Raw genomic sequence first — 72,089 nt, 5'->3', positions numbered from 1 at the left:
ATCACTCCTTCCCATTCATTGTATGGATCTCCACTGACTAACATAAAACACTATAAAAAGATGAGCACTCACACATTCCCTAGAAATCTGCCCCAGGTGCACCCTGTACCAGATGCCCCCCGTCAAACACCTTAAAAGAGTAACCCTTATTATATTTTCTAAAGAGGTTTCTCAACAGTATAGTTTAAACCATGTACCTTAGAAGTTACTAGCTATGTTTCAATATCTGTCCCTCAGTTGTAGCAAATGTAACATTCACATGTAAAATGATCATTGTTGGGAAGGGGAAAAAGGGTTTGATGTTGAGTATATGAGAGTGCCCTATATTTTATATGTGACTTTACTGTGATCTAAAACTTTTTTGAAGACATAATTTAAAAATAGGATTTACACACTGAGGAATAAATGGAAGAGATTGCCTTGCCACTGTGCATACAGGGCAGCAGCTATTACACTGATGAAAGGCAAAATGTCAAAAAACCTTTTTATTATATTTCTCATTTTTTAATACTCCAATATATTTTTTACTTAATTTTAGTTTTTCTAAATTATTATACATTTTACTTCTAATCTTTAAACCTAACATTACTATTTCATTTTCCTACTAATTGAATTTGGCAATATATTACACTTCACTTTTGAATTTTTGGACCAGAGAGGCATTCAAACTATGGCAGGGGAGGAAGGTTGGTGTGGGGTGTTATTGATGGGGGACACAGGGTTGGTAGGGAGTTCTCCAGGGCACGTATATAGGGTACATAAAAATGTTCAGATAAATGTTGGGTATTTTCATAGTTGTTACAGTTACAAATGACAACTGAGGGGGTACTGAGTTCCTAGCCAGGGGAGCTCTGTCACATTCTCCAATGGAACAACAATAATCCCCCAAGTGCAAGGGCAAAGACCAGTGAAGGATGGTCCAATGCTGAGCCCTTGATACTGATGACTATGCTTATGAGCATGGTGTCTGAAATTTTAACTAGGCCTAGAGCTGCAGGGTCCCTAAGAGTTACCTCCTCAGAGCCTCCATGTTACTCAAATGTGGTCACTCTCAAGCCAAACTCAGCAGGTAAATGCATTACCTTCCTCCCAGTGGGGGACATGACTCCTGGGGATGAGCCTCCCTGGCACTGATAGATTACTACCAATCACGAACTGGTGATGCAAATAGAAAAAGACCTTGAATAAAAGGGGGAAATGGCAAAGACAAATGAGTTTATATGGCTAAGAGTCTTCAAAAAAGAGCTGGGAGATCATAAGAGGGGTCTCGCTTATGCATGCCTCAGCGGGATCCCACACAGAGCCAAAGTAGATACAATCCCAGGTACTGGTGCTCCTGAGGGCTATGGAGACACACAAGCTCTATGTTTATGGCAGTTGGCTCTGAAGTTCCGTGCATTGTCAGTGGGACCTACTATGGAGTTTGTGTTCCTGGGTGTGATGGGGTTAACTTCAGATGTGAACTTTCCACACATGCCTCTTCTGTCACTTTTACTGAACCTGTTCTTGGTGCTGGGGTTGCTATATAACAAGGAGACTTCAATCTCTGTACTGGCCATGTGCCAGCTGGGCCCTGAGCCTTAGCAGAGGTGCAATTTCTACTTTCTAGGTTGTTGGACTTGCACAGGTCAGCTAAAAGGGAGGTGAAGATCAACCACAAGACCAGGGAACTGATAGTGCCTTCCACTCCAAGCAGGAGAATCACGTCCATCAACCACGTGGGATCTAAGCTCCCTCTTGACATAGAGGTGGAGTGGACATCACAAAACCAGGGCCCACAGGATGGAGGAATAATATATGGATTACAGTGAACTTACTGGTATTCTTCTATAGAACTATTTTGGCTAATAATGGAAGAAAATATAGCATTGATCTGGAGAAAGTGGCCATGGTAGTTACTGAGGGCAGGGAGAGGGAAGAAGAGATATGTGGGGACATTTTCAGGACTTGGAGTTGTTCTAAATGATATTGCAGAGACAGATGCTGAACATTATATATCCTGCCACAACTCGCTGAATATACCGGGTGAGAGTGTAAACTACAGTGTAAACTATAATCCATGAGGTTCAGCAGTGCTCCAAAACATATTCACCAAATGCAATGAATGTGCCACAATGATGAAAGAGGTTGTAGGGGTGGGAGGAGTGGGGGTGTGGGGTATATGGGAACCTCTTATAATTTTAATGTAACATTTTTTGTGATCTATGTCTTTTAATAAAAGACAATTTAATAAAAAAGAAAAAATAAATATAGGGAATTCCCATTTACCACACCCCCTCCTCCTTCCACAATTTCCCCCATTAACAAAATCTTTCATTAGTGTGGTAATTCATTACAATTGATGATCACACATTGAAGAATTACTATTAACCATATTCTATAGCCTATATTATGGTTTTCACTTTGCAGCACAAGCTTTATAGCTTTTGACAAAATGTTTAATGGCTTATACTCATCATTGTAATATACAAACAAATTCAGTGTCCCAAAATGCCCCATGTTACAATTTGTCTTCCCTCTCCCTCCTCTCAGAACTTCTGGTTACTGTTGTCTTTATATCAATGTTACAAGTTCTTCCATTACTAGAATAATAACAATTCTATTTTAGTCCATATTTGCATTTCCATCTTACATTTGTTTCTCAATTTTTAGAATTTGGGGATGGTGATTCCCACTCTGCTCCCAACTGAGAGGAGTTTTAGAACCCATAGGGCAGATGGATGGAACTGTCTGGCTAAATGTTATAGATACTCTGTTTTTTGGGATGGGTGCTGCCCATCATCCTCACTTTGTTAGTTGTCCTTTGTGAGTCTGATGAACTGGACAGTAGGAGTTGGTGGTCACTCTGCAGAGATTCATGGCTCAACTGTCACATATACTGCCAGAAGATTTAAGTCTCTGGGTCATATGTCTAACAAGTATAGTGCTCTCTATAAGTTAAAATAAGATGGGCCATGTGTAGGAAAATTATAAATGAATGTACCTCTGAAACCTTGTGGAGTTAGGTAATCATAATATTCCAATTTAAGGCCCACTGACAGGTTGCCAATATCCTGGGCCTGTCTGTCCTGCCTATAGTGACTACATGTCCCAATAGCCTTCAGGATCACCCCTACTGAAGCACTGTTTACTGTGTCATTTGGTGAGATCCTCCTGGGCTGTGCATAAGTGTAACCTCTTGTATGACCTCCCAATGCACTTTGAAACCTCCTGGCCATAAAAATTCATTTGAATTTCATATTTGCCTTTTTGGTCTAGGTCTTTCTCCAAATGCATCACTAATTGGTGCTTGGTAATAATCCCTCTGTCCCAGTTAGGCTCATCCCATTAGTACTGTCCCACACTGGGGGAAATGTAGTGAGTTTATATGCTGAGTTTGGCTTAGAAAGAGAACTCATTTGAAAAAGGAGGCTTCCAGGAGGTAATTTTTAGGAAATAGATACTACTAGGTTAAGATACAGCTTCCATAGAATGAGGTTAATAATTACAAGCATGAATATCATGGGTCTGGTGTATCAGTCTGTCCTCCTTCACAAGGAACTGTCCACATACTCCAGAGATTCTGACCATTTTATTAGAGAAGGTGGGAGGGTTCCCCAGGATGGGATTTCAATATTACATAAGTTATTGTGTGGGTCTTTACACATGAATACAACACTCCATGAATACATGAACACATTCATATTCCAGAGGCAAGTTCCAGGTACACCCCTCCCCACACGCTTTCCACCACCAACACCCTGCACCAGTTATCCACCGTTGTCCCAGTTGCAACCATTCTGCAATTGAAAACCTTCCCCAAAACCAAACCAAATAAAATAATAAAATTGAAAAATTAAAATTTTTTGCATTTTGCCTTTCATCACTGTAAATTCTGTTATTTTTTCTGTATGCTGACAATTTCTTCTGTATGTTCCTCTAGTGTCTGATAGTTTTTCTTTATTTTCCAAGGAGCTTTACATTACAGGAAGTTATATAGAAAATATAGGGGGTTCCCTTATGTCTCACTTCTCCTCCTGACATACTCCCCTACCAATAACATTCTACATGTGTATGGTACATTTATTACAAGTGAGGAACAAATATCAGAGCATTGTAAATATGTATGGTCAATGGTTTATATTATGGTTTACATTTTGCCCCATACACTTTTCTGAGTTCTGAGAAAATGTACAATGGACTGTATCAGTCAAAGGAGGAACATGCAGAACAATTCCAAAGCTCCAAATATACACTATGTCCCATGCATTCTTCTTTCCCTCTCTCCTCAGAAACTATGGCAGTGACTGTTCCAATTTTTCAAGAAAAAAGTTCATATTTACATGCATTAATATTGATGGTTTGATATAGTGGTCTGTTTTCTTTCATTAGGAACTGCCTATGTACTCGAGAACATAGCAGGATTCCTTAGGCTGGAAATTTAATATCTTTTTGTTTATTGTGTGTGTCTCCATCCACTGAGGTAATACTGTATAACAAGGTGAACACATTCATATTCTCTTGAAACTTAACCCAGGTGGACACTATCCCACATATCCATCCTGCATCAGTGAGTCTCTACTGCCAATTTTGGCAAAAGAAGTTTCCCATTATTTTAGTTTCAACCAAAGACAAACAAATCCCCAGAGCTTACCTGTTCCTTCCTCCAGTCCTCTCCCAAGTTCTATGAATAGTCTAACCCAATGCCCCAACCCTATTCACCCTCACATTCCAGCACATTCAACCCCACTCATATCATGAACCACAATCTCCCCATCTACTGCCAAACCACAGCCTTCAACCTTGTCATGGGTTTTGCCCATGATATTGAGCATAGGCTCACCACACTGCTCTCCCTTTCTCTCTCCTCATAACCTATCTTCTAGACTCTATTCTTTGAGTATACTCAATATGCCTAAGTCATGTCAGTGAAATCATACAATATTTGTCCTTTAGTGACAGTCTTACTTCACTCAATATAAGGTATTTAATATCCTTTCATGTTGCTACATGTGTCAATACCTCATTTGTTCTTACAGCTGAGTAATATTCCATTGTATGTACATGCCATATGTTGCTTATCCATTCTTCTGTTGATGGACACTTGGGTTGCTTCCAACATTTGGTAATAGTGAATAATGGAACTATGAACATTGGTGTGCATATATCTATTCCTGTACCTGCTTGCTGGATCATATGCCAATTCTATAGTTAGCTTCCTGAGGAACTACCAAATCATCCTCCACAATGGCTGCATCATTCTACATTCCCACAAGCATGGATGATGGTTCCCTATCCTTCACAACCTCCTGACACTAGCAGTTCTCTTTTTTTAACAGCTGTCAGTCTAGTAGATCTAAGATGATATCTTATTGTAGTTATTAAAATTCTTTATTTACCTTTTTTAAAGATACAAAGATCACAAAAAATATTACATTAAAAAATATAAGATGTTTCCATACACCCCATACCCCATCCCACCCTACTTCTCCCACATCAACAACCTCTTTCATCATTGTAGCACATTCATTGCATTTAGTGAATACATTTTGAGCCACTGCTGCAACGTGTGGATTATAGTTTACTTTGTAGTTTACACTCTCACCCAGAACATTCAGTGGGTTATGGCAAGCTATATAATATCTCGCATCTGTCCCTGCAATATAACTTAGGACAACACTAAGTCTTGAAAATGCCCCCATAGCACACCTCTTATTCCTTCTCCCCAACTTCAGCAACTACCGTGGCCACTGTCTCCACATCAATGAGACAGTTTCGTCAATTGCTAGAATCACAATATTTATATAGAACTCCCTCCCTACCATGTGCCCCCCATCAATAACACCCCACACCATAGCTGCTCCCCTGCCATAGTTGAACTCCTCTGTTGTCCAAACCTGCTTGAAAAATGAAGCCTTATATATTGCCAAATTCAATTAGTAGGAAAATGAATTAGTAATGATAGGTTTAAAGATTAAAATTAGAATGCATACTAATTTAGAAAAAGTAAAATAAACTAAAAATAAATTGGGGTATTAAAGTTGAAAAATATCATGAGTCTTTGTTTTTGACATTGCCTTTCATCACTATAATAGGAGTTGCTCTGTATTTACAGTGGCAAGGCAATTTCTTTCATTCCTTCCTCAGTGTCTACAACGTTTTTTTTTTCAGTTTTTTATTTTGCCTTCAAAAATGTTTAAGATCACAGTAAAGTCACCTATACAATATAGGGGACTCCCACAAATCCAGTATCAATTCCTTTTCCCCCTTCACCAGTGATGATCTTTTTACATGTTCATGTTATATTTGCTGCAGCTGATGTACAGATATTGAAACATATTACCAAACATGGTTCCATTTTGGTTTACATTACGGTTTATATTTTAGACTGTTTACTTTTCTAAATTTTTAGTTACATGATGCTTTACATTATGGTTTACATTTTAGGATCTTCTGGTGGAGAAATCCTTGACTCACCCAGGTATGATTCAGTGTCCAGTGTTGGATGGGCTTGTGGCAGCAGCAGGGTGGAGATCAATCAGTCTCAACAGGTCCCCAATCCCAGGTTTACAGTACTAAATATTAGAGAAAAATGGTGCTCACTGGGGCACAGAGACTGATGATTGCAGGCAGAATATTTTTTTGGAAGCTCTCCCAATGGAGGATGTCTGGAGAATAGACTTAAGCCTTCCTGCTGGCATGGTGGGGGTCTGAAGAGAAACTTCAGCCTGGCTCTGGCAGAAGCAGTTATAAATTTATACAGTACATCTATAGGTGGGAAAATGCTTAGTCAGTGGGAGTGGGTTAGGGCTTGGATAAGACTCAAGAGCCAAAGGGATGGCTAGAGGGTGGTGGGTTAGGAGTAGCAAATTCTAAGGATGCAGGAAGGGTTGGTGGTTTGATGTGGCTCCTTTTTCTATTCTTGTGAGGATATGAACTGTATCTGAACATGTAGGCTCTGGATGCAGTCTTTTCTATGTCATGGGAATGAAAGTCACTGTTAGCCATTGTAAACCTTGTGATCAGTTAATCATTATAAACCTTTTTAGGGAGAAACCTCTAACAGATGCCATGCTGCCAAGATAGGAAGTGATGGAGAAGGGGGCACAGGGCAGGAGAGTCTCACTTTCTGACTGCCACCATTAAAAGTACCTGTCATCTCTGGGTAACCAAAATCCAGGCTCCACATCAAGAGAACCTGGCCCGAAGCTGCCTCACCATGCAGGCTGCTGGGACATTGTCCTAGGGGAGGATGGAAGGGGCCTGAAGACACACATGAACCATCAACCAAAAGGCATTAGGTGACACTTGACATGTAATGTAAGACTGATTTCTAGATTTACATAGGAGCCAATTACTTGGTCCTGGCCTGCACTCGAAAAATCTCTATCCTTGATTGACCCAGTGAGGGGAGTGAGTGGGGAATTAAGATCTAGGCCATTTTACTAATCCTCTCTCATGTGGATTAAGGAACCTCCTCATATGCCATCAGTGAAGGTTAAAAAGATCCTGGCTTTCCTAACTCCCTGCGTATTTCCTTGTAACATCCCAATCCTTCCAGTGAAAAAGGCTTTCAGGGTTTTACCCCTTGCCAGGAGGTAATTAATAGGATACAACTCCTAAAGTAGCCCTAATTCATGCCTCATCAGGGTCAAGGCTTCTTTGGACATTTTAGCTCCATACTGAGCAGCTGTCCAGGGATTTTCCTGAAGGAATTAAGATGGAGTGTTCTCCACAATGTTTCTCCTGTAGACAGACACTGGGAGCTTTGCATCTAGGTGATTCTAAATTCAAATCTTTCCCTAAGGTAAGCTAAGCATGTAAAATTCTCTCTAATCTGTGCTTACTTTAACTTTATTAGTCTGCTCATCCTAAGAACTGATAAATCAGATTTGTGGTTTGCCTGTTACAAATTGGGTAACTGTGAAAAGTAACCTAAAAAATGAGTGGTTGAATGTCAGTACTAACTTGCAGTTTAATTTGGTGTATAAAAGAAATCACAAGCAGAATTAATTCAGCTGCTGAAAAAGCAGAAAATCTTAGCAAAGTTGTTACTGATAAAATTTTTTTAGTTGCTTGGTGTCAGGTCCAAGCTTCTCAGCCAGAGTAGGGGACTCAGGGCCATTGGTGAAGAAAAAGGTACTCAGAGCCGCAGGAAGTTTATGCATATTGAGTTTATTCCATGCACTTTTCCCTTTCCTTTGTTCTCTCTGCCTTTCTGTTTACATGGAGTTGCTTTTATGTCACTATTATCAAAATGCATGATTGGTTCTTACAGTGGCATTCCTATCATGTTACATATACTGATTAGATGATGTGTGTGCCTGTTGGGATCAGGCCCATCCCCCAGAAGCTGAATGCAGTTATGCTGTATCATTATTTACTGGACATGGTCAAGAAGTAGCCAGGATGCTTCGGTCATTTTACTATTGGACTGTAGCTCCCCCTACTTTCCATCCCTTAAACCACTGGCATCTTAAGAGCTCACTGCCACAGGGCCATACTCTGGGCTCAAAGGCCACGGTAGTAATATAAGGCACAACAAAACATAACTAAGAAATTTACAAAACCAATGCCTGTTGTCACAACCCATTTCAAGTTGAACAAAGATGTTCCCACCTCATCATGGATATCAGTCCAATCCCAAATCGTGTATGCCTTCTTGGGAGGACATACAAAAGACAGAGTATCTGTACCAAATGAAATATAAACACCTACCAATATCCTAATAATGTAGCTCTTTTACAGAAGTACATTGGGGGTATGCTTGTACCTTATCTATTACAGCCTCAGTAATAACTTTTGTCTTACCACACCCAATAACTCCCAAGAATTTGACAGATACTCCAGGCCCTTGGACCTCTGCTTCATTGACTGCCCAACCTCATGTTGTCAGCCTATCTTGTAGGTCCTTGGCTGTTTCTTGTAAATCTGAAAGAGAATCAGAGGTTAGCATGACATCATCAGTATAATGAAATAGACATATAGAGGGTTTATGCATCCAGGTAGAGAGATTCTGTGTAATCAAACCATGACAGATGGTTGGGCTATCAATATACCCTTGATGAAACACCAAAAATGTCCACTGGCATCCTTCCCATGTGAAGGCAAATTGTTCTTGACTCTCTGGTGCAATTTCCACAGAGAAAAAGCATTAGCCAAATCCACCACTTAATGATATTGTCCAAACCATATGATAGCTGATCCATGATCTCAGTCAGTGATGGGACCACTGCATTAAAGGTGGAGTCCCTTATTCAGTTAATGGTAATCTACCATCATGTGCCACATTCGGTCAGGCTTCCAGACAGGCCACGTGGGGGAGTTAGAAAGACTGTGGATTGGTTTTATAATTCGTGTTTGACACAATAAGGCAACAGTTTGGCTTATTTCATCATGTCCTCCAGGTACATGATATTGCCTCACAGTGACAACATGCTGAGGGAAGGGGAGGACAATGGGAGAATGGTGCAGATGCCCACACACCACAGGCTTCATTACAGGTACCTGTAAACAGAACTCTCCTAGTGTAGTTGCAAAAGTCAGTCCAGGAAGAAAATCTATACCTAGGATATACTCTGGAATTGCAGAAATGTACACTAAACAGATCAGTGGGGACGGTTTTCCAATGCCTAACACCATGGAAGTTTACCACACATGGATCAGTTGTCCCCCATAACCATCAATCCATGACAGGGGTACCTTAAAGTGGTCTGGGTTGCCATAAATCAAGGTGTAATCAGCCCTTCCATCCACTAGAGCCATAACTCATTGCACATTATGGGGGGACAAATAAATTGATAACTGTATGTGTGGCTTCCAATCCTCCAACCCCCCTAATTGGGTCCCTTGGCCTACTTGTCAATCTTCATAAATATTGACCTCTGGTTCTGCCTGTAAAACACCTTGTACATGGAGAGGATGTCCCCTTAGTGGGGGGGGCTTTTCCCTCCCAATTTTGTGTACTGCTATTCCAGTTTCAACTCTTTCCAGAGGGCTAGTAACACCTCATTGGGCTGCTGAACTATCGTATCTGGATCCACAGGGCAGCAATGAGGTCTGCCCACATTTGCAGTTGAGACACTTTCAGTGGCCCCAGGGACTTGCTCCCCCGAGCCTAAGTTGGGATGCTTTCTTGCCTCCCCATATGCCCCCCTCCTCATGCTGCTACAGAAGGGGTAGGGACCTTTTGACATATTGGCCTTACTCCATGGTTCTGTTTTCTGATATCTGCATACCCTAATTGGGCGAAGGCCATAGTTACTTTGTAGATATTATGATCTATGTATGGAGTTAAGAAGGCTGCTAAGGAACCAAAAGTTCCTGGAGGAGCTGTAGCCTGAATCATGACCTTCATGTGGGTGGAAAAGAGTTCATTGTCCAGACCCATATTTTTTTTCTTTTTTATTACCTTTTTTTAAAGATACATACTCTCTGCCTTTTTGTTTACATGGGAGCTGCTTTTCTGTCACCTCTATCAGAATATATAATTGGTTCTTACAGTAGCATTCCTATCATGTTCCTATCATGTTACATATACTGATTAGCTGGTGTGCATGCCTGTTGGGACCAGGCCCATCCCCTGGAAGCTGAATGAAGTTACAAGGTATCATTGTTTCCTGGACATGGCCATGAAGTAGCCAGGATGCTTAGGACATTTTACTATTGGGCTCTAGCTCCCCCTACACTTAGTTAATAAACAAAAGTGCCTAATTTGTTTTTTTAATGGTAATTTGGACTGTTTATTTACATTTTTATAGCCAATCTCATTTTCTTGCATGATCACATTTACCATCACTGTCAAAAGCAGTACTTTTTTGTCTTTATTTAGTTTTTAATGCTACATTCAAAAAATATGAGGTTCCCATATACCCCCACCCTCCTCACCCCACTCCTTCCCCCATAACAACAACCTCCTCCATCATCATGAGACTTTCATTGCACTTGGTGAATAGGTCTCTGAGCACCGCTGTACCTCATGGCCAATGGTCCACACCATAGCCCACACTCTCCCACAGTCCACCCAGTGGGCCATGGGAGGATATATAATGTCCAGTAACTGTCCCCACAGCACCATCCAGGACAACTCCAAGTCCTGAAAATGCCCCCACATCACATCTCTTCCTCCCACTCCCTACCCCCAGCAGCCACCATGGCCACTTTGTCCATATCAATGCCATGTTTTCTTCAATTACTAATCACAACAGTTCATGAATAGAATATCAGGGGAAGCAGACTTGGCCCAGTGGTTAGGGTGTCTATCTACCACATGGGAGGTTCATGGTTCAAACCCCAGTCCTTCTTGATACATGTGGAGCTGGCCCACCTGCAGTGCTGATGCACACAAGGAGTGCTGTGCCATGCTGGGGTGTCCCCCATGTAGGGAAGCCCCATGCGCAAGGAGTGCACCCCTAAAGGAGAGCCGCCCAGCATGAAAGAAAGTGCAGCCTGCCCAAGAATGGAGCTGCACACAGGGAGAGCTGACACAACAAAATGATGTAACAAAAGGAAACACAGATTTCTGTGCCGCTGACAACAACAGAAACAGACAAAGAAGAATACACAGAGAACAGAAAACTGGGGTGGGGGGGAGGGGGAGAGAAATAAAAATAAATAAATCTTAAAAAAAAAAACCCTCTATCTTCTAGACTGGTAGATTAAGGAACAGTTTGTCCTGTAGTTCCACAAGTAATACCTTTTGCCACCTTTGAAAAAAAGGTGGTTAATAACCCAATTGTCAAATTTCAGTAAGTAAAGGAAAAATTGATATGGAAAGATCTTTTCTAAATTATGGTTAAAACTAATTGAACAATTATAATATATTCTAGAACCTAACAGTCAGTACACTTTTAAGAAAATTCACAGTTTTAGATTTTTATTAAAAAAGAGGATTTAGCCTTGTGTAAAGGAAGAAAAAACATTATTTGCATAAACTATAATAATTTCAATTTTATTTAGATTGTGTGTAATCTCCCTTGGTTTATAGAATACCAATAAAATAAATTAACATTATATGTATTAAATCTTTAAGATGAAAGTTGTAAGTTCATGTTTAATGAAATCAAGTTAAAGAAGGAAATGTAGATCTATCCCCTCTTAAATGGATAAAGTAAAATGTTTTGATTACTAATTGTAATTTAATAAGTTTATTTTAAGGTAAAGTAACCTGTCTATGTGGTTATGGTTCATTATAAGGAGTTTGTAAAAGAATCTTCTAAACTCAAGCATTTGAATAGCTAATGAGGCAGACAGCTTTGGAATTCATAGACAGATCTGGAACCTGGCAGAAAAACTGCTGCCATTGAACATGTGGCCACAATACACCACAAGATGGCTGCTAGAAGAACCTGTGAGAACTCCCATTCAGAATGAGAATTCTTCCAGAATCAATGAGAAGCCCTGGATATTCTCCAGAGGGTTTTATAATTGGACCCTCCCAGGAGATTGATGCATGGTTTACTCAAACAAAATAGCAAAAATCTAGGATTCTTGCCCCTACATTAGCAATGGGGCAGAATAATTAATGGTTAAAAAGCAAGTGCAAAGGCCAAATGGCCCCTGTTCTTACTTTCTCCCCCAAAACACACACCTGGAACAGCATACAAGTAAAACCCAGATATTTTCTAACTGTAATGGGAAAATGTACTCTGTAAATCAGCCCTATTTTTCCCTTTTCAGCTCCTTCCATCTATCTGGTTTTACCAGATTTTATCTAGGTTCTTGGGTATGCTGCAGAAATGAATTTCAAGAGCACGCCAGGTGAGTTAGGCCAGTAATTTATTCAGGTATAGAGGGAAGAGAAATGGGTGAAAATAACAGAGCAGGGGTCCAAGGTAGAAAGGAAGGGGGTGAAAAGAAATGAAGAGGGCTGATTTACAAGCTACAATTCCCCATTATAGATTAAAAATACACAGGTTTATTTATGTCATCACATGGCAGAGGAAAAATGGCAAAAGCTGAGCACAGAGGGCAGGGAACAGGCCCAGAGGCAGGAGAGCATGGTGTGAGCAAGCTCAAGCCTCAAGGTTTGCTTTTAAACTGTTAATTATTCCATCCCTTTGCTAATGGCAGGGGAGAGGTTCCAGCTGTTTGCTGTTCTGATTGATTACCCCACCTATCAATCCCTTAGTGAGGACCCAATGATAAATTTCCTAGAGAACATCCAGGGCTTTTCTTGCTGCCAGGAAGAAGTCTTTGTTCTGGATAGCATAATCTTGGGGGTGGGGGTCTTCCAGCAGCCATCTTGGGGTTACTGATGTCCATGTGGACTCTTTGCCAGGTTCCAGATCTATCTAATAATTCTATTTTACTAGCCTGCTTCACTTGGATCCATAATCTGTTATTTTCTTCCATTTCTCTTCCCTCAATTCTTTAATAAATTACTAGCCTATCTAAATTGGCTTGCTCTTAAAATTCATTTTATGTAGCTTAGCCAAGGACCTAGAAAGAATATGGCAACACATTTGATAAACCAAGTAGGAGATATTCGTGAGTCAAATTACTGGCTAACTATTAATTATGGCCTGTTTAAAGCCCTCTTTTGGTTCTAAATGGGTTCCCCTATGGGGCCACACAGTACATAATCCCAGGAGGGAGGGAGCTGGGGCAAGGGACCTGTCTGAATCTGTACTGTGCACTCAGGCCTGTTAGATCTTACCCCAACTGGGAGGGTGGGGGTACAGGGCAGGGCTCAAAGCAGGACCCTGTCAAGTCAGGGGTTCCTGGACCAAGCTCTGGGCATGATGAAGCTGCTTTTTCAAGCTTTTTTAGCAGCTTCCAGGCTTGCCCCTGGGACTGGCTGCCACTGCCTTTCCCCACCTACTTCCTCTGGTAACATTGGCAATGGCAGACAGCTGGGAGCTTGTGTCTCCCCACACATTCCAGCTTCACCAGACCACCTTCCTATCAACCACACCTGGATGCCTGATGTGGGATGGGGTGGGAAGTTGGCAGCAGGCAGGGCCAAGTTGGAGGCCATGAGATGGCCAACATCCCTTTCCCAGGAGTGCCATAGCCAGGGGCTCTGTTATAATTAACCTTGACTCCACACTAAATCTTCCCATTCCCTGCTATTGAATTTCTCTTACCGGTTTGTAAAATTCTTTGGAATGTCTTAAAAACTATAAAACTGAAAATGCATTTTCTAGTGTGTTTTATTCCTACCCATGGTGTGAGTGAGGAAGTTATTTCCTCAGGACTCCAAGGCCTGATAGCTGGAGCAATTCCTCTCTAATCTCTAAATGGCCTTTTGATAGCTGGTCAAACTGGGAAATTCCAGGCAGTAGTCATTAAACTATGACTTTAAGCTTTTTAAGACCTTTGCAAAAATAAGTAGATGAATATTTTTTACCCCTTTCCCAAGAAGTAGCAATATTCAGCTTGGCAGCTTCTGTCTGAAATCTATTCAGTCTGTCTCTCAAGTCCAGAATGGTCCAGGAAATGCCCAGTGGTGTAGACTCTGTGATTCCTGGGGTGGCAGGAATCAGAATAGCCAAAGTCCCCTGAGACTTAAGGTCAGGTGCTTCAGTTTTGGTAACAGTGTAGTCAGTCTTAGACCCCAGAATGTCATGGGGGCCAGGAACCAGTTCAATAATTCTGATCATTCTCTGTGTCATTCCTTGGGTGCTTCAGTTCAGAAGGTAGCAACACATGCCCTGATATATAGCTCAGGTGCTTCAGTTTGGGCAACTGCTCCCAATGTCTCTCACCAATTTAGCTTGATAGCTTTGGTCTGAACTTTGGGGTTTTCAGACATCTCCTAAGACCTAGGTCAGCCATGGGGATGCCCATCAGCTGGGCTCTGGATTTAATTCTCAGGATGCTGAGACCATCGCATCACCTCCAAAATATTTGAAGTGGTGAAGGTTTTAGTCAGACTTGGACTCTGGAATGCCAGGTCAGTTGACAAAAAAAGTGCTTCTTCATTCTTCCTAGAATAAAGGGCATATTCCCTAACCTACCATCAGACTCCCTATAGGAGTGTCTGCTCAGAGATCAGGAAAGTTTGCCTACTGCTGGTCAATGTGGCCACAATATAGCCAAGATCAGCCTCTGTATAGGATCCTGAATTCCAGGTAAACCAGTGTAAGAGAGGGGGACAGATAGATCTGAGGGTTAGAAAACTCATGTCATGTCTCCTTAAAGAAATAAGGAAACTTCCATTAACTCCCTGTTAAAAACAGTCTTCTCAGTTTTAAACTCACTTGTGCCTAATAAAGGGTGTGGATAGGGAACAAGATTCCAACTGATTACCAAACCTCTCCTGGAAAATAAGAAACCTTATGTGCCATCAATCAAGATTTTAAAAGTTCCTAGAAATGATAAGGTTATAAAATTCTCTCTTCTTTTTTAATCTGCTTACCTTTGTGTTCAACTTTGAAATCTGTGCTTAACTTTGCATGTTGCTTGTGCCTAGAAAATCAGATTTGGGTTTCACTGGTTACAAATTGGATAATGGTTAAAAGGTAATCTAAAAATGAGGCATCAAAATGTCAATACTGTCTTGTGATTGGGTTTAATGTATAAATCATAATTGGAATTGGTTCAACTGCTAGAAAAGCAGAAAACCTTAGCAAAGTTGTTACTAATAAAATTCTTGTGGCTTAGTTAATAGAGGTACCCTATTTTCCTTAAAGTAAAAACTTACTAGAAACTGTAACTAAGAGTTAAGATCAATATACAGGCTCCTTTATATTATAAAATAGCAGGAAGATAATAACTGGAATTATAACTGGGTAGATTTAACCAAAACCTACTATTGTAAATCAGTTTAAACCAAATTTACCTTTGTATGGTCACTTCAGGCCTAGCCTCTCCCCTTGCATTTACTTATAGTTATTTAATGAAAGCATCTGCCCCCTATAGCATGGAAAGCAAACTTAAGATATTGCTGTCTCCTGTACTTCTACTGGTATCAGTGACCCTGCTTTTTCTCATGGCTCCAAGCATGGACTAAATTGTTTCCTGGTGGAATTATTGACCCTCAGTGTTGAATATCCACTCTTCCAGTCCAGCAGCCACTAAAGTCCTGTTATCTCTGAGGACTGGGAAGTGATGGAGGCCTCCTGCCTTGACTACTGGGGGTTCCTAAAAAGTAGCAATTCATGAGAGAACCAGTTTCCCTGAGACCGCAATAGCCTCTGTGAGTACACATAGATTTACTCTTACTCATCCAAGGTCTGCTAAAGTCAAAGTGGGAAAGAAGTAAAGGAAAATGGTATTAAACATTTAGAATATTTTGGTAACATTTTTTGTGATCTATGTATCCTCAAAAAATACAATTAAAAATGATGGGGTTGGGGGTTGGTAAGTGGTGTATATGGGAACATTTTATATTTTTTTAATGTGATGTTTTGTGTGATCTATTAACTTAAGGAAAATTTTAAAAAGCCAATAATTAAGGAATGAAATTTCTTGTGCAAAATTGCATGGTCACAGGACAAATTAAAGTAATTAAAAAGAGGATTAAAAGAAATATTTTAAGTGTTATCTTACAGTTAAAATTATTCTTTAAGAGAATAAAAATTATAAAAGTGAATTCTGCGTTTCTGTGTCAAGCTCTATTTGTGTCAGCCTATTTGTTCAGTATATAACTTCATAAATTGGGATAATAACATCAATTAAAAAATGAAAATTCTTAAATAAGCTCCATTCAATTTGAAAAATCAAATATGCTGGTATACATGTGAATAAGTAATCATGGAACCCAAATTAGGCTGAGTAGCATGGAAAGGTGATATGGAAATCTGGATATGGAAACTAATGGTAAAGGGAAAAAAAATTCCTAAGCTCTTTAACCTGTGCTAACACCAAGGCCCCTTCTTCACAAGAGCTGTGGGGAAGTATGAGTTCTGACAGAATGAAACTAACTTCAAGCTTGGGACTTAAAAATCATAGTTTGTCCTCTAATTCTTCAATTTAAACCTTTTAACATCCTTAAAAGAAGGAAGATTAATAATCCTATTACCATATTTCAACAAGCAAAGTCCTTGAAAGCCAGATCCTGGCAGTCAGTATGCTTTTGAAATGATTCCATTTTAGAATTTTATTAAAGAAGAGATTTTAGCCTCTTTAAAGGAAGGAAAAGAACATTCCTTGCATGAATTATAACAGTTTCAATTTTAATTTAAGTGTTTTCTCCCTAGATTTAGCATACCAAGTATATATATTAACATATGTATTAAATCTTTAAGGTGATGAAAGTTGTCAGGTTCATATCTAATGAAATTAAATTAAGGAAATGTAGATCTTCCCTCTTTAAAATGGATAAATTAAATTTCATTGGTTGCTAATTTAAGTTAAATTAACTAGTCTATGTGGTTGTAATTAATTATAAGGAGTTTGTTAGAAACATCTAAACTGAAACATTTAAATGACTAACTCCAGGAACACATTACTAACTACAAACCTAACTTAATATTAATGGCAAAAAGTAACTTCATAGCAAAGAAACCTGTTGAAGGCCACCTCATTCTGTATATTCAAGTGGTAGAAATGAAATATGATCTTGATTCCATTGGGACTCTTCAGCTTTCACAAAATAATGGAAAAAGTAGTTTTTCCTGTACTGCTAAAGTAAAATACCTGTTCATTATTGTCTTTATTGTAAAGGTGCAGAATTAAAAAGAAATGTACTAAAAAGTTAAGTTCAATTGTTATGTTTTACATTGCATTGGAAGTGTTTAGAAAGTGTGTAAATAATAAAAGAGAGAAACTTCAGCATTGTCAAACAGTTGTGCACTCAAACAGGCCTTCAATACACCACCAGTTGCCTCTCCATTTGAGTTATTGGCTAGGTTGTTCACTGATCACTAAAAAATAAATATATCTACTACAACTCTGGTTGTGTTCATGAAGTGGATGAAGATGAATTTGCAGTTTTGGATTCTTGCAGCAGCCAATGATCACTCAATACAGTCAGATATGCAATGGATATCACCTCCAGACTAACACTGTTTCATAGTGCCAAAGAGTGCTATGCGGGAAGTGGGGTAAGATGGCATCTGAGTGAGTGCACCTTATAATCTCTCCTGCAAAGAAGTGGCTTAGTAGGGTTGGAGTTCTGCTGGACCAGGTTGTTTCTGGTGTTTGCAGGGCAGGAGGTGTCTGGAGGTCGATTTAGTGGGATGGTGACAGACGAGATTCTTGTAAGAGGTAGAATATTGGGTCTCTTTCATGGAGGAGGGGCTGCACATGGGACCCTTCCCCCTGGGGCTGGCACCCCAGCAGCAGCAATTCCTGGAGACTTTGCCATGCTGGGGAGTTCCCAAGCCCTGAGTGGGCTGCTTCTGGGGCTTGCAGGGTGGGAAGTGTCTGGTAGTAAATTTGGTGAGACAGTGATGGAGGAGATTCTTGCGAGATGTGGAATTTTGGGTTTCTGACACAGAGGTCAGAGCTCCTGGCTAGAGCCCCTCCCTCTAGGGCTGGCAGCCCATCAGCGGTGGTCCCTGAACTATTTGTAGTACAGCAGCGCCCCCAGCAGGCTGTTTCAGGGGCTTGCAGGACGGGAGGTGTCTGGAAGTCAATTTGGTGAGACAATGACAGAAGAGACTCTTGTGAGAGGTGGAATTTTGGGTTTCTGACACAGAGGTCAGAGTTTGCAGGCATGACCCCCCTCCCCCTAGGGCAGGTGCCCAGCTGTGGGGTTCCCTGAAGGCTGTGTTGCATTACGGTGCTCCCAGGCTTTCTGTTAACCAGATGCATGGTTCCCAGGTCTGTGTCCCCTAAACCCTGGTGGCACACACTCCAGAGTCTCACACCTCTTGAGTCTGCAATATCACAGACTTCCCATCCCTGAATCCACTGCGCCCTGAGGTCCATCTGAGGTCCTTGATTATCATAACCCTTGGCGTTTATGTGTTTTTTTCTATTTTTTCTTTTTTTTTTATTGTCTTGGTTGCTAGTACTGCATTATCTCCTGGTCTTTTCTACCATAATATCCCCCAAGGTCCTTTTTCATTTATTTAGGGTTTTTTTTCTTCTTTTCTTTTTCTTGTTTGTCCCCCTCCCTTCTGTTTGACCACCTCCTTTTTTCTACTCTTTTTTCTCTTTTCTTTCTTTTTCTTCTTAATTTATTTTATTTTATTTATATAATAGGTGCTGCAAGGAGCACTTCACATTTGCTGTGTTTCCTCATCCTCCATTTCTTCGTTTCTCTGTGAAGTGATTTGGCCACCTACACTAACCCCTTTCCCCCACATCTTGCTATCCTCCATCATCTACTGTCTCTCTTACATTCCACTTCCCTTTCTTTGGCCCCAAAATTGTCTAACATTTAATTTCTAATACCTTTGTTCTGTTTTCTCTCTTTTATCCACTCTTGATAGTATTGTCTTTCTTTTCTCTTTCCCTCTCTCATGAACACACTGGCTTTTTAATTCATACTATATTCCCCCCAATATTCAGGTGACTATCTCATTATAGGTACTCTACTTACTGCTCTAACTCTATGCAACTTACATGAGTCTAATATCCATTCTCTCAGATCTCACATTGTTGCTCTATTAACATTTATTACCAATACTACTTTACACATTTTCTTTTCTTACACATTTTGCTTTCCCTGGCCCTAATATTTCCCTTCAAAGTGACCTTAGCCAGCAACAAGAAAATAGAGTAAGAAGAACAAAGTGACAAATAGAAGACATAACACTTACACAAGAACAACAACTAATTAATCCCCAAGACTAGACAAAGAAACTAAGGGACTGATTAAACCCGTCAAGATAAAATGATGACCAGACAGCAACAAAAAACTACAAACCAAACCAATAATCAGGAAAACATGACCAAATCCAATGAACAAACCAAAAACCAGGAAGGGGAGCAGAACATCGGACAAGAAGTAATTAAAGATCTCCAAACATATATTGGAGATCAACTTAATGAAGTAAAGGAAGAGATTAAAAATATTAATAAAACACTTGGAGAGGAAATTGCAGACATATGTAAAGATAACAGATATGATGGGGATGAACACCACAGTTCAAGAAATCAAAAATACACTCTCAGAAAATAGCAGCAGATTAGAAGATGCAGAGGAGAGAATTAGTGATGTGGAAGACAGTACATCTGAAATCAGATAGTAGAACTGATCGATAAAAAGATAGAAAAAAACCATCTAGGACTTAGGGACCTGAAAGACAATGCAAGACGCACAAACATACGTATTATAGGCATCCCAGAAGGAGAAGAGAAGGAAAAGGGGACAGAAGGGGTGTTGCAGGAAATAATGGCTGAAAACTTCCCAAATCTACTGAGAGAGATGGATGTACAGGTCCAGGAATCACAACACCCCAAACATCATAAATCCCAATAGGCCCACCCCAAGACATATACTTGTCAAATTATCCAATGCTAAAGACAAAGAGAAATTGAAAAAGCAGCAAGAGAAAAGAAAACCATCACATACAAGGGAGGTATGATAAGATTAAGTGCTGATTTCTCATCTGAAACCATGGAGGCAAGAAGACAGTGGTATGATATAGTTAAGGTACTAAAAGAAAAAAATTTCCAACCAAGAATACTCTACCCAGCTAAACTAGCATTCAAAAATGATGGAAAGTTCAAAATATTCATGGATAAACAGCAATTAAAGGAATATGCCAACAATCACCCTCCCCTTCAAGAAATACTAAAGGGAGTTCTGCAGGAAAAAAAGTAAAAAACAGGAGAGGCAGAGGTGGAGGAGAGTGTAAGAGCAACAAAAAAGACAAAAAGAGAAGGAAAAAAACAAACAAAATATGACAAACACAAGTCCAATCAAAATATGGCTAACATAAATAATTCCTTGAAAGTAATAACACTGAATGTCAATGGATTAAACTCACCTATCAAAAGATTCAGACTGGGACATTGGAAAAGGAAATATGACCCATCTATATGCTGTCTATAAGAAACAAATCTAGACCCAGGGATTCATGGAGGTAGAAAGTGAATTGTTGGAAAACAAACTTACAAGAAAACAACCAAAAAAAAAAAAAAAGGAGGAGTAGCTATATTAATATCAGACAAAATAGACTTTAAATGTGAAACAATTGTGAGAGACAATAAAGGATACTATATATTAGTGAAAGTGACAATCTCTCCAGAAGAATGAACAATTATTAATATTTATGCTCCTAACAAGGGCTCCTCCAAATACGTGAGGCAAACACTGGAAAAACTAAGTGAAAGAATAGATGCCTCTACAATTATAGCAGGAAACTTTAAACACCACTATCCACTTTGGACAAAATATCGCAAAAGAGAACCAATAAAGAAACAAAATCCCTGAAATGTATATTAGAGAAGCTGGACAAAATAGACATATACAGATCATTACACCCAAGTACAGCTGGATATACATTTTTCTCAAGTGAACCAGAATCATTGTCGAAGATAGACCATATGCTAGAAGACAAAAAAAGATTCAATGAATTCAGAAAGATCGAAATCATACAAAATAATATCTCTGACCACAGTGGAGAGAAACTGGAAATCTACAAGGGCCAGAGGGCCAGATTTCAAACCAAGAAATGGAAATTAAACAGCACACTCTTAGAAAAACAGTGGGTCAAAGAGAAAATCTTAAAAGAAATTAATAATTACCTTGAAACTAATAAAATTGAAAACACAACCTACCAAAACTTATGGGATGCAGCAAATGCAGTACTGAGAGGGAAATTTATAGCCATAAATTCATACATCAAAAAAGAAGAAAGAGCGAAAATTGAAGAACTAACTGCACATTTGGAAGAATTAATAAAAACAACAAAGTAACCCCAAGGAAGAAGAAGTAAAGAAATAACAAAGATAAGAGCAGAACAAAATGAAATAGAAAATAAGAAAGCACTTCAAAAGATAAAACCAAGAGTGGGTTCTTTGAGAAGATCAACAAAATTGACAAACCGGTAGTGAGACTAACAAAGACAAAAAGAGAGAAGATGCAAGTACATAAAATAAGAAATGAGAAAGGAGATATCACCACTGACTGCACAGAAATAAAGACTATCATCATAAGAGGATACTTTGAAAAACTATATTCCAACAAAATTGACAATTCAGAGGAAATGGACAAATTCCTAGAAACACATAAGCAGTGTATATTGATGAAAGAAGAAATTGATGATCTCAACAAACAAATCACAAGTAAAGAAATAGAATCAGTCATTAAAAACCTCCCAACTAAGAAGAGCCCAGGGCCAGATGGCTTCACAGGTAAATTCTAACAAAAAATTCTGGAAAGGACTAACACCAATCCTGCTTAAACTCTTCCAAAATATCGAAACAGAAGGAACATTACCTAACTCATTCTATGATGCCAACATTACCGTAGTACCAAAGCCAAACAAAGACACCACTAAAACGGAAAATTACAGACCAATTTCTCTAATGAATCTAGATGCAAAAATCCTCAACAAAATACTTGCTAACTGCTTTCAACAACACATTAAACAAATTATACCCATGACCAAGTGGGATTCATTCCAGGTATGCAAGGATGTTTCAACATATGAAAATCAAACAATGTAATACACCATATAAAAAGACTAAAGGAAAAAAATCACATGATTATATCTATAGATTCAGAAAAAATATTTGACAACACACAGCACCCTTTCTTGATAAAAACACTCCAAAAGATTGGAATACAAGGAAATTGTTTGAACATGATAAAGAATATATATGAAAAACTCACAGCCAACATCGTTTACAGTGGTGAAATCCTAAAATCCTTCCCTCTAAGATCAGGAACAAGACAAGGAAGCCCACTCTCTCCCCTTCTATTTAACAATGTCTTAGAAGTACTTGCTTGAGCACTGAGGCAAGACCAGATATAAAAGGCATTCAGATTGGAAAGGAAGAAGTCAAAATTTCATTATTTGCAGATGACATGATTCTATACATAGAAAACCCTGAGAGGTTACAACAAAGCTTCTAGAACTCATAAATGAGTTTAGTAAAGTCGCAGGTTATAAGATCAGTGTGCAAAAATCAGTAGCATTTCTGTACACCAATAATGAGCAAGCCCAGGAGGAAATCAAGAAACAAATACCATTTACAATAGTAAATTTAAAAAATCAAATACCTAGGAATAAATTTAACTAAAGATGTAAAAACTTATACACAGAGAACTACGCAAGATTGTTCAAGGAAATCAAAGAAGATGTAAATAAATGGTACAATATTCCCTGTTCATGGATAGGAAGACAAAATATTATTAAGATGTCTATCCTACCAAAACTGATCTACACATTAAATGCAATCCCAATAAAAATCAACACAGCATTCTTTAAGGAACTAGAAAAACTAGCTATGAAATTTATTTGGAAAGGAAAGAGGCCCCGAATAGACAAAGACATATTGAAAAAAAAATGAATTTGGAGGAATCACACTACCTGACTTCAAAACATACTACAAAACTACAGTAGTGAAAACAGTATGGTATTGGCACAAGGAGAGACACACAGACCAATGGAACTGAATTGAGTTTCTGATATAGATGCTCATATATATAGCCATATAATATTCAATAAAGTCACCAAACCCACTCAACTGAGAGGGAATTGTCCTATTCAACAAATGGTGCCTGGAAAACTGGGTATCCATATGTAAAAGAATGAAAGAGGATTACCATCTCACACCATACACAAAATTCAACTCAAGATGGATTAAAGACCTAAATATAAGAGCCAAGACCATAAAGACTTTGGAAAGCAGTGTAGGGAAGCATATACAAGACCTTGTAATAGGAAATGGCTTCATGAAATTCACAGCAAAAGCACAAGCAGCAAAAGAACAAATAAATAAATGGGACCTCCTCAAAATTAAAGCTTTCTGCACCTCAAAGGAGTTTGTCAAGAAAGTGAAAGAGAGCCTACACAATGGGAGAAAATATTTGGTAAACATATATCAGATAGGAGATTTATAAATTGCATATATAAAGAACTCCTATCTCTTGAAAAATAAAAAGATAAGCAACCCATTTTAAAAATGGGGAAAAGATTTAAACAGACACTTCCCCAAAGAAGAAATACAAATGGCTAAAAAGTACATGAAAAAATGCTCCAAATCTCTAGCTATCAGGTTAATGCAAATCAAAACTACAATGAGATACCATCTTACTCCCATAAGACTGGTAGCTATGAAAAAAAACAGAAGACTACAAATGCTGGAGAGGATGTGGAGGAATGGGAACACTCATCCACTGCTGGTGGGAAAGCAGGAGGATCCAACCATTCTGGAGGACAGTTTGGCAGTTTCTCAAAAAACTAACCATAGATTTGCCATATGACCCAACAATTCCACTGTTGGGTATATACCCAGCAAAACTGAAAACAAGGACACAAACCAATACATGCACATCAATATTCATAGCAGCATTGTTCATTATCGCTAAAAGTTGGAATCAACCCAAATGCCCATCAACAGATGAGTGGATCAATAAAATGTGGTACATACATACAATGGAATACTACTCGGCTTTAAGAACAAATACACTACAAACACACGTGATAACATGGATGAATCTTGAGAACCTTATGTTGAGTGAAGCAATCCAGGCATTGAAGGACAAATACTACATGACCTCAATGATATGAAATAAGTAAACCAACCTGCCTCAGAGAGCTTGAGACTGGATGATAGGCTTAGAGGAAATTGGGGGGTAGAGGAAGGATGTAAGCTGACACCTACCTGGGTGAAATCTATGATAAGCTGGAGGTAAATATTTGTACAAAGAAGGGATAAAATGGGGCATAACATTACCTTTGGGTGGGGATTTGTGGATTTGAGGGGGGCTAGGAATGGGAGTACGGGTAATATTGCCCAATAAATTGGGGGGAGAGTGGGGCACCATATGAACATAGGAGATTGTCAGGTATTTGGTTGAGAGTATAATGTTGAGAAAACCTTTTCAAAAATATAATTAGGAAAGTTATCTGATTAAGATGCTTTAAGTGGATAATCTGATGCAGAACAAGCTCCTAGGGAATATGAGAATGCTCATTTTGTCATACTGGGTTATATCATTTGATAGAGACCCATATAATGAGAGTGAAGGTGTACCCACATCCTGGGGTGGACTGATTACAGGGACTGATAGGCTAAAACGTAAATCATAATGTGAAACATAAGATAACTAAAATTTTAGAAAATTGTATAGTCTAACATATAAACCACAATGTAAACTGAAATGTTACCTTGTTTGAAAGCTATTGTCTCAATATCTGTACATCAGTTTCAGTAAATATAGTATGAATATGTAAAAAGATTATTGCTGTGGAAGGGAAATGTTTTGTGTTGGATATGTGGGAATACTGTATATTGTATATATGTATTATTGTGATCTAAAACTCTTGTGAAGATAAGCTCAATAATTAGAAAAAAGAAAATAAAAGATTGGACGGAGACACTGAGGGAAAGATGGAAGTAGTTGCCTTGCCAATTTGCATTCAGGTCAACACTTACTGCAGTGCTGGAAAGAAAAACATCAAAAACAAAGCTTTTGCATTTTTTAATTTTTTGATACTCCAATTTATTTTTACCATAATATTTCCAAGTTACTATGTATTCTATATCTAATCTCTAAACTCATCACTATATTCCATTTTACTATTAAGGGAACCTGGTAATACATTGGGCTTCATGTTTCAGGAAGTTTTGGATCACAGAGAGGTTCAACAATGGCAGTGGAGTAATACTGGTGTGGGATGTTATTTACAGGGGACACATGGTTGGCATGGAGTTCTATAGGGCATATATCCAGGAAACATAAAAATGTTTGGTTATTTTCATAGTGGATACAGTTAAAAACAACAATTGAGTGCGTGCTGAGTTCCTAGCCAGGGGAGCTCTATCACAGTCCCTAAAGGAACAGCAACAATCCCCCAAGTGCAATGGCAAAGACCAAACAAAGAAAGAAGGTCCAACAATGAGCCCTTGATATTAAAGAATATGCTTGTGAACCTGTGCAACTGAAATAAGAACAAGGCCTAGAGCTGCAGGGTGCCTAGGAGTTACCTCCTGAGAGCCTCCGTGTTGCTCAAATGTGGCCAGTCTCAAAACCAATCTCAGCATGTAAATGTGTTGCCTTCCCCCCAGCGTGGGACATGACTCCCGGGGATGCGACTCCCTGGTGCTGAGGGATTATTACGAAGTACCAGCTGATGATGTAACTAGAAAATGACCTTGAATACAAGGGTCAAATTAGACCAGCAGAATATCTCACTCCACATATAACACCAGGAGTTAAAAGCACTTTTTGACCTGAATCAAGGTGGAAATGGAAAGGACAAATGAGTTTATATGGCTATGAGTCTCCAAAAAAGAGTCAGGAGTTTATCAGAGGTGTCGCCCTCATGCACACCTCAGCAGAGTCCCAGAGACAACTAAAGTAGATATAACCCTGGGTATTGGTTCTTCTGAGGGCTACAGAGACCCACATGTTCTATGGTCATGGCAGATGGAATTCACTTCCATGTCAGTTGGCCCTTCTTTGGAGTTTGCATTTCTGTGTGATGGAGCGAGACTCAGATGTGATCTTTTTTTCTCAAGCCTCTCCTGTTATGTTTACCAGAACTGTAGCTGTTGCTGGGGTTTAATACATACCCAGAGGATTTGTATCTCTGGACTGACCATATGATAGCCAGGCCCTGAGCCTCAACAGACTTCAGTTCCTACACTCTGGTTTATTGGACTTACCCCACTCAGCCAGCATGGAGTTCAAGAATGTCAACCACCAAAGCATGGAGCCAAGTGTGCCTACAACTGAAAGCAGGAGGATTGCATCCAGCATCCATGTGGAACCTAAGCCCCCTTTTGATATAGATGTGGAGTGGACACAACCAATCCAAGGTCCACAGGATGGAGGAATAGAATATGGATTAGAATGGACTTACTGATATTCTATTCATGAACTACTGTGATTAGTAATAGAAGAAAATGTGGCATTGGTGTGCAGAAAGTGGTCATGGTGGCTGCTGGGTGTGGGGAATGGGAGGAAGAGATTTGATGTTGAGGCCTTTTTGGGACTTGGAGTTTTCCTGGGTGGTGCTGCAGGGACAATTTCTGGACATTGTATGCCCTCCCATGGCCCACTGGATGGAACGTGGGATAGTGTGGGCTATGATGTGGACCATTGACCATGTGGTGCAGCCGTGCTCAGAGATGTATTCACCAAATGCAATGAATGAGTCATGATGATAGAGTACATTGTTGTTATGGGGGGAAGGGTGGGGGGAGGGGGTTGGGGGTATATGGGGACCTCATATTTTCTGAATTTAATTAAAAATTTTAAAAAATACTGCAAAAAAATATAAAAAGAGTTCTGTGCACCAGGCTGGTGGAATACTGGTACCCGCCTTCCTAGTTTCTCTCTAGAATCAATGGTGCTGCAGTATGCAGACTGTGTGAAGGACATAGCAAGTGGAGCAATAATTACCAGAGTGATGTAAGAAGAACTTAAACACAATTCGCATTATGGCCTGCTCCAATGGAGAGATATCATATTGTGTATTTCAAACCTGGAGCTTAAATCTATTAATTGCATCTCAAAGAGAAACTTATTCATTGGGTAGTGTAGTTATTGGTATTAAGAATTGTCCTTATATATCCCCCATTCTAGATATATTACTAATGATTATGGTGATATATTTTCTATTCTAGATCATATGCCGAAGGATAGTCAACATGTCAAAAGACCTGGTAAGGGTATATACCCAACAGTGGAATTGCTGGATCAGATGGCAAATCTATAGCTGTTTTTTTGAGAAACCGCCAAACTGTCCTCCAGAATGGATGGAACTTTCTGTATTCCCACCAGCAGTGGGTGAGGGTTTCCATTCCTCTACATCCTCTCCGACACTTGTAGTCTTCCGTTTTTCTGATAGCCACCAATCTTATGAGAGTAAGATGGTATCTCGTAGTTTTGATTTGCATTCTCCTAATAACTAGTGATTGTGGGAATTTTTTCATGTGCTTTTTAAGCAGTTGTATTTCTTTTTGGAGAAGCATCTGTTCAAATCTCTTACCCATTCTGTAAATGGGATGTTTGTCTTTTTATTTTCAAGATATAAGGTTTTTTTTTTATGTATGCAGGATATTAGTCTCCTATCAGATATATGGTTACCAAATATTTTCTCCCATTGTGTAGGTGGTCTTTTCAAATTCTTGGTTAAGTGAAGCAAGCCAGGCATCAAAGGACAAGTACTACATGACCTTTCTGATATGAAATAAGGAAACCAAACTGCCTCAGAGAACTAGAGAGTGAATGATACACTTATAGAAAGTTGGGGGTGGGGGGAGAGGAAGGTTGTGAGCTCATGCCTACATGGTTGAAATCTATGATAAGCTGGAGGTAAGTATTTGTACAGGGAAGGGATAAGATGGGGGCATAGGGATACCTTTGGGGGGCTTTGCAGGATTGAGGGCTAGAGCTAGAGTTGGGAGGATGTGTCAGATGGCCCAAGGAATTGGGGAGAGGACTGGGGGGGTACAGTTGAACATGGGTCATTGCCAGATATGTAATCGAAACTATAATGTTGAGAAAACATTTACTGTAAGGAAGGATCAGCTATTTAATGAGTTTAAGAGGGACATCTGGCACAGGGTCTGGCTTCTAGGGAGTGTGTGAGTGCTCATTTTGTCATAATGTGTTATATCATTGGGTGGATATCCATACAATGAATGAGAATGTGTGCCACATCCTGGAGAGGCCTGATGTTCTCCAACAGAGAGAATTGTATCTCTTGAGAGATTTGGTGGCTCCCAATGGGCGAGGGCAGTCTAGTATGTCAAACTCACCACAGTGTTGCAAGTATCTGTGAATCTTGTCTTTCAGATAGTGAGAATAATTGTCACTGTGGGCCCTGAAGGGAGGGGGAGAGGAATAAAATGGATGGAAGCAGGGTAACTGGGGGGAAATGGAAGTGTTCCACAAGATCATGCAACAATGGATATAGGTCATGCTAAATTACACCAAAAATGTATAAAACTCTATAGGTTATAATTTAAACCATAATGTAAAACATAAGCAACTAAATTTTTTAAAAAATTGTACAGTCTAAAATGTAAACCATAATGTAAACCAAAATGGAACCACATTTGAAAGCTATGTTTCAATATCTGTACATCAGCTGCAGCAAATATAGCATAAACATGTAACAGGATCAATACTGGGGAAAGGGGGAAAGGGTTTGATGTTGCATATATGGGAGTCCCTTATATTGTGTATGTGGCTATACTATGACCTAAAAGTTTTTTGAAGACAAAATAAAAATTTAGAAAAAACATGAAAGATGTAGATACTGAGGAAGAAATGAAAGAGTTTGTCTTGCCATTGCAAATACTGGGAAACACCTATTACAGTAAGGAAAGGCAAAATGTCGAAAGCAAAGCTTTAGAATATTTTTCATTTTTTAAGACCCCAATTTATTTTTACATTATTTTAGTTTTTCTAAATTAATCTGTATTCTATTTCTAATCTTTAAACCTATCAATACTATTTCATTTCCCTATAAATTAAATTTGACAATATATTAGGCTTCATTTTTGAAGAAGGTTTGGACCACAAAGGGGTTCAACTATGGCATGGGAGGAACATGGTTGTGGGGTTTTATTTATGGGGGACACATGTTTGGGAGGGAGTTCTCCAGGGCATATATATAGGTTACATAAAATTGTTCAGTTATATTTTGGGAATTTTCATAGTAGTTAGAGTTACAGATAACAGCTGAGGGAGTGTGGAGTGCATAGCCAGGGGAGCTCTGTCAAATTCCCTAATGGAACAGCAACAATCCCCCAAGTGCAATCCAAAGACCAGTGATGAAGGATGGTCCAATTATGAGCCCTTGATACTGATGACTATACTTGAGAACCAGTGTGCCTGAAATTTGAACTATGCCTAAGAGCTTCAGGATGCCTAAAATTTACCTCCTGTGATCCTCCACGTTGCCCAAATGTGGCCACTCTCTAAGTCAAACTCAGCATCTAAAAGCATTACCTTCCTTTCAGCATGGGTCATGACTCCCAGGGATGAGCCTCCATTGTGCTGATGGATTACTACCAATCATTAACTGGTGATGCAACTAGAAAGAGACTGAATGAAAGGGGGAAATGGTGAAGATAAATGAGTCTATGTGGCTAAGAGTCTTCAAAAAAAGTGTCAGGGGAAGCGGACATTGCCCAATGGATGGGGCATCCATCTACCACATGGGAGGTCTGCGGTTCAAACCCCAGGCGTCATTGACCCATGTGGAGCTGGCCCACATGCAGTGCTGATGCACATAAGGAGTGCCCTACCACTCAGGGGTGCCCCGCATGGGGGACCCCCATGTGCAAGGAGTGCGCTCCATAAAGGAGAGCTGCCCAGCACAAAAGAATGTTCAGCCTACCCAGGAATGGCACTGTACACACAGAGAACTGACACAGCAATATGATGCAACAAAAGGAGACACAGATTCCCATGGTGCTGACAACAACAGAAGCAGACAAAGAAGAACACACAGCAAATGGACACAGAGAACAGACAACTGGGGGTGGGGAAAGAGGAGAGAAATAAATAAAATAAATCTTTTTAAAAAGTGTCAGGAGGTCATTAGAAGGGTCACACTTATGCATGTCTCAACAGGATCCCAGAGACAGTCAGAATGGATACAATCTCAGGTGCTGGTGCTCCTGGGGGGGTGTGGAGACACATAGATTCTATAGTCATGGCAGTTGGCTCTGGAGTTCAGTGACTTGTCAGTGAACCCTACCTGGGAGTTTGTGTTCCTAAGTGTTATGGAGTTGGACTCAGGTGTGAAATTTCTACACATGCCTCTTCTGTCACTTTTACTGAACTTGTGATTGATGCTGGGGTTGGTGTATACCTAGCAGACTTGAATCTCTTACTAGCCATGTGCCAGCTGGGCCCTGAGCCTCAGCAGAGTTGCAGCTCCTACTCTCTGGTTTCCTGAACTTGTATAGGTTGGCTAACAGGGAGGTGAAGATGGTCAGCCACCACACCAGGAACCAGAGAGTGCCTACAACGCCAAGCAGTAGAATTCCACCCATCAACCATGGATCTAAGCCCCCTTTCAATATAGTGGTGGAGCAGACATCACCAACCCAAGGTCCACAGGTTGGAGGAATAAAATATGGATTAGAGTAAACTTACTGCTATTCTACTATGGAGCTTTTGTGACTAATAATGGAAGAAACTGTGGCATTGATCTAGAGAAAGTAGCCAAGGTAGTTGTTGAGGGCAGGGAGAGGGAGGTAAAGATGAGATGTGGGGGTATTTTCAGGACTTGGAGTTGTCCAAAGTTATATGGCTGGGACAGATGCTGGACATTATATATCCTGCCATAACCCTCAGAATGTACTGGGGGAGAGTATAAACTACAATGTATCTATAGCCTATATGGTTCATCAGTGCTCCAAAATGTATTCACCAAATGCAATGAATGTACCACAATGAAGAGGGAGCTTGTTGATGTGGGAGGAGTGGGGTGTGGGGTGTGGGGTACATGGGAACACCTTATATTTTTTAATGAAAAAATTTTGTGATTGATGTATCTTTAAAAAAAGACAATTTAATAAAAATATATATTAATAAAAAGAATAAAAATAAAATAAAAACTAAGAGGATGCATAGTTTGGTAAAAAAAAGTCTTGGTAAACTTCATTTTCTAAGTAGTTAATGAACATGCCTGTAAGATAAAAAAAAATATCCACCTTGCCTGAGAACAGTGAAGCAATAGCCCTTTTAATTTAAAAATGCCACCAACCAATTTGGGGTCAACCTCTCAGTCTTTACCCCACTACAGGTGAAATCCATGCTTAACCTAGGTCACCACCCTAACCCTTATTCCAGAACCTGTCCCACTCATATTCTGGGGAGGACTGGCAATTCTTATGCCAGCCTGCCAAGGCTAATCATCTCCCAACAGAAGGGAAACAGTAAAGGGGGTGGCTAGGACCCACTTCAGCTTAGTGCCTTTGAGATGGTCCATGGGCAATCTTTCCTCAACCAGGACCAGAATACAAGTTCTGATCAAAATCTGGCAAAATAAACAAGCCTCACTCATGATTATTTTCCAAAATGAAAAGAACCCTACTCTAACAACTTTTAAAGTTAAAGTAACTGCCAACTCTGTGCACTTATCCTGAGTGACTCTAGCTGTCCAAGGAAGCTCCAGCTCACCAGAAGCATCTGATGGAATATACAAGTGCCAGCCATTGGGTGGCCTGAAATATCTCTTCAAGAGTCAAAGCTAAATAGTGTTCATGTGAAAGCCAGCTGCTCCCTTTAACTCTAGCCCAAATGCCTATTGCTAGGGGGAGGGAAAACCAGACACCCCTTAAGAAATCATGTCTGCTTTCATCTCTTCTAGTTTAATTAAAAGTGTAATGCCTCTTCTCATTCCCCTCCTCCACCATAGGAACTGGGATTGGCAATGCAGACCAAATACCATTATCTATTATAAGCACTCCATAGAATTAACAACATAAAAGGAACCAGCCATGCCTGAGAAGCTCTAAAACAGCAAATATACTCCCTTGCTACTGTGGTGCTGCAAAATCACAGGGCACTTATCATGATAACAGCAGCACAGACAGAAACATATCTCTTCCTTAAGGAATAATACCACCTCTATGTTAATCATTCTGAAATAGTCCTAAACAACATTCTAAACCTGCAAAATAAAGCCCATTCAACTTCAGGAAGATGCAACCTTCATAAGCACCTGACCTTTTCTACTTTTGTGATCCAGTATCTTAATAAGACCCTATATCTTCAATGTTCTCATTAAATTTATTTCTTCCAGAATCAACATCTTGGCCATATGGGGATTTCATCCAGCTTCATCCAGGATGCCAACTTTGTCTAACTCCAACCATGATAGAATAGCAAGAGGGTTTTTAAAAATATATTTTTATTTATTTTTAAAAGATACATAGATCACACAAAATGTTACATTAAAAATATAGGAAGTTCTCATATATCCCACTCCTGACAACCCTCACTTTTCCCACATCAACACTTTTCATTAGTGTGGTATATTCATTGCAATTGATGAATACATTTTATACCTTGTCAGGTAAGGCCTACTTGCCTCTAACCAGCAGAAAGTAATTACAGAAGAGTGAGCATCATCCTTCAGCACACCTTAACAGATAAAGATGTAAACTCTCTGAGGGGTGAGTTGAGGCAGCCTAGATTGTGAATCAATAGATGGATCTGAAATCTGGCAGGAAAACCACTCTCATTGAACATGTGGCCACAATACCTCACAATACAGCTGCTGGAAGAAACTGTGAGATCTCCCACTTGGAATGAGATTTCTGCCAGGATCAAGGAGAAATCCCAGATATTTTCCAGGGCCCTCCCAGGGGATTGATGGGTGGGGTACTCAATCAAAACAGCAAACAACTGAAATTCTTCCCCCTACATTAACAAAGGGGTGGAATAATTAAAGGTTTAAAAAGCAAGCACAGGTGGCGGATTTGGCCCAGTGGTTAGGGCACCCATCTACCATATGGGAGGTCTGCGGTTTAAACCCCAGGCCTCCTTGACCCATGTGGAGCTGGCCCACGCGCAGTGCTGATGCATGCATGGAGTGCCCTGCCATGCAAGGGTGTCCCCCGCTGTAGGGGAGCTCCATGCATAAGGAGTGCACCCCGTAAGGAGAGCCACCCAGAACAAAAGAAAGTGCAGCCTACACAGGAATGGTGCCGCACACTTGGAGAGCTGACACAGCAAGATGATGCAACAAAAAGAAACACAGATTCCCATGCCACTGACAACAACACAAGCGGACAAAGAAGACGCAGCAAATGGACACAGAGAACAGACAACCGGGGTGGGGGGGAAGGAGAGAGAAATAAATAAAATAAATAAATATTAAAAAAAAAAAAAGCAAGCACAAAGGCCAAACAGACCTGATCTTTCCTTTAGCCCCCTGCCTGAAACAGCATGCAAGTATAACCTGGGCATTTGTAATCTGTAATGGGAAATTGTAGTCTGCAAATCAGTACTCTTTGTCTCTTTTCAACCCCTTTGCGTCTACCTGGGACCCATAATCTGTCATTTTCTCCCATTTCTCTTCCCTCCTTTCCTTAAATTACTGGCCTATCTAAACAGGCTTGTTCTCTTTTATTATTATTATAAAACTGTCTTTTAAAAAAATACACAGATTACAAAAAAAATGTTACATTTAAAAATATGAGGTTCCCACATAGCCCACACACCCCACACCCCACACCCCCACTCCTAGCTTGCTCTTAAAATTCTTTTGATGAAACTTAGCCAAGAACCTAGAAAAAATCTGGCAATACTAATTCCAGGAAGCCATTATTAATTTGAAACCTAAAATGATATTAATAAGAAAAAATAACTTTATAACAGGGAGACCAGTCAGAGGCCAACTCAATCTATATATTAATGTGGTGGTAAGGGAAGACACCCTTGATTCCATTGGGAATCTTCAGTTTTCACACACACAAAAATTGAGAAAGTAGTTTTTCCTATGCTATTAAAGCAAAATACTTGCTAATTAAAATCATCAAGGTAAAGATATTATAGCAGTTTGATATAGTTATGAATTCCAAAAAAGGAATATTGGGTTATTTTTGTAAACTGATCTTTTCCTCTGGGCATATTAGATTATATTGGATTCAGAGGTTTACTTGATTAATTAGGTAAACCTCTTGTACCAGTAGAGTATTGAGTCCCCATCCCATGGTGGGCAGGGACTCACAGATAAAAGACATGGCAAAGGACAGAGTTAGAGGGTTTTTGATGTTGGAGTTTGATGCTGAAGCCTTAAGCTGGAGCCCAAAGAAATAAGCTCACAGAGGAAAGAGAAGCCAGCCCCAGGAAGAGAGGAACCCTGAGCCCAGGTAGAAGCAAGCACTGGGAAGAAAGGAACCTTGAACCAAGAGAGAAGCAAGACCCTGGAAGGAAGGAACCCAGGAAGACTGAGCCCTCACAGTCATTGGCAGCCATCTTGCTCCAACACATGAAAATAGAGTTTGGCGATGGAAATAACTTATGTTTTATTGTCTGGTATCTGTAAGTTCCTACCCCAAATAAGTATCCTTTATAAAAACCAAACAATTTCTGGTATTTTGCATCAGCATCCCTTTGTCTGACTAATACAGGTGTAGAAATAAGAAACAAAGTTCTAAAAATTTAAGTTCATTTGATGTTATAAATGCATTGGAAATATTTAGAAAGTGTATAAAAGTAAAGAGATATACTTGAGTATTGTCAAACTCTCTTGGGCATTCAAACCAAGCCCAAACACCTTTCATGGTGCTTCTCCATTTGATTTATTGACTAGATTGCTCACTGACCCCTAAAAAAATAATGGTATCTTCCACATCTCTGATTATGCTACTGAAGTAGATGGCGAATATGTTGCAGTTCCAGACTCCTGCAGCAAGTAATGACTTGATACACCCAGATGTACAGTGGACATTGTCTCCATACTGGCTCTGTTTCACAGTATTAAAGAGCACTATGCACCAGGTCAGTAAAATACTAGGACCTTACCTTCCTAGTCTCTCTCTAGGGTCAACAGGGCTGCAGCATGCTGGCTGTGTGAAGGACATACCAAGTGGAGCAACAATTACCAGAATACTATGAGTATTTAAGCAAAATTGACATTATGACCTGCTCTCATGGAGAGATAACATGTATGGTATTGCAAATCTGGAGCCTAGATCTATTAATTGCAGCTCAAAGAGTAATTTGTGCATTGATTAGTATTATGTGCTGTGCTTATAGGTCTGATGATTATGGTGATATCTCCTCTAATCTTTTTAAATTTTTTTGTTTATCACATTTTCTTTATTTTTTCTCTTGCTTAATATTTTTCAATGTTACATTCAAAAAATATGAGGTCCCTACATACCCCCATTCCCCCACCCCACTCCTCCCACATCAACAACCTCTTTCATCATCATGGGACATTCACTGCATTTGGTGAATACATTTTGGAGCACTGCTGTACCATATGGATAATGGTTTACATTGTAATTTACACTCTCCCCCAGTCCACCGAGTCAGCCATGGCAGGACATGCAATGTCCAGTATCTGTCCCTGCAGTACCACCCAGGACAACTCCAAGTCCTGAAAATGTCCCCACATCATATCTCTTCTTCCCTCTCCCTACCCTCAGTAGTTACCCTGGCCACTTTCTCCATATCAATGCTACAATTTCTTCCATGTCTAATCACAATATTTCCATAGTAGAATAAAGTAAGTCCACTCTAATCCATACTCTATTCCTCCATCCTGTGGAACCTGGGATGGTTATGTCCATTCCACCTCTATATCTAGAGAGGGCTTAGATTCAATATGGATGGTGGATGCAATTCTCCTGCTTGCACTTGTAGGCACTCTTGGCTCCCTGATGTGGTGGTTGACCTTCTTCAACTCCCTATTCACTGACTGGGGTAAGTCCAATAAACCAAAGGGTAGGAGTTGCAAGTCTGCTGAGGCTCAGGGCTTGGCTCTTACATGGACAGTCCAGAGATTCAGGCCTTCTGAGTATACACCAACCCAAGCACCAACCACATGTTCTGTAAAAGTAATAGAAGAGGCGTGTGTAGAAAGGTCACTTCTGAGTCCCAACTCCATCACACTCAGGAACACAAACTCCAAAGTAGGGCCAACTGACATGACACTGAACTCCAGAGCCATCTGCTATTACCATAGAATCTGTGGGTCACTGTAGCCCTCAGGAGAACCAGTACCTGGGGTTGTATCTACTTTGGCTGTCTCTAAGACCCTGCTGATCACATACAGAGGGATATTGAACATATTAAAAGTTGTGGTAAACAATTCATTTTCTAAGTAGTTAATGAACCTGCCTATAAGATAAAGGAATGGCTCTCTTAAGTACCATCTTTATTTTCTTAGCCAAATTCTTGTCTTGTAGCCTAAACATCTTTGTGTGTTTATGTCTAGGGAAATACATCTCTTCATACCTGTCCTTGCTCTCCTAAGCTTAACCACTGCTGTGGGTAGTGAGGTTAGCAGTTTATACCAAAACCCAGCAGGTATAATACAATCTCTTCCTACATTTAACCAACAGCATAAAAGAACTCAAAGAAGAATGGTGTTTCACATCAACTTTAGGATGTTGCAGCCTCTGAGGTCACCTGGCCATTATAAGCCTCATAGTCCAGTATGTCATGAATCACACCCTTTTTTGGACCTGATTATCAATATCTTCTTCATCCTTTCAGTGGGCCTATGTATCTTCAAATTACTAATTAAATTCATTTCTTTCAGAATCAATGCCTTATTAGTTATGTGGAGATTTCATCCAGTTCCAATCATGATATTGGAACCATTTTTCTTCAACCTCAATAAAATAGCCAGAGAGGTTTATACCCTGTCATGCAGGAAATACTGCCCTAACCAACAGGAAGTAACTACAGAATGACCATTGCCCATCAGCATCCCCTTAAGAATAAGGGCATGAACAGTCTGAGGGAGGAGTTGAGTTAGGCAAGTACAAGGAAATGAGGAGAAGATGAGACACAACATGGATAAAAGTCATCAAGGTCAACAAGCAACATGGCCAACATACAACATGGCTGACAGAAACAGGGCCAGAACCACCACCACCACCACCCCCAAGACATTGACATCAAACTAGAGGTCCCAGTTGGGACTCTTTCTGTGGCAAGGGGTGGCCCCAGATATTCCAAAAAGACCATGGCTTTGACCTCCACCATTGGCAAGGTAACAAATAACTGGGGCCCCTCCCCTTAGTATTAGCAAAGGGAGGAATAATTAATATCTTAAAAGGTAACCTCACAATCCCAATCTCATTCTCTCTCTCTAGAAGAACCTGCATCAAATCTCAGCACATATTTCTATCCTTTTTCATTTCTCAGCAAGCTCTGTTCTTTTCCCACATTTCCCAATAAAATTTTTACTGGCATAACTAAAAAATAAAATAATAAAATAGCCTCTCAATTAACTAAGAATATGGAGGAACTTCTTCAACCTTATAAAGAGCATTATAAAAAACTTACAGCTGTTGCAACTCTGTTAAGATTCAGGACCCACCTGGCACACAGAAAGACCAAAGATTTCAATCTCTTGGAGATACATTTATCAAGTCTAGTACTAACTATAGATTCAAATAGAAGGCACAGAAGAAGGCACAAAAGAGCCATGTGTACGGAAACCACAAATGAGTCCAACTCTGACACCCTGGAGACTGTAAATTCCAAAGTAGGGCCCACTGGCAGGATGCCAAACTCCTGAGAAGTCTAGAGCCCTCAGGAGTCCAGAGCCTCAGGATTGGGGAAAGAATAATGGACTACTGTAGACATGTTTATGTTACTACAGACTTACTATTATTCCAGCAATGGAAGAACTTTAATCATTGATTTGGAGGCAGTGGCTAATGGAGGTTCTGAGGGGAGAAAGAGAGAATAATAGCTATGAGGGCATTTTGGGGACATTGGAGTTGTTTTGCATTGTGCTGCAATGATTGATACAGGCCATTATATATTTTGTCATAACTTACAAAAGTGTGTGGGACAGAGTGTAAACTGTAATCCACACTTAGTGGCAATGATCCAATATGTGTTCATCAATTGTAACAAATGTACCACACTAATGAAGAATGTTGTTAATGTGGGAAATTTTGGGAGGAGTAGAGTGGAGCATATGGGAATCTCCTATATTTTTTTATGTAACATTCATTTAATCTAAAGTATTTAAAAAAAAATGAAAATAAATGTTTTTTAAAGCCTACAGTTAACATCATCCTTAATGGTGAAAGATAGAATGATTTCCCCCTAAGATCATGAAACAGGCAAGAATGTTTGATCTCAGCATCCTATTCAATATTTTCAAGATATGATATCCTCTGTAATTACACAAGATAAAAGAAATAAAAGCATACAGATTGCAAAGGAAGGAATAGAACTATCCACAGACTGCATGATTGTCTACATAAACGCAAAGAATCTTTTAAATCTCCTAGAATAATAAATGACCTTAGTAATATTTCAGGATAAAAGTTTCATAAGTAAGTTCAAATTTATTTCTATATATTAGCAATGAAAATTAGGGATTTACATAAAATATTTAAAAGAGCTCCATTCACATTTATAACAAAATATATGAAACATATTTGTATTAATCTAACAAAATATTTGCTATATATAAATGAAACCCTGCAAGTATTTTGTTGAGAAATTTGCATCTATATTCATTAGAAAGATTGGTCTCTAATTTTCTTGAAATATTTTTATCTTGCTTTGGTATTTGGGTGATGTTGTCTTAATAAAATAAGTTGGGTGATTTTCCCTCCTCTTCAAATTTTTGGAAGACTTTAAACAAGATTGGTATTAATTCATCTCAATGTGTTTATTAGAATTCTCCTGTGAAGTCATCTAGTCCTGAAATTTTCTTCCTGACATATATATATATATATATTTTTTAAGATTTATTTATTTATTTATCTCCACTCCCCCTCCTCCATCCCGGTTGTCTGTTCTCTGTGTCTATTTGCTGCATCTTCTTTGTCTGCTTCTGTTGTTGTCAGTGGCACAGGAATCTGTGTTTATTTTTTTGTTGTTGCATCATCGTGTTGTGTTAGTTCTCCGTGTGTGTGGTGCCATTCCTGGGCAGGCGGCACTTTCTTTCATGCTGGGCATCTCCCCTTATGGGGCACACTCCTTGCGTGTGGGGCTTCCCTACACGGGAGACCATGCTGTGTGGCAGGGCACTCCTTGCACACATCAGCACTGCGCATGGGCCAGCTGCACATGGGTCAAGGAGCCCTGGAGTTTGAACCGTGGACCTCCCATGTGGAAGATGGACACCCTAACCACTGGGCCAAGTCTGCCACCCCCTGATATATTTTTAATGACTAATTCAATTTCTTTACATGTGATTTGTTTGTTGCGTTCTTGTATTTTTGCTAGAGTCAATGTAGGTTGCTTGTACGTTTTCACAAATTTGTCCATTTCATCTAGGTTGTCTAATTTGTTGGCATACAGTTCCTCATTATATCATTTTATGGTCATTTTTGTTTCTGTGGGATCACAGTGTCCCACCTTTCATTCCTAATTTTATTTATTCATCTTCTCACTTTTTTCTTTGTTAGTCTAGCTAAAGTTTTGTTGATTTTATTGATCTTCTTAAAGAATCTATTTTGGAGTTTGTCCATTTTCTCTATTTTTTTTGTTCTCAATTTAATTTATTTTTGCTCTTAATGATTATTTCTTTCTTTCTGCTTCTTTTGGGGTTGTTTTGCTGTTCTTTTTCTTGTTCCTCCAGGTATCCAGTTAGATCTTTGATTTCAGCTATTTCTTCTTTTTTTTTTTGATGCTTCAGAAGTATATATATTAAGATGTGCAGTTATTCACAACAGGACAAATGCAGTTTCAAATGATTCTGTATGTGTAATCTTATGTGTGTGGTTCCACAAAATATATACTAAATAAATACATAGTAAAAAAGGAACAAAGCAGTAGAATTATTTTTAAAAGCAGGTAATTTCTGATAGTGGGATTACAGTGATTTTTATAGTTATACTTTATTTATATTGCCCAATATTTCTAAAATGAATATATCATTTCATCAAGCCATTTAGTTATCTGAAATAGAATACCCAAAAACAGATATGATCATCACTGGTGTAACATTGTTCTTCCTTTTTGTGTTTATCCTCTGTGAATTTAAAAACACCTTTTACTATACAATTTTCTATAATTTTAGTTATCTTATGTTTTACGTGACTCCCAGGGATGAGCCTCCCTGGTGCTGAGGGATTACTACCAAGTACCAGCTGATGATGTAACTAGAAAATGACCTTGAATAAAAGGGCCAACTCTGACCAGCAGAATATCTCAGTCTAGATATAATACCAGGAGTTAAAAATGCTTTTTGACCTGAATAAAAGGGGGAAATAAAAAGTACAAATGAGTTTATATGGCTATGAGTCTCCAAAAAGAGCCGGGAGGTTATCAGAGGGGTCGCCCTTATGCACACCTGAGCTGAATCCCAGAGACAGATTAAGTAGATACAACCTCAGTTATTGGTTCTTCTGAGGGTTACAGAGACCCACAAGATCTATGGTCATGGCAGATGGAGTTCAGTGCCATGTCAGTTGGCCCTACTTTGGAGTTTGTGTTTCTGTGTGATGGAGCTGGACTCAGATGTGATCTTTTTCCACAAGAGTCTCCTGCTACTTTTACCGGATCTGTAGTTGGCATTGGGTTTAGTGTATATGCAGGGGAACTGAATCTCTGGACAACCAAGTGATAGCCAGGCCCTGAGCCTCAACAGACTTGCAACTCCTACACTCTGGTTTACTGGACTTACCCCACTCCGCTAACATGGAGGTGAAGAAGGTCAACCACTACACCAGGGAGCCAAGACTGCCTGCAACTGAAAGCAGGAGAATTGCATCCAGCATCCATCTGGAATCTAAGCCACCTCTTAATATAGATGTGGAGTGGACACAATCATTTTAAGGTCCACAGGATGGAGGAATAGTGTACGGATTAGAGTGAACTTACTGATATTCTATACATGAACTATTGTGATTACTATTCAAAGACAATGTGGCATTGGTGTGGAGAAAGTGGCCATGGTGGCTGCTTGGGGCAGGGAGTGGGAGGAAGAGATGAGATGTGGGGGCATTTTCAGGACTTGGAGTTGTCCTGGGTGGTGCTGCAGGGATAGTTACTGGACATTGAATGTCCTCCCATGACCCACTGGGTGGACTGTGGTGTAGTGTGGGCTATGGTGTGGACCATTGACCATGAAGTGCAGTGGTGCTTAGAGATGTATTCACCAAGTACAATGAATGTCTCATGATGATGGAGGAGTTTGTTGTTATGGGAGGAGGAGTGGGGTGAGGGGGGTGGGGGGTATATGGGGACCTCATATTTTTTTAATGTAACATTAAAAAAATAAATAAAGACAAAAAAATAAAAAAATAAAAACACCTTTTATTTTACCCCCCAAAAAAACATATCAGGGGTTATGGGTAATAATTTCATTATCAATTGCTACATAATAAACCAACCCCCAAAATACCTGCCTTGCAATAGTAACAGTATATTATTTTTCATGATAATTTTGGGTTTAAGCACTTCCTGTTTTTGTTTTGCCTGTATAACTCATATTAGCAATTTATCTGGAAGGTCAGCTGTGCTGTAAGGTCCAAAATGGCCTCACTTCCATGCCTGGTGGATGATGTGGCTGTTGATTGTGCACATTTCTTCTGCTTCTTCTGGCCACACATCCTCCTGTGAGGTAGACAGACTTCCTTACCTAATAGTCCCCAGGCAGTGTTTCCAGAGAGAAAGAGGAGGAACTGCAAAGCCACTGGGAGCCTAGCCTCTGGAATGCACATGTACTTCTGTCACATTTCATTGCTCAAAGCCAGCCATGAGGTCATTGCTAATTCAGGGGTGGGAAAATAGACTCCACTTTATGATGGAGCATTCTTAAATAATTGTGAAAGTATAGTCCAAAAATATTGTCATTTTATGTTTGTCATGGGGTTTTCCCACTGAAAAGCAAAAAGTTCTTCAGACTTTCAGTCAAGAGGTGAATGATAAAAGTCATCTTTTAAATCAATGACTTTGAACCAGCAGAAATCACCAGATAAGGTAGTAACTAAAATGCATGGTTTTGGAACTTCAAGATGAATGTTTTTTACAATACGGTTTATAACTCAAAGCTGTTGCATAAACCTGCTTTTATTTAGGTGCCTAGCTTTCTCACTGGTAATATTGGAATGCCATATGGAGATCGACAGGATTGTATTTAGTTGATATTTCAATAATTTCTTTTTTTTTATCTTTTTTTTAATTGATTTTGTAAAAATATTACATTAAAAAAATATGAGGTCCCATTCGACCCCACCACCCCCACCGAACCCCTCCCCCCCCCCCCCCCAGCAACACTCACTCCCATCATCATGACACATCCATTGCATTTGGTAAGTACATCTCTGGGTATCTCTGCACCTCATGGTCATTGGTCCACATCATGGCCCACACTCTCCCCCATTCCATCCAGTGAGCCCTGGGAGGATTTGCAATGTCCAGTGATTGCCCCTGAAGCACCATCCAGGGCAACTCCAAGTCCCAAAGGCACCTCCACATCTCATCTCTTCCTGCCATTCCCCATACCCATCAGCCACCATGTCCACTTTTCCCACTCCATTGCCACCTTTTCTCTGAGGTCCTTGGATTGGTTGTGTCCGTTGCACCTCTATGTCAAGAGGAGGCTCAGATTCCACATGGTTACTGGATGCAATCCTCCTACTTTCAGTTGTAGGCACTCCAGGCTCCAAGGTGTGGTGGTTGCCCTTCTTCAACTCCATCTTAGCTGAGTGAGGTGAGTCCAATAATTCAGATTGTAGGAGCTGGAGTCTGTTGAGGCTCAGGGCCTGGCTATCATATTGTCAGTAAAAAGATTCAATCCCCTAAATATATCTTAAACCCCAATACCAACTACAATTCCAGTAAAGTAGTATGATAGTCTTATGAAAAGAGATCCCCTCTGGGTTCAGTTTCATCACGCAGAAACTCCATCTGCCATGACCATAGAACCTGTGGGTCTCTGTAGCCCTCAGCAGAACCGATACCTGGGGTTGTATCTACTTTATCTGTCTCTGGGACTCTGCTCAGGTGTGCATAAGGGCAACCCTTCTGATAACCTCCCAGCTCTTTTTGGAGACTCATAGCCATATAAACTCATTTTTCCTTTCCATTTCCCCCTTTTATTCAGGTCAAAAAGCATTTTTAACTCCTGGCATTATATGTAGACTGAGATATTCTACTGATCCGAGTTGACCCTCTCCTTCATTTTTGAAGGACTGTTCTGCTGAATATAGAATTAGTGGAGTGCAATTTTTTCTCTTACAACACCTTAGCTATGTCATACCATTGCCTTCTTGCCTCTGGGGTTTTAGGTGAGAAATCAGCCCTTAATTTTATTAAGTAACCCATATATGTGCTGAATCTCACTCCTTTTGATGCTTTCAGGATTACCTCTTTATCTTTGGCATTTGACAATCTTATTACTATGTGTCTTGGAGTAGATCTGTTAGGATTTATTTTGTTTAGAGTATGCTGTGATGCACATGTACACCCATGTCCTTCATGAGATTGAGTAAATCATTGGTCATTATTTCCTCAAGCACTACTTCTGCCCCTTTTCCTTCTCTTCTCTCTCTGGGACACCTATAATGTGTATTTTTATGTGTTTCATGCTGTTATTCATTTCCGTGATTCTCCCCTCAATTTTTTTTTCATTTTTTTCTTCATGTATCCATCTATCTGTGTGGTTTCAGATGTCATATCTTCTAATTAGATAATTCTATCCTCTGCTTGTTTAAATCTTTTGTTTTGTAATTCTAGTGTATTTTAGTTTCTTCTATTGAGACTTTCATTACCATAAGATCTCTTTAGATTATGTATGCTTGCCATTTCTTCTGTATGCTCATTCAGGGTCTTCTTAATAAACTGTTTCACTTCTTTCATCTCCCAGAACTGAGTTAGGATATCTGTGTGGACATTTAATTACTCATTCCAAGTTCTGCCTCTCTTTCAGCTCTTTACTTTGTTCCTTTGACTGGGTCTTGTCTTCTAGTTTCTTAATATAGATTTTAAATTTGCTGATGTTTAGGTATCTGTAAATATTGATGTGTTTACTCCATTGGTCAGTTTGTTTTTCTTGCCTAGCATTTTTTTTTGTTTGGTTTTGTGTTAAGTTCTTCTTTGATACTTGATTCCGCTTATTTCAAGTCCTTAGATTTTCCTACCTTAACTGAAAAAACAAAAAGGAAAGAGTGAAAAAAGATAAAAATTAAAAACGTGAAAAGATGTAAAGGAACAGAGAAAAAAGGAAGAAGAGAAAAGAGAGAAAAAAATTAAAAGGTGAAGAAAGGGAAATTGTGGGAATATTGCCATTGGGTTGGACAGATAAAGCTTAGCTCTCACTGAAACAATGGAAAAAGAGCCAAAGGCTGCCCTGGTGATATGTGTGGTACTACAGCAGATCTGGACACTACTTTATAATACCCAGGAGAGTAAGGGACAGAAAGACAAAGAAGTCAAAACAAATAATCATGAATTATTAAACCTCCTGGACACCAGGAAGGTCTCTAGTCCCTTCCCTCAAATTATTAAGTGAGAGTAAAACTCATGGCAAATTACATTTAACTGATAGGAGAGCAGACAAGTTCCTCCCTGACAGCTGCTTTGGGTATGTATGGAATGGGAAGGTGTTATGAGTCATATAGGAGGGTACTGAAAAGATTTTTAAAAATTGTGAGTTGTTCACCCCTGTGTGTCTGTGGAAGTGGTATATATATCCCAACATAAGGGCAAATAGGATATGTGGAGCCACTGGCTCCCAGATCCAAAGGAAGTGTGAGGGCAGATTGCCAAGCATTGAGAGGGGCATGGGAGGCTAGAATTGGTTTCTTTGCAGTGATTTTGGCCAGCTGAACCCTCCTTGAATATCAGAAGGGACCCTGATGCCAAAGGGAGAGGAGAGGGAAGTCTCTTCAGGCAGGCTGCCATGCCCATCCAGCCAGATAAAGAAAGGAAGTAGATCAGAGAGTACCCCAGGATTAACAAGCACCTAATCAGCAGGAATCTAGCAAACCGCAAGGAATCTAACCTGCCCGAAGGAAAGGGATGGATAGCCACCTGAAAGGCCAACTAACCTAAGGAGGCAGGTTAGATCAGTGGAAGAATTCCTCCCTTGCATATCTGAGGTCCCTGGTTCAATTCCCAACTCTTCTTAGAAAAGGGACTCACTGGGTTATTGGGAGTACAGCTGGAATTTTATGACAGGGAACATATAGACATTCTCTTTGTATTAGCTTTTCATGGATCTCATTTTTTCAAAAGTTCTTTTTTATTTTCCTTATTTTACTCACTAAAATCCAGTTCAAAACCTACAGAGTGCATGCTACAGGGTGATTGATAGATGGACACCAGAAGCCTGAGAAGATCCTTAGGGGTTTAAGAAGGACAGGCTGTTTTTCCATGTTTATTTTTGTTTATTGTTCTTTTATTTCACTCGGTATCCTATTTTTAAAAGAGTTGCAGCTGTCCTGTTTCTCTTTTATTTTGTTTCCCCTCCCTATGTTTCATTGTTTGTGTGTGTGGGGGGGGCTGTTTTTGTTTTGCTTAACAATTTTTCTTTACCTATGCAATTTCTTTTCTCTTCATCTTCTGTCTACTGTTTTCTGTTGTTCTTTCATTCCACCTCTTTTTCTTTTTTCTTGTTTCTATTTCTCTTCTGTTTTCTCTGTATTATTTCTTTCTCTTTTCTTTTTTCTTCTTTCTTTTCATCTTTCCAGACTTTAAATTCATTCATTGTATTTTTCTTTAATCTATGTCCTGTTTTACTGTTTCTATTTCACTTCTTAATCTTATTCTGTACTTCTTACATATGTTAATTTTTCATTTTCCAAGGTCTGTACAGTTCTTCCCTTAGCATTTAATATTATTTTTTTCTCTCCCTGTCTCATTTCTTTTCTCTGTTCCTAATTGCTTTCAAGTAAACATGGACAAGAGCAATAAAACAAAAAAGAGGAATGAAGTGTCAAAGTGAAATCTTACCACACACAACAAAAATAAAATGAAACCCTTGAGTAAAGAGATTCTACTCATCTGAACAAACCCATCAAGGTAAACAGATGCCTAGGCACAAACAAAAATTACAAGCCATACTAAGAAACAGGAAGACATTGCCCAGTCCAATGAACAAACTAAAAACCAGAGAGAGATGCAGACCATGGAACAACTAAGCAGAGATGTCCAAACAAATACCATAAATCAACTTAATGAAGTGAAAGAAAAGATTGAGGATATTAAGAAGACACTGGGGAGCTGTGGTGAGGATGGTGTCAATTCAAATGAGTACTCACCATCTTTCTTGAAAAAAATCAGCTGAGAAGGGGAAAGACACTGCCGGTGTGAGCTATTGGAAATTCACAGAGCAGGAGGCTTCAGGGCATCGATCTGGAGGGAAGAGGACAAAAAGATTTTGCCCTTGTGGGGAAACCGTAAATTTTTTGTCCAGGTGCCTAGAAATGGAGGGTGACTAAATCCCACCCTCAATGCAAAAATGTCATTGGGAGCCCTCTGATTCCCAACAGCCACCAAGAGGGAGGGACCATTCTGCTAATATAATATACAACAGTAAAATCCTAAAAGCTTACCCTCTAAGAATGGGAAAAAGAAAAGGATGTCTGCTATCATCATGACTCCTATTTAATATTGTGTTAAAAATACTTGCTCAAGCACTTAGGCAAGAAAAAGATAATTGGAAAGAAAGAAGCAAAAATTTCACTATTTGCAGATGAATGATCCTATACCTAGAAATCCCTGAGGAATCTGAAACAAAGTTTCTAGAAATCAGGAATGAGTTCAGTAATGTCACAGATTATAAGATGAATGCCCTACTTTGGAATTTGTGTTGCAGAGTGTGATTGAGCTGGACGCAGATGTGACTTTTCTGTACGTGTGTCTTCTGTCACTTTTACTGAACCTGTGGTTGGTGCTAGGGTTGGTGTATACTCAGGACACTTGAATCTCTCGACTGTCCATGTGACAGCTAGGCTCTGAGCCTCCGCAGAGTCACAAATCCTACTCTCTGGTTCAATGGATTTACCCAGATCAGCTAACAAGGAGGTGAAGATGGTGAACCACCACACCAGGGAACCGAGAGTGCCTACAAATGCAAGCAGGAGAATTGCATTCATTATCCATGTGGGATCTAAACCCCCTCTCAATATAGAGGTGGAGTGGACATCATCATCTCAGGGTCCACAGGATGGAGGAATAAAATATGGATTAGAGTGGACTTACAGGTATTCTACTATAGAACTCTAGTGTGTAGTAGTCGAAGAAACTATAGTAATGATATGGAGAAATTTGCCATTGTAGTTGCTGAGGTCATGGAGAGGGAAGAAGAGATGTGATATGGGGGCATTTTTGGGACTTGGAGTTGTCCTAAATGATATTGCAAGGACAGATGTTGGACATTATATATACTGCCATAACCCACTGAAGATACTGAGGGAGAGTGTAAACTACAATGTGAACTATAACCTATGTGGTGCAGCTATGCTTCAAGCTGTATTCACCAAATGCAATGGATGTGCTGTAGTGATGAAGGAGGTTGTTGTTGTGGGAGGAGTTGGGGGTAGGGTGTGGCATATGTGGGAATCTCTTATATTATTTAATGTCACATTTTTTGTGATCTATGTATCTTTAAAAATGCAATAAAAATATATGCTCATAATAAAAAGATATTCATACAAAAGAAAAAAATTAACTCTAAATCTGCCATATGATCCAGCAATTCCAGTCTTGGGTATATCCTCAAAATATTGAAAGCAAGGAAATGAAGAGATAAATACATGTATATGCTCACTGTGGCATTATTTACTATTGCTCAAAATTGGAATCAACCCAACTGCCCATCAACAGAAGCTGGATAAACAAAATGTGGTAAATACATACAACAAAATATTACTCAGCTGTTAGAAGGAATACAGTACTAACACACAGGATAACATGGATGAATCTTGAGGGTCTTATGTTGAGTGAAGCAAGCCAGGCAGAGGAGGACAAATATTACATGACCTGACTGATATGAATTAAGCAAATTGAGCAGACTCAGATAGCTAGAGTCTGGAAGATAAGTTTACAAGACATAGAAAGTGAGAAGATTGTGAACCAATGCCCACAAGGGCAAAATCTAATGATAAGGTGGAAGTGAATAGTTGTGCAGTGAAGGGATATGACAGGGGTGTAGTGATACTAGTCGGGTGGGTGGTATAAGTTTGATGGGGGCTTAGGGTGGGGAGGGTGGATTGGACAATCCATGGAACTGGGGTAGGTTTGGGAGAAGGAGCAGGTGAACACTGGTAATTGGCGGGTATGTATTTGAAACTATAATGTTGGGAAAGTTCTTTTGACAATATGACAAGGCCAGATTTCCGGTTTTGGGTGTTGCCTGGGGGGCATTCAATATAGGGTGTACCTGGGCAGTCTTCTAGAGGATGTGAGAATGATAATTTTGTCATAGTGTGTTGTATCAGTCAGTGGAGACCAACATAATTAGCAGGAAGGAGTTGTACTCCCATCATGGGGAGGCCATATATATGTTCTCAAACTGATGAGTGGGTGTCTCTTGATAGCATTGGTGGATCCTGATAGGGGAGGAAAGACCATTGTGTCAAGCCCTCAGTCTTGTTACAAATAATTATGTATCTTGTCTTTCAAGGAGTGAAGCCTGGTGGTCGCCCTGGGCCCTTAGAGTAAGGGTAAGGAATAGAATAGATGGAAGAGGGTTATTTAGGTGGCAGTGGAAGTGTTCAGCATGATCTTGCAATGATGGATACAGGCCATGTTGAAATTCACCAAAAAATTATAAAAGTGAGTGGTTTAGAGTGTAGACCATAGTGTGAACCATTGACCATGGTCAGTGGCTATGTTTCAATATTTATATATCAATGGTAACAAATATATCATCCACATAAAAATTATTAATAGGGGAAAGGGGAGAAGAATGAGTATGTTACATATATGGGAATCCTCTATATTCTGTATATGATTTTTCAGTAACCTAAAACTTCTTTGAAAACAAAATGAAAAAACAAAACACTGGGGGAATAAAGGGAAGAAAATGTCACCATTTATACATGACAAAAGATCTTATAAATATTAAAGACATAAGGTCAAAAAATTTAATATTGTTTCATTATTTTTTATTATTCCAAATCTTTTCTTAATTTTTTATTTTCAAAACTTTTTTCAAAATTTATTTCTTATTTTTAAAACTATCATTATTATTTTATTTTCTTATTTTTTGTATTAGGTTATTTTCTTGGCTTCATGTCTGAAGAGGTTTTGGATCACAGAAGGGCTACAACTATGACAGGAGAGGAAAATTTTTGTGGGTTGTCAGTGATGTGGGATACATGGGAGGACAGTCACCTGGGCATACACATAAGGCATAAAAATGTGCTAAAATGTTCATGGAGCATTGATGCAGTGGGTGGAGTTTGACACAATAACTGGAAGAATATCGAATTCCCATCCTGTGGAGCTCGACCACATTCTCTAATGGAACAGCAAGAATACCCTGGGACAGGGGCAAGGACTTGTGAAGGAGGATGGTCCATTGATGGGTCCTTAATATTGAAGACAGTACTTATGAATTTTTACTCTTAAAATTAAAACTTAGCCTAGTATTATAGGGTGCCTAAGATTTTACCTCCTGAAAGCTTCCTTGTTGCTCAAATGTAGTCTCTCTCTAAGCTGAACTCAGCATATAAAAGAATTACCTTCCTGTCAGCATGGGACATGTCTCCTGGAGATGAGCTTCCTGGCACTGAGGGATTTCAACCAAGCACCCACTAGCAATGCAACTGGATAAAGACCTTGGTCAAAGGGGTAAAAGGTAAAGGCAAGAGAGTATTTATGGCTAAGATTCTTCAGAGTGAGTCAGGAGCGCATTCTAGAGGTTACACTTATTCATGGCTCATCAGGATCTCACTGACTTCCAAAGTAAATACTACCTCAAATAGATCAGCTCATGGGGGATCAGGAAACATCCAGACACTATAGTCAGGGTAGATAGCTCAGGGGTTTGATGCCTTGCCAGTACACCTTACTTTGGAATATATGTTCCCTTGTATGACAGAGTTGGACTCAGTTGTGGTTTCCCTACACATGACTCTTCTGACCCTTCTATTTGAACTTATAATTAGTACTACAGTTGATAGGTGTATGCTCAAGAAACTAAAATATTTACCTGTCCATTTGCCAGCAGTCCATAAATCTCAACGGAATTGCAGTTTATTGGACTCACCAAAGACAACTAACAAAGAGGTCATTATAGACAAAGACCATCCCAAGGAACTGAGAGACAGTCTACAATTGCAAAAGAGGGAGTCTCATCCATCTGCCCCATGGGATCAAAGTACCCTCTCAAATAGAGGTGGAGTGGGCATCACCATTTCAACATTCTCAGGATTGGGAATTAACTATGGAGTAAAGTAGACTTATTTGTAATCTACTTGTGATTTTAACAATGGAAGAAATTATATCATTGAGGTGGAGACAGTGGACATTGGAGGTTGTGAGGGCAGGGAGAGGGAAAAACGGGTGAAATACAGGGGCATTTTTGGGAAATGGGAACTTTCCTGAATGACATGACAATGACAGACACAGGTCATTACATATCTTGCCATAACCAATGAAATTGTCCAGAGGAGTGGGTAAACTACAATATATACTATAATCCATGCTTAGTGGCCATGCTCCAAAATGTGTTTATCAATTGCAATGAATGTACCACACTAATGAAGGATGTTGTTAATGTGGAAAATGTGCAATGTGTATGGATCAGGGTATACTGGAATCCCCTATATTTTTATGTAACATTTATGTAATCTAAATATCTTTTTAAAAAAAAACACTATAGAGGCAGGGCAAGATGGCATCCGAATGAGTGCACCCTCATCATCTCTCCTGCATAAAACTGGCTGAATGGGGGCAGAATCCTGCCCAGATGAACTGTTTTGGGAACCAACAAAACAGGAGGTTTCTGGACATCAATCTGGAGAGAGTGCAACAAAAGGAGAGCTTGCTCATGGTAAAACCATGGGTTTCTGGCATTCGAGCAGGAAGCTGTGGGAAGGCTAAACCCTCCCCCTTAGGGCTACTAGCCACAACATTCCCAGAACTCCACCAGTCACACGGTGGTAACCCAAGCCTCTTGTTCCCCAAACCCAGGATCCTCAATCCCACATTCCCCAAATCCTGCATTCCCTATAATCTGCATTCCCCAAACCTGCATTCCCCAAGCCCGCATTTCCCCAAGCCCACATTCCTAGAACCCAGCATTCCATGAACCCCGGCTTTCCCCTAGCCTGCCAGACTTAGAAAATCTGTGAGCGTGGGAGGGTTCTTGTGAGGGGTGCAGAGGGGACTGAGGAGTGCAGTTTCAATTGTCTGGTCCCCCTTTAGTTTTTTTTTTTAACCTTGGAGGAGCATGCCAGCTGCTTGGGGAGAGGTTAGGAAGAGAGGAGAGGTGAATCTGCTGAGAGGGATTGATTTACCTGAATGCCTTGGGATAGGGAAAATTGGTCTGGAGGAAGGTGGAGTCAGGAAATTAATTAGATCTGTGCAACACAATTGAGGGAGGGGAACAGTAGGATGTGCTTGGTAGGCTTCCAATAAAATAGTTAGGGTTCCTGGAAAGGTGTGGGTGTTCTCTCTCTCAAAGTGACTAAGACATATTATTTTCTGTGGTGAGTTAGTTCACCAGGGTTCCATATGAAACTCAGAGGAAGCTCTCACTTGCTCTTCCTGCTGAGCTGGGAGAGAGGGAAGTGAGGAAGGGAGAAAGGCGGAAGTGTAGGCTCCTAAGCAGTTTATTCAATTGCAAACAGTACTCCTTGATTGAGGCCTTGTCTGGTCATTCTTGTTGGTTTGTTTTCTTGTTTTTCCTTTCTCTTTATCCCCACATCACCCTTTTTTTCTCATTTTCCTTTTATTCTTTTTTCTTTTTTAATCAGGTGCTGCAAGCAGTTTCTTGTTTACTATGACTCCTCATCCTTGATTTCCTCTTTTCTATGTGCACTGATTTTGTCTACCAATGCTATCCCCTTTCCTTTACATCTTTGTATCTTCTACCTTCTGTTGTTCTTTTACATTACACCTCTCTTTGTTTAGCCTCCAATTTTTCTGGCTTTTTATTCCTAACATCTCTATTCTGTTATCTATCATTTATTCATTCTTTAAGTTATTGTTCTTTCTTCTAGATTTCCCTCTCTCCTGACAACACTGACCTTTTAATTCATACTATATTCTTCTCCATATTCATTTTACTATCTCATTGTAGGTACACCACTTTTTTATTGATATAAATCTACACAGGCTACCTGAGTTTAATATTCACTCTCCAAGGTCTCACATGGTTCTTCTGCTAATATTTATCATCAATACTATTATACTTTTTATTTTCTTACCTCTTTTGATTTCCCTGTCCCTAATAATTTCTTTCAAGGGAACTCAGACAACAACGAAGAAATAGAATAAGAGGAACAAAGTGTCAAAGAGAAAACGTAACAAAATTACAAAAACAGCACCTAAATCAACCACAAGACTAAAGAGAGAAGCTAATCAACTGAACAAACCGATCAAGATAAAATGATGACCAGAAAGCAACAAAAAATTATGAACCATACAATTATTCATAAAACATGGCACAACCCAATGAACAAACTAAAAACCAGGAAGAGGACAGAACATTGAACAACTAATCAAAGCTATCAAAACAAATATCATGGACAAATTTAATGAAGTGAAGGAAGAGTTTAAGGATATATAGAAAACATTCAGAGAGGATACAAAAGAAATGGGAAATGATAAACATACACAAAGAGATGAAGGATAAGATGGTGATGAATGGCACAATCCAAGAAATCAAAAATACACTCTAAGCAAATAACAGCAGAATTGAAGAGGCAGAGGAAAGAAGTAGTGATGTGGAAGACAGTATATCTGAAATCAAACAGAAGGGAGAATTGATTGATAAAAAGATAGAAAAAATCCAGCAAGAACTTAGGGACCAGAATGACAACACAAAATGCATAAACATATTCATTATAGGCATCCAAGAAGAAGAGAAGGGAAAGAAACAGAAGGGTTGTTGGGGAAAATAATGACTGAAAACTTCCCAAACCTATTGAGGGTCATTGATGTACATGTCTAGGAAGCACAACACACTCCAAACAGCATAAATTCCAACAGGCCCACCCCAAGACATGTACTTGTCAAATTACCCAATGCTCAAGACAAACAGAAAATACTCAAGGCAGCAAGAGAAAAGAGAATCATCACATACAAGAGCAGTTCAATTAAGATTAAGTGCTGATCTCATCTGAAACCATGGAGGCAAGAAGGCAGTGGTATAAAATAGTTAAGAAACTAAAAAAAAATTACAGGCAAGAATACTCTATCGAGCAAAGCTGACTTTCAGAAATGATGTAGAGCTCAAAATATTCACAAAGAGAAATTAAGAAAGTATGCCAACAAGAAATCTGCTCTTCAAGAAATACTAAAGGGAGGACTGCAGGAGGAAAGAAAAAAAAAAACAGGAGAGACAGAGAAGGAGAAGAGTATAAGAACAAATAAGACAAACAGAGGAAAAAACAACATATGACATTCACAAATCCAAAGAAAATATGGCTTATGTAAGTAATTCTTTGGGAGTAATAACACTAAATATCAATGGGTTAAACTCATTTGTCAAGAGAAACAGATTGGAAGAATGGATAAAGAAATATGACCCATCTATATACTGTCTGCAAGAAACCAATCTCAGATGCAGGGGTTTAAGGAGGTTGAAAGTGAATGGCTGGAAAACAATCTTATAAGAAAACAATAACCAGAAAAGGACAGGAGTAGTTACATTAATATCAGACAAAATAGACTTTAAGCACAAAACTATTGTGAGACACAAAGATGGACACAACATATTAGTAAAAAGGTTAATACTTCAAGAAGAAAGAACAATCATAAACATTTATGCTCCTTGGTTAAGGTGCCTCCAAATATGTGAGGCAAACATTGGAAAAATTAAATGAAGGGATAGATATCTCTACAATTATATTGGGGGACTTTAACGCACCACTATCTCCACTGGACAGAACATCTCAACAGAGAATCAATAAAGAAACAATGACTTTGAACAATATATTAGAGGAGGTGAACCTAACAGAGATAATAGAACATTACACCTGAATACAGCGGGATATTCATTCTTCTCAAGCACACATGGATCATTCTCCAAGATAGACCATATACTAGGCCACAGAGAGAGCCTTGAATTCAGAAAGATTGATATCATACAAAATAGTTTCTCTGTCTACAGTGGAATGAAGCTGGAAATCTGCAAGGCTAGAGACCCAGATTTGGCACTATGATATAGAAGTAAAACAACACACTCTTAGACAAATAGTAGGTCAAGGAGGAAATCCCAAAAGAAATCAATAACTACCTTGAAACTAATGGAAATGACAACACAATGTATCAAAACTATGGGATGTAGCAAAAGCTGTTCTGAGAGTGAAATCCATAGCCATAAATTCATATATCAAAAAAAGAAGAAAGAGCTAAAATTGAAGATATAATATACACTTGGAGGAATTAATTTAAAAAACCAACAAACTAGCCCCAAAGGAAGAAAGAAAAGACAAAGATCAGAGCTGAACTAAATGAAATAGAAAATAAGAAAGCACTAGAAAAAAATAAACTAAACAAAGTGCTGGTTTTTTGAGAAGATCAATAAAATTGACAAACCCTTATCTAGACTGAAAAAATAAAAAAAAAGAAGTTGCACATACACAAAATAAGAAATGAGAAAGAGGAGATCACAACTCTACCCCACAGAAATAAAGACTGCCGTATTTTGAAAAACTCTATGCCAACAAGAAGAACAATTTAGAGGAAATGGATACATTCCAAGAAACACAGAAGCAGCCACATTGATGAAATAAGAAATTGATGATCTCAAGAAACCAATCGCAAGTAAAGAGTTAGAATCACTCATTAAAAATCTCCCAGGTAAGAAAAGCCCTGGGCCAGAAAGTTTTACAGGTGAATTTTAACAAACCTTCGAGAAAGAACTAATGCTAATCTTGCTTAAACTTTTTCAAAGTGTTGAAATAGAAGAAAATTTCCTAACTCATTCCATGATGCCAACATTAACTTACTAAGCAAACCAAAGACACAACAAGAAAGGACAATTACAGACCATTCTCACTAATGAAACTAGATGTGAAGATCATCAAGCAAATACATACTAATCATACTCAACAACTCATCCAATGAATTATATACCATGACCAAATGGGTGTCATCTCTGGTATGTAGGGATGGTCCAACATAAGTAAATCAATCAAGGTAATTCCCCAAATAACCAGATCATGGGGGGGGGGGGGACACGTGCTTTTATCTATAGATGCAGAGAAGCATTTGACAAAATACAACACCCTTTCATGAACAAAACATGGCAAAAGATAGGAATAGAAGTAAATTGTCTGAACATGATATAAGGTATATATGAAAAACCCACAGTTAACATCATTAACAATGGTGAAATCCTAAAATCTTTCACTCTAAGATCAGTAACAGGACAAGGATGCCACTATCACCCTTCCTAATTAACATTGTGTTAGAAGTACTTGTTCAAGTAGTGAGGCAAAAAACAGATATAAAAGGCATCCAAATTGGAAAAGAAGAGGTAAAAATTTAATTATCTGTAGGCAGCACGATCCTATATATAGAAAGCCCTGAGAAATATACAACAGTTTCTAGAACTTACAAATGAGTTCAGTAAAGTCACAAGTTATAAGATCAATGCACAAGAAGCAGTAGAATTTTTGCACACCAATAATGAGCAATCTGAGGAGGAAATCAAGAAACAAATACCATTTACATTAGTAAATTTAAAAAATCTAATACTAGGAATAAACTTAACTAAAGATGTAAAAGATTTATACAAAGAAATCTATGCAACACTCTTCAAGGTAATCAAAGAAGACTTAAATAAATGGAAGAACATTCCCTATTCATAGTTAGGAAGACTAAATATTCTTTAAGATGTTAATGCTACCCAAACTGACATATAGATTTAATGCAATCCCAGTTAAAATCAACACAGCATTTTTTAACAAACTAGAAAAAATAACTATGAAATTTACTTGAAAAGGAAAGAGTACTGAATAGCCAAAGACATGTTGAAAAATAAAAATGAAATTTGAGGAACCACACTACCTGACTTTAAAACATATTACACTAGAAGCGGGAAGAGTGCATTCAGTACCCATGTGGAATCTAAGCCCTCACTTGACATAGGTGTGCAATGGACACAACCAATCCAATGTCCACAGAGGAAATGTGAAATGGGTGTGGGAACGGTAGCCATGGGGGCTGCTGGGTGTGGGGAACGGGAGGAAGAGATGAGATGTGGAGGCGTTTTTGGGACGTGGAGTTGTCCTGGATAGTGCTTCACGGACAATTACGGGACACTGTAGATCCCCCCAGGGCCCACTGGATGGAACGTGAGAGAGTCTGGGCTATGATGTGGACCATTGACTTGGGGTGCAGTGATGCTCAGAGATGAACTTACCAGGTGCAATGGATGTATCACGATGATGGGAGAGAGTGTTGCTGTGGGGGGAGTGGGGGGCGGGGGCGGTGGGGTTGAATGGGACCTCATATATTTTTTTAATGTAATTTAAAAATAATAATAATAAATAAATATTTAAAAAATAAAAAAAAAACATATTACAAAGCTACATTGGCCAAAATGTCATGGTGTTAGTACAAGGATAACAATACTGACCAATGGAACTGAATTGAGAGTTCTGATATAGATCCTCACATATACAGTCATCTGATTTTCAACAAGACCACCAAGCCCACTCAACTGGGAGAGAATGGCCTCTTCAACAAATGGTTTTTGGAGAACTGGTTATCATATGCAGAAAAGAGGATTACCATCTCATACCTTATACAGAAATCTACTCAAGATGAATCCAAGAACAAAATATAAGAGCCGAGAGCATAAAGACCTTGGAAATCAACGTAGGGAAGCAACTAAAGGATCTTGTAATAAGAAATGGCTTCATAAATTTCACACCCAAAGCACGAGCAGAAAAAGAAGAAATACATAAATGGGACCTACTGAAAATTAAAGCCATTTGCGCCTCAAAGGAGTCTGACAAGAAAGTGAAAAGACAGTCTACCCAATGGGAGAAAATATTTGGTAACCATATATCTGATAGGAGACTGATATCCTGCATATGTAAAGAAATCATATATCTCAAAAATAAGAAGAAAAACAACCAATTTAAAAATGGGCAAAAGATTTGAAGAGATGCTTCTACAAAGAAGAAATACAATTGTCTAAAAAGTACATGAAAATATGTTAAAAAATACTTAGCTATTAGAGAAATGCAAATCAAAACTATAATGAGATACCATCTTACTCCCATTAGACTGGTGGTTATTAAAAGACATAAGACTGCAAGTGTTGGAGTGGATGTGAAGGAATGGGAACCCTCATCAACTACTGGTGGGAGTGTAGAATGATCCTGCCTTTCTGGAATACAGTTTGGTGGTTCCTCAAAATACTATCTATAGATCTGCCATACAGCCCAGATATTCACCCACTGGGTATATACCTAGGAAACTGAGAACAAGGACACAAACTGATATATGCACACCAATGTTCATAGTGGCATTATTCACTATTGCCAAAGTTGGAATCAACACAAATTCCCATCAACATATAAATGGATAAACAAAATGTAGTATATGCATACAATGGAATATTACTCAGCTGTAAGAAGCAGTACAAACACATGGGATAACATGGATGAAACTTGAGGACCTTATGTTGAGTGAAGCAAGCCTGGCATTGAAAGAGAAATACTACATAACATCACTGATATGAAATAGTCAAACCAAACTGTCTCAGACAGCAAGAGAGTGGAAGATAGGTTTACAGGAAATTGGGGGAGGGGGAGAGGAAGATTGTGAGCTCACACCTACATGGGTGAAATTTGTGTAAAGTGGAGGTAAGTACTTGTAAAGGGAAGGGATAAGACAGGGGCATGGGGATATTATTGGGTGGGGTTTGCAGGATTGAGGGAGCTAGGGTTGGGAGGATGGGTCAGATGGCCCAGGAATTGGGGGAGAGTTGGAGAGAGTAGATTAACATGGGAGATTGTCGGGTATGTGGTTGAAACTATAATGTGGAGAAAACTATTTGGAAAATATAATAAGGAATTGTTACATTTTTAACATTCTTATTGGGGGGTATCTGGCACAGTGGACAGCTGCTGGGAGTGTGTGAATGCTCATCTGTCATACTCTGTTATATCACTGGGTGGAGACCCATACAATGAGTGGCAAGGTGTACCCTCATCCTGGGGAGTCCTGATGTTCTCAAACAGAGGGAAGGGTGTCTTTCGAGAGCATGGGTGATTCTCAATGGAGGAGGACAGTTTAATGTGTTGCATTAAACTCAGCACTGTTGCAAGTATCTATGAATCTGTTCTTTCAAGCAGTGAAGCTTTGTTGTCATTGTGGGTCATGAGGGAATGTGTAGAGAGGAATAGAATAGATGGAAGTGGGGGTAACTGGGGGGCAATGGAAGTGTTCCATAAAATCGTGCATTGATGGATATAGGACAAGTTAAGTTGCACCAAAAATTTATAAAAATGTATAGTCTAAAAGGAAAACCATAATGTAAACCATAATGTAACCAAAATTTTAGGATATGTACAGTCTAAAATATAAACCATAATGTAAACAAAAACGGAACAAAGGTTAGTAGCTATGTTTCCATATCTATATATCAGCTCTAACAAATATAACATGAACATGGAAAAAGATCATTGTTGGGGAAGGGGGAAAAGGGTTTGATGTTGGATATATGGGAATTCCCTATATTGTATATGTGAGTTACTGTGATAAAAAACTTTTTTGAAGACAAAATTAAAATTTAAAAAATGATGTAGAAACTGAGGAACGAATGAAAGTGATTGCCTTGCCACTGTACATGCAGTGAAACACGTATTAGAGTGATGAAGAGCAAAATATCAAAAACAAAGTTTGGGGAAGAGGACTTGGCCCAATGGATAGGGCATCAGCCTACCACATGGAAGGTACACAGTTCAAACCCTGGGCCTCCTTGACCCGTGTGGAGTTGGCCCATGTGCAGTGCTGATGCATGCAAGGACTACCCTGCCACGCGGGGATGTTCCCCGCTAAGGGGAGTCCCATGTGCAAGGAGTGTGCCCTGTAAGGAGAGCCGCCCAGCATGAAAGAAAGTGCAGCCTGCTCAAGAATGGTGCTGCACACACGGAGAGCTGACACAACATGGTGCAACAAAAAGAAACACAGATTCCCAGCGATGCTGATAAGGATGTAAGTGGTCACAGAAGAACACACAGTGAATGGACACAGAGAGCTGACAACTGGGGAGGGCGGAGGAGGGAAGAGAAATAAATAAAAAATAAATCTTATAAAAACAAAAACAAAGTTTGATATTTTTCATTGTTTAATAATCCAATTTAATTTTTATTTTAGTTTTTCTAAATTAGTATGCATTCTATTTATAATCATTACACCTATCATAACTATTTCATATTCCTACTAATTGAATTTGGCAATATATTAGGATTCATTTTTGAAAAAGTATTGGATCCTATGGCAGGGGAGGAGCATTGGAGCAGGGTGTTACTGATAGGGGACACATGGTGGGAAGAGAGTTCTCCAGGGCATGTATATATGATACATAAAAAAATGTATGGATATTTTTTAGGTATTGTCATAGTAGGTAGAGTTAGAAACGTCATCTTAGGGAGTGCAGATTTCCTAGCCAGTGGAGTTCTGTTACATTCCCAATGGAACAGCAACAATCCACCAAATGCAAGGGCAAAGAGTAGTGAAGAAGGATGAGGCAATGATAATCCCTTGATACTGATGAGTATGCTTATGAGCTTGTGTGCCTGAAGTTTCAACAAGGACTAGAGCTGCACAATGTCTAAGAGTTACCTCCTGAGATCCTCCATGTTGCTCAAATATGGCCACTCTCTAAGCAAAACTCAGCATGTAAAGGCACTACCTTCTCCCCAGCATGGGACATGACTCCTGGGTATGAGCTTCCCTGGTTCTGAGGGATTACTAGCAATCACAAGCCTGTGATGCAACGGCAAAAACATCCTTAATAGAAGGGGGAAATGGTAAAGTCAAATGAGATTATATGGCCAAGAGACTCAATATGTCAGGAGGACATCAGAGGGGTCAAGTTTATGCACTTCTCAGCAGGACCCCAGAGACAGCCAAAGTAGATACAACCCCAGGTATTGGTGCTCCTGAGGGCTCCAGATACACACAAGTTGTAGAGTGATCACAGATGGCTCTGGAGTTCAGTGCCTTGTTAGTGGACCCTACTTTGGAATTTGTGCTCCTGAGTATGATGGGATTGGACTCAGATGTGACCTTTCTAAACATGTCACTTCTGTCACTTTTACAGAATCTGTGGTTGGCCATGTGGTTGATGTATACTCGGGAGACTTGAATCTCTAGAATTGCAATGTGTCAGCTGAGCCCTGAGCCTCAGCAGAGTTGCAACACCTACTTTCCTATCGTTGGACTTACCCAGGCCATCTAACAGGGAGGTGAAGATGGACAACCACCACACCAGGGAACTGAGAATGCCTACAAGTGCAAGCAGGAGAATCACATCCACCTGGCATGTGGGATCTAAGTCCCCTCTCAACTTAGAGGTGGATTGGTCATCAACATCCCAGGGTCCACAGGATGAAGGAAAAAATATGGATTAGAGTGGACTTACTGATATTCTACCATAGAATTTTTGTGTTTCTACTAGTGGAAAAAATTGTGTCATTGATAGAGAGACAGTGGCCACAGTATTTTCTGAGAAAAGACAGGTAAGAAAAGTGATGTGAGGGCATTTTTGGACTTGCAGTTGTCTTAAATGATATTGCAGGTACAGATGCTGACATTATAGATCCTGCCATAATCCACTGGAACTACTGGGGGAGAGTGTAAACTTCAATGTAGGAGGCTAGGAGGCGGGGCAAGATGGTGGCTGAGTGAGCATACCTGATAATATCTCCTGCAAAAAAGTGGCTGGGCAGCATTGGAGGTTCTTCAGTACCAAGCTGTTTCAGGATTTTTGCAGGGCAGGAGGTGTCTGGACATCGATTTGGTGGGAAGGTAACAGAGAAAATTCATCTATAAAATATAATTAGACTCTATTACAAGGAGGTCGTGGCTGTGCACTGGACGCTCCCTTCTGGGGTGGGCGGAGCCTTGGCACCAGTGCTGCGAGGGTGTTTTCTGGAGGCTCTGTGGTACTGGAGAATTCATAAGCCCTGCACGGCTTATTGGGGGGTTAATAGGATGGGAGGCCTTTACAGACTGATTTGGGGAGACAAATGGGAGTTTTATTGTGAAGCGGGGGAATTTTTGATTGCAGACACAAATAATAGCACTTCCACCAAGAGCCCCGCCCCCCCAAGCCTGGCTGCTGATCTGCAGTGGTCTTAAATTGATAGCAATAAAGAGACGCCACCAGGGTCTGGCAGGTTGGGAGACGTCTGGAAGCAGATTAGGGGAATATTTTGTGAACCGTGGAAATTTTGGTTTTGGATTCTGTTATCAGCATTTCCGGCTGGAGCCCCACCCCCGGGCCTGGCTATTGATCTGCGTCATTAAATTGACTGCAGTGTAGAGGCGCCCCCAGGTGGCCGTTCAGGGGCTTACAGGGTGGGAGGGGTCCTGAAGTCGAATTGATGATACATCCACAGAATAGACCCCAGTGAGTGAATGAATTGGGTTCAGACACACAGGATAGAGTTTGCGGATGTGACCTGACCCATAGGGCTGGCACCCAGCTGCGGGGATCCCTGAAAGCTGTGTTGCACTGCGGTGCTCCCAGGCTCCCTGTTAACCAGACTTGAGGTTGCCAGGTCTGAGTCCCCTAAACCCTGGTGGCCCACACCCCAGAGACTCACACCTCTTGAGTCTTCAATATCTCAGACATTCCATCCGTGAATCCATCACGCCCTGAGGTCCATCTGAGGTCCTTGAATGCCCTAGCCCTCAACATTTGCATTTTTTCTTTTTGTTTTGTTTTGTTTTGTTTTTATTTTTATTTTATTTTATTTTTTATTTTTTTAAATGTCCTGATTGCTAACATTGCATTATCCCTTAGTCTTTTCTCCCAGCATATCCCCCAAAGTCTTTTTTTTTCAGTTATTTAGGGTTTTTTTTTTTGTTGTTGCTGTTGCTGTTGTGATTGGTGTATATCTTTTTTTTCTTTTCCCTACCTGTTCCCCGCCCTTCACCCACCTCCTTTTTTTTCTTCCTTTCTTTCTCTTTTTTTTTCTCTCTCTTGTCCCTCATTTTCTTCTTATTTTATTTTGTCTTAATTATACAATAGGTGCTGCACGGAACACCTCATATTTGCTGGATTTCCTCATCCTCCGCTGCCTCATTTCTGTGTGAATTGATTTTGGCTACCTACACTATCCCTTTTCCCCTACATCTTGATATCCTCCATCATCTACTGTCTGTCCTATATTCCACCTCCCTTTCTTTGATCCACAAAGTGTCTAACTCTTAATTTCTAATACCTTTGTTTTGTTTTCTGTCTGTTATCCACTCTTGAAACTATTGCCTTTCTTTTCTCTTTCCCTTGCTCACGAAAATACTAGCTTTTTAATTCATACCATATTCCTCCCATATTCAGTCATCTACCTCATTATAGGAACTCTACCTACTGCTATAACTCTACACAACTTACATGAATCTAATATCCATCCTCCCAGATCTCATATTGTTGCTCTGTTAACATTTATCACCAATACTACTTTACACTTTTTCCTTGCTTACATAATTGCCTTTCCCTGGCTCTTATACTTTCCTTTAAAGTGAACTCAACCAGCAATAAGAAATTAGAATAAGAAGAACAAAGTGACAAAGAGAAGATATAACACTTATGCAAAAACAACAGCTAATTATACCCCGAGACTAGACAAAGAAGATAAGGAACTGATTAAACCCGTCAAGATAAAATGATGAACAGACAGCAACTAAAATCTACAAACCAAACCAGTAATCAGGAAAACATGGCTGAATACAATGAACAAACTAAAAAACAGGAAGGGGAGCAGAACTTCACACAAGTAATGAAAGATCTCAGAACATGTATCACTGACAAATTTAATGAAGTAAAGGAAGAGGTTAACAACATGAAGACAACTCTTGGAGGGGAAATTGTGGACATACACAAAAAGATAACAGATATGATGGGAATGAACACCACAGATCAAGAAATCAAAAATACACTCGCAGCAAATATCAGCAGACTAGAAGAGGCAGAGCAGAGAATTAGTGATGTGGAAGACAGTACATCAGAAATCAAACAGATAGTAGAATTGGTCAATAAAAAGATAGAAAAAATCAAGCTAGGACTTAGGGACATGAATGATAATGCAAAATGCTCAAACATACATATTATAGGCATCCGAGAAGGAGAAGAAAAGGGAAAGGGATCAGAAGGAGTGTTCCAGGAAATAATGGCTGAAAACTTCCCAAATCTACCGAAAGAGACAGATGTACATATCCAAGAAGCACAGTGCACCCCACTCGTCACAAACCCCAACAGGCCCACCCCAAGATATATACTTGTCAAATTATCCAATGCTCATGACAAAGAGAAAATTCTAAAAGCAGCAAGAGAAAAGAAAACCATCACATTCAAGGGAAGCTCCATAAGATTAAGTGCTGATTTCTCATCTGAAACCATGGAGGCAAGAAGGCAGTGGTATGATATAGTTAAGGAACTAAAGGAAAAAAATTTCCAACCAAGAATACTGTATCCAGCTAAACTAGCATTCAAAAAATGATGGAGAGTTCAAAATATTCACAGATAAACAGAAACTGAAAGAGTACACCAACAAGAAACCTTCCCTTCAAGAAATTCTAAAGGGAGTTCTGCAGGAAGAAAGGAAAAAACAGGACAGGCAGAGTTGGAGGAGAGTGTAAGAGCAAGAAAAAAGACAAAAAGAGTAGGGAAAAAAAAGCAAACAAAATATGACAAACAAAAGTCCAATCAAAATATGGTTAACACAAATAATTCCTTGAAAGTAATAACACTGAATGTCAACGGATTAAACTCACCTATTAAAAGATTCAGACTGGGACATTGGATAAGGAAATATGACCCATCTATATGCTGTCTACAAGAGACACATCTTAGACCCAGAGACGCATGGAGGCTGAAAGTGAATGGTTGGAAAACAATCATACAAGCAAACAATAACCAAAAAAAGGCAGGAGTAGCTATATTAATATCAGACAAAATAGACTTTAAATGTGAAACAATTGTGAGAGACAAAGAAGGATACTACATGTTCGTGAAAGGGAAAATCTGTTCAAGAAGATCGAACAATCATAAGTATTTATGCTCCTAACAAGGGCACCTCTAAATATGTGAGGCAAAGGCTGAAAAAAATAAGTCAAAGAATAGATGCATCTACAATTTGAGTGGGGGATTTTAGTACACCATTATCCACTCTGGACAGAACATCTCAAAAGAGAATCACTAAAGAAACAAAATATTTCAACAGTATATTAGAGGAGCTGGATCTAATAGACATATATAGATCATTACACCCAATCACAGCAGCATATATATTTTTCTCAAGCGCACATGGGTCATGCTCCAAGATAGACCATATGCTAGGCCACAAAGAAAGGCTTAATGAATTCAGAAAGATCAAAATCATACAAAATAATACCTCTGACCACAGTGGAGTCAAGCTGGAGATTTGCAAGGGAAAGAAGCCCAGATTTCACACCACGATTTGGAAATTAAACAACACACTCTTAGAAAAACAGTGGGTCAAAGAGGAAATCTCAAAAGAAATCAATGACTACCTTGAAACAAATGATAATGATAACACAACATACCAAAATTTATGGGATGCAGCAAAAGCAGTACTGAGAGGGAAGTTTATAGCCATAAATTCATATATCAAAAAAGAAGAAAGAGCAAAAATTGAAGAACTAACTGCACATTTGAAGGAATTAGAAAAACAACAACAAAGTAACCCAACAGGAAGAAGAAGGAAGGAAATAACAAAGATAAGAGCAGAACTAAATGAAATAGAAAATAAGAAAGCACTTGAAAAGATAAACAAGACCAAGAGCTGGTTTTGTGAGAAGATCAACAAAATTGACAAATCTTTAGCGAGACTAACAAAGAAAAAAAGAGAGAAGATGCAAATACACAAAATAAGAAATGAGAAAGGAGATATCACCACTGACCCCACTGAAATAAAGACTATCATAAGAGGATACGTTGAAAAACTATATTCCAACAAAAATGATAATACAGAGGAAATGGACAAATTCCTAGAAACACATAAGCAGCCCAAATTGACGAAAGAAGAAATTAATGATCTCAACAAACCAATCACAGTTTAAGAGATAGAATCTGTCATTAAAAACCTCCCAACTAAGAAGAGCCCAGGGCCAGACAGCTTCACAGGTGAATTCTAAAATACATTCCAGAAAGAACTAACACCAATCCTGCTGAAACTCTTCCAAAAAATCAAAACAGAAGGAACATTGCCTAACTCCTTCTATGATGCCAACATTACCCTAGTACCAAAGCCTAACAAAGACACCACAAGAAAGGAAAATTACAGACCAATTTCTCTAATGAACCTAGACACAAAAATACTTAACAAAATACTTGCTAATCTTATTCAACAACACATTAAATGAATTATACACCACTACCAAGTGGGATTCATTCCAGGTATGCAAAGATGGTTCAACATAAGAAAATCAATCAATGTAATACACCATATTAACAGATTGAAAGAAAGAAATCACATGATTATATCTATAGATGCAGAAAAAGCATTTGACAAAATACAGCACACTTTCTTGATAAAAACATTCCAAAAGATCGGAATACAAGGAAATTTTTTGAACATGATAAAGAGTATATATGAAAAACCTACAGCCAACATTGTTTACAATGGAGAAATCCTAAAATCCTTCCCTCTAAAGTCAGGAACAAGACAAGGATGCCCAATCTCTTCCCTTCTATTTAACGTTGTCTTAGAAGTACTTGCTTGAGCACTGAGGCAAGAACCAGATATAAAAGCCATTCAAAATGGAAAGGAAGAAGTCAAAATTTCATTATTTGCAGATGACATGATTTCTACATAGAAATCCCTGAGAGATCTACAAGAAAGCTTCTAGAACTCATAAATGAGTTTAGTAAAGTTGCAGGTTATAAGATCAATGTGCAAAAACCAGTAGCATTTCTGTACACCAATAATGAGCAAGCTCAGGAGGAAATCAAGAAACAAATAGCATTTACAATAGTAAATAAAAAATCAAATATTTAGGAAAAAATTTAACTAAAGTTGTAAAAAAATTATACACTGAGAACTATACAAGACTGTTCAAGGAATCCAAAGAAGATCTAAATAAATGGAAGACTATTCCTTGCTCATGGATAGGAAGACTAAATATTATTAAGATGTCTATCCTACTAAAACTGATCTACAAATTCAATGCAATCCCAATAAAAATCAACACAGCCTTCGTTAAGGAACTAGAAAAACTAACTATGAAATTTATTTGGAAAGAAAAGAGGCCCCGAATAGCCAAAGACATATTGAATAAGAAAAACGAAATTGGAGGAATCACACTACCTGACTTCAAAATAAACTACAAAGCTACAGTAGTGAAAACAACATGGTATTGGTATAAGGAGAGACACACAGAACAATGGAATCGAATTGAAATTTCTGATATAGAACCTCATATATATAGCCATATAATATTCGATAAAGCCCCCAAACCCTCTCAAATGGGAGAGAATGGCCTATTCATCAAATGGTGCCTGGAGAACTGGATATCCATATGTAGAAGAATGAAAGAGGATTACCATCTCACACCTTATACAAAGATCAACTCAAGATGGATCAAATACCTAAATATAAAAGCCAAGACCATAAAGACCTTGGAAAGCAGTGTAGGGAAACATCTACAGGACCTTGTAATAGGAAATGGCTTCATGAATATCATACCAAAAGCACGAGCAGCAAAAGATCAAATAGATAAATGGGACTTCCTCAAAATTAAAACATTCTGCAGCTCAAAGGAGTTTGTCAAGAAAGTAAAAAGGGAACCCACACAATGGGAGAAAATATTTGCCAGCCATATATCTGATAAGAGACTTATAACTTGCATATATAAAGAACTCATAAATCTTGAATACAAAAAGTAAACAACCCATTTAAAAAATGGGAAAAAGATTTAAACAAACACTTCTCCAAAGAAGAAATACAAATGGCTAAAATGGACATGAAAAAATGCTCCAAATCTCTAGCTATCAGTGAAATGCAATTCAAAACTACAATGAGATACCATCTCACTCCCATAAGATTGGCAGCTATGAAACAAACAGAAGAATACAAATCCTGGAGAGGATGTGAAGAAAGGGGAACACTCATCCACTGCTGGTGGGAATGCAGAAGGATCCAACCATTCTGGAGGACAGTTTGGCGGTTTCTCAAAAAACTAACCATAGATTTGCCATATGACCTAGCAATACCACTGCTGGGTATATACCCATCAGAACTGAAAACAGGGACACAAACAGATATATGTATACCAATGTTCATAGCAGCATTGTTTACTATCGCCAAAAGTTGTAATCAATCCAAATGTCCATCAACAGACAAGTGGATCAATAAAACGTGGTATATACACACAATGGAATACTACTCTGCTGTTAGAACAAATACACTACAATCACACGTGATAACATGGATGAACCTTGAGAATCTTATGTTGAGTGAAGCAACCCAGGCATTGAAGGACAAATACTACATGACCTCAATGATATGAAAGAAGCAAACTGCCTCAGAGAGCTAGACACCGGAAAAGAGACTTACAGGAAATCAGGGGGAGGAGGAAGGATGTGAGTTAACGTCTGGAGGGGTGGAATCTGTGATGAGCTGGTGGTAAGTATGAGCACAAAGAAGGGACAAAATGGGGGCAAGGGGTTACCTTCGGGTGGGGCTTTGTGGGTTTGAGGGGGGCTGGGGATGGGCAGAGGGGTAATATTGTCCAAAAATCGGGGGGAGGGAGGGGCAACATACGAACATGGGAGAGTATCAGGTGTTAGTTGAGAACAAAATGTTGAGAAAATCATATCAAAGTATAAGTAGGATGGTTACCTGTTTAGAATGCTCAGGGGTATGGGCTGATGCGGGACGGATTCTGGGCAAATAGCTGAAGGCTCATTTTGCCAAGGTGTGTTGTACCATTGGGAAGAGACCCAAGAAGTGAGAGTTGGGGTGGACCCACATCCTGGGGAGGACTAATGCCATTAAATAGAGAGAACTGTATCTCTAGTGAGAAAGGATGGCTCCCAGGGCATTAGGGCAGTTGAGAAAGTCAGGCCCTGAATACTGCTGCAAGTATCTCTGGACATGGCTTCTCAGGAAAGGGAGATTGGCTGGCGTTGTGGGCCCCAAGGGGAGGGGAAAATGGATGTGGAATGGATGGAAACAAGGTAAATATGGGGGCAAGAGAAGAGTTTTGTGAGAATACACGAAGATGAATATAAAACATGTAATATTACTCCAAAAACATATAGGGGATGACAGACTAATAATGTAAACCATAAGGCAAAACATAGGATAACTAAAAAATTTAGAAAACTGTACAACCTAAAGTATGGACCACATAGTAAGCACAAATGTCACCTTGTTTGAAAGCTACTGTCTCGGAATCTGTACATCAGTTTCAGGAAATATGATATGAACAAGTTAAGAGATCATTGCTGTGGAAGGGAAAAGGTTTTATGGTGAATCTGAGGAAGTACTGTATATTGTATATATGAATTTCGGTGATCTAAGACTTGTGAAGCTGACATTATTCTGGGATTGACTTTACAGGAAGTTTTGGATCACAGAGTGGTTCAACAATGGCAGTGGAGGAATACTGATATAGGATGTTATTGACAGGATATATATGGTTGACAGGGAGTTATACAGGGCACATGCCCAGGGTATATAGTAATGTCTAGATATACTCATAGTGGAAACAATTAAAAACAATAGCTGGGGGGGTACTGGGCCCCTGGCTGGGGGGTCACTGTCGTGGACCCTGGGGGAGCAGCAGCAGTTCCCCAGGTGCAACGGCAAGAACCAGGAAGGAAGGAGGGCCCAACAGTGGGCTCCTGATACTTATGGCTATGCTTTTGAGCCTATACACCTCCAATAAGAATAAGGCCTAGAGTAGCACTGTGCCTGGGAGTTTCCTCCTGACAGCCTTCATGTTACTCAAATGTGGCCACTCTCACAGCCAAACTCAGCATGTAAATGCAGTGCAGTCCCCCCAGCATGGGACATGACACCCGGGGATGAGCCTCCCTGGCACCAAGGGATCACTACCACATATCAGCTGAAGATGCAACTAGAAAAGGACCTTGAATTAAAGGTTCAACACGGATCAGCAGAATATCCCTGTCTACATATAATAACATGACTTTAAAATGCTATTTTACCTAATGTAAGGGGGAAATGGAAAGGACAAATGAGAATATAAGGCTATGAGTCTCTAAAAAAGAGTCTGGAGGTTGTCAGAAGGAATGCCCTTATGCACAAATGAGCAGAGTCTGAGAATCAGATAAAGTAGATACAACTCCAGGTATTGGTTCTTTTGAGGAATAAAGAGACCCACGGGTTCTATGATCATGGCAGATGGGGTTCCCTGCCATGGCAGATGGCCCTTCTCTGGAGCTGGTGTTTCTGTGTGATGGAATTGGACTCAGAGGGGATCTCTTTTAACAAGACTTGCATGCTACTTTAATGGAATTGTAGTTAGTGCTGGGGTTTTAGATATATTTAGGGGATTTGAATCTCTGGACTGATAATATGACACCCAGGCCCAAAGCCTCAACAGAATTCAGCTCCTACACTTTGATTTATTGGACTCACCCCACTCAGCTAACATCGAGTTGAAGAAGGTCAACCACCACACCGTGGAGCCTAGAGTGTCTACAACTGAAAGCAGGAGGAGTGCATCCAGTATCCATGTGGAATCTAAGCCCCCACTTGACATAGATGTGCAATGGACACAACCAATCCAATATCCACAGAGAAAATGTGGAATGGGTGTGGGAAGGGTAGCCATAGTGGCTGCTGGGTTTGGGGAATGGGAGGAAGAGATGAGATGTGAAGTCATTTTTGGGACGAGGAGATGTCCTGGGTGGTGCTTCATGGACAATTACAGGTCATTGTAGGTCCCCCCAGGGCCCACTGGATGGAACATGGGAGAGTGTGGGCTATGATGTGGACCATTGACTAGGGGTGCAGTGATACTCAGAGATGTACTTACCAGGTGCAATGGATGTGTCACGATGATAGGAGAGAGTGATGCTGTGGGGGTAGGGGGGGGTGGGGGCGGTGGGGTTGAATGGGACCTCATATTTTTTTAATGTGATTTTTAAAATTAAATAAATAATTTAAAAAAATGTTGGAGAGGATGTGAAGAAATGGGAACACTCATCCACTGCTGGTGGGAATGCAGAAGGATCCAACCATTCTGGAGGACAGTTTGCCGGTTTCTCAAAAAATTAACCATAGATTTGCCATATGACCCAGCAATACCACTGCTGGGTATATACTCGGCAGAACTGAAAACAAGGACACAAACCGATATATGTACACCAATGTTCATAGCAGCATTGTTCACTATCATCAAAAGTTGGAATCAACCCAACTTTCCATCAACAGATTAGTGAATCAATAAAATGTGGTATATACATACAATGGAATACTACTCTGCTGTAAGAACAAATACACTACAAACACACGTGATAACATGGATGAATCTTGAGAACCTTATGTTGAGTGAAGCAACCCAGGCATTGAAGGACAAATACTACATGACCTCAATGATATGAAAGAAGCAAGCTGCCTTGGAGAGCTAGAGACTGGAAGATAAGCTTACAGGAAATTGGGGGGTGGAGGAAGGATGTGAGCCGACATCTGCAGGGGTGGAATCTATGATGAGCTGGCGGTAAGTATGAGCACAAAGAAGAGATAAAACGGGAGCAAGGGGTTGCCTTTGGGTGGGGCTTTGTTTGTTTGAGGGGGGCTGGGGATGGGCGGAGGGGTAATATTGCCCAAAATATTGGGGGGAGGGAGGGGCAACATACGAACATAGGAGAGTGTCAGGTGTTGGTTGAGAGTAAAATGCTGAGATAACCGTATCAATATATAGTTAGGAGGTTTACCTGTTTAGGATGCTCAGAGGGGATGGTCTGACACGGGACGGACTCCTGGGGAATGTCTGAATGTTCATTTTGCCAGGGTGGGTTGTACCATTGGGTAGAGACCCAAGTAGTGAGAATGGGGGTAGACCCACATCCTGTGGAGGACTAATGCCATCATAAAAGAGG

This window comes from Dasypus novemcinctus, chromosome X (assembly GCF_030445035.2).
Source record: "Dasypus novemcinctus isolate mDasNov1 chromosome X, mDasNov1.1.hap2, whole genome shotgun sequence".
In the NCBI taxonomy this organism is placed as follows: domain Eukaryota; kingdom Metazoa; phylum Chordata; class Mammalia; order Cingulata; family Dasypodidae; genus Dasypus; species Dasypus novemcinctus.
The sequence above is the reverse complement of the archived record's forward strand: the minus strand, read 5'-3'. Positions refer to the sequence as shown.